The sequence below is a fragment of the Gracilinanus agilis genome, chromosome 2 (genome assembly GCF_016433145.1).
Source record: "Gracilinanus agilis isolate LMUSP501 chromosome 2, AgileGrace, whole genome shotgun sequence".
Taxonomy (NCBI): domain Eukaryota; kingdom Metazoa; phylum Chordata; class Mammalia; order Didelphimorphia; family Didelphidae; genus Gracilinanus; species Gracilinanus agilis.
In genome coordinates, this window is record NC_058131.1 from 580,315,512 (window position 1) to 580,387,600 (window position 72,089).

Below are 72,089 nucleotides of genomic sequence, written 5' to 3' on the forward strand. Positions count from 1 at the left end.
CACATATAAAAGGATCTGAATTTTCATAGAATTCCCACTCTATATAGTAACCTAAGTATATTCATTCTATCCTTTGTTTGGTACTTTATCAATTCAACCAGAAGTGGAAAAAAGCCCATTTACCTCCTGCACTGAAAATGTTTATCTTTTTATATTCTGAATACTGAGTGCCATGCAAAGGGGAAATTTCAAAACTTTTTCACATCCCTAAATCAGTTGCTGATTCTCTAAGTTCTCACTGGATTAAATTTATCATCACCTAGATGATCCCAGTGCATGAATTACTTTTTGGGATTGAGGCACTTTTGGAAGTGCATTAACTCTTTCAGACCCTTGTGGAGCATTTAGTCTGCTGCAAAAGTGCACTAAATGATGCTATTTGCTAATTTTTATACTTGCATCAAATTTATTCATCTGCCAGTGATTTGCTTTGTTAAATATCACAATAGCATTCCTAATTGCCCACCAATTGCTAATTTGCTTTGTGTGTTTTTGGAATGCTATACTAAAACAAATAAGAATTTGTTTTTACTTGCAGGGGAAGAATGAATGATTAATGACATGGTAAATGACTGTGTCACACTTAGCTTTATGCTGATCTAGATGAGAGGGTTTTTAACAGACTGAAGAACTGTTTACCTGAGTTGATTAGTTTTCATTTTAAATTCCTTTGAGAAAGAAATGAAAAAAAAATCTATAGTATCTTTTGTGGGGAAAAAAATCACTAAAGTTGTTTTTCTTTTTCCTAATTTAGGGGTTCTAATTCTAAGATTCTTGAATATTTTTGGTATTTTGTTAAATGCATTTCAATATAATTGTTTTTCTTTAAATTCCTATACATTCTATTCTATGTATTTAAAAGCATTATTCTGAGAAGGGATTTATAAACTTTACCAGATTGCCAAAAGTGTCCATGACACACACAAAAAGGTTAAGAACCCCTGTTCTAATGGAAAGATTTTATTTAATTCATATTTTCCTAACATATAATCATATTAAACTGTCATAGTAATATTTCAAATTTTTAAAAATCATGTGGCTAATATTTACTTCTTTTTTTAAGTTAATATTTGGTTAAATTATAAATCCAAAATCATCTAAAACTTTAGTCTATACTTGTAAGACTTTACCAAGGGCAGATTGGTGAATTAAAACAAAAAAGAAATATCCTTTTCTATAGAATATGGCCAAAATCTCTGCTTTGAAATATCTAATTACATTATTCTATACATGTTGTTCACCACTGTTTATATCTTTATCTTCAATTATCATTTCCATTCCAAGAGGTATTGAAAACTTCTAATTTATTTGTAGCTATAATTCTATTTCTCTTTATACTCTGCATTCTCCCTTATAGGGATTATCAGATAATTTAATAACAAGCTATAGCCACAGTATATTTGAATTCAACTTCTAAAATGTTTCCATACTATTATGGCTTCGACTGTAAAAATAATTCCCCTCCCCCCTCCCCAAAAAATATGGCAATGAAATGAGAAATTAACTTTTTTGAACTGAGTTCAAAATCTGACGCTACTACTTACTGGCGATGTGACATTGGAAAATCACTTATCTGCCTCAGTTACTTTATCTATAAGAAAAGGAAAATAATAGAAGGGCAGCTAGGCGACTTGGTGGATTAAAAGTCAAGCCTAGAAATGGGAGGTCCTAGGTTCAAATCAGCCCCAGATACTAGCTATATGATCCTGGGCAAGTCATTTAACTCCCATTGCCTAGCCTTTACTGCTCTTCTGCTTTGGAGCAAACACACCAAATTCATTCTAAGATAGAAGGTAAGGGTTTAAAAAAATAATACTTGAACTACCTATTTCACAGGGTTTATCTGTATATAAAATGAAATGTAGATAGAGTGCTTTATAAATCCGAAAGCACTAAATTAAGGTAAATTATTATTATTCCTGCTTCTACATTGTTAGATGAATATGCAAAAGTCCCAGCAGTCAATAATAATAAGATACTAACTATACACTCCTGAAATATTCTACATAATTTAAGGCAATTTCATTGAATGAGTCTAGTTCTTATATTTTTTCACATTTAATAATTCTTTATTATCTGCTATGTGCAAATATCTATACTATGTGTTGAGGCAAATATGAAGACAATAAAAATATATACCTGATCTTGTGGAGTTTACAGTCTAAAAAAAGTATTATATTTGCATAAATATATAATAAGTGTCCAGTCTTATCTAACAAGCAATTATTAAGCACTTACTGTATGAGAGCTTCTGTGTTGAGCACTTGGATTATAAAAAACAAAATGAAAAAAAAGTCCATGAAATAGATAACATTCTGGGGGGGGGGGGGCGGGACACAACCTACCCGTAGACAAACATAAGAATCTGAGAGCACCCATACTCAGGGGGAATGAAGAAAGGTTTCTTGCAGAAATTGATGCCTACCCCAAAGTTTGAACAAAGCTAGATGGAGGTGAGGATAGAAGGAAGTATATTACCAGCAGGAGAAATAACCTGGGTGAAGGCACGTGAGCTGGTTTGAAGGAGGGAATTTAGGCAGCTAACAAAGACTGAGCCATTAAAATGGTCATAAATTTTCTACCCACTTGCACAGATGTGATTTAATTACTGTAAAGTATATGTTGCACACAGTAAGTACCTAATAAATGTTTGTTGAGTTGGATCAAGTTGAACTATGCATATGGTAGCATTTGTAAGAAACGTGACCTACCTTTCCCCCTGTGTACTCCATGAGGTGTATATGTTATAGAGATGCGTAATAGCTACATGTAGCCTAACTTCACTAGCTGAATTGAGAAAAAAGACAGACTCTCTCTGTAACAATTCCTTTGAGTGGTTCATTGTAGAAGGGAAACTTGTCACAGTGCCAAGGATAAAAGTGCTGCTGGGCTTAGTTTTGAATTTTATAAAGTGAATAAGTGAAAAATGTATACACATTCACTTCAGACTCAAGTTATGAATAATTAAGTGAATATATAATTGTATCCAGTTTTGCCCTCAAGCTCAACCAGCAAAGACATCTTCAGTCCATGTAAAAGGAGTACTTCATGTTTTTTTCAAAAATTATGAGTGAGCTGCCAAACATCACTGAATTTATATGCTTGCCAGTAAGAATAACAAGCTTATGATTAAATTATACAGCAGGGTGAAACAACATGCAACAGTTTTGTTTAATGTACCTTATGGCTTTTAAAATTTGAATTTACACAAGTATTGCTACAGCACTGTCTGAAATATCTTATTCTTAATCATTTCCCCCTAATTTCCAATCTAAGGTGAGGACAGACAGAATTTCATCAAGTCATGTATGTAAACGCATAAAGAAAATAATTTTCTATCCTTAGGACCACATGTTCAGATGCATTTTATTATTCTAATCCATTTGAAATACAACTGAGTTTATCCTGCAGCTTTCCCACTGACTCTCCATTTGACTGACCTAGGACAAATAATTTAACACTTCTAAGTCTTGATTTTGCCATTTCTCAAATGGATATAGTAACATTTGTGTGCACATTCATAGATTTAGAGCTGGGAGAAACCTTTGAGGCCATCTAATTCAACCCCTTCAATTTACAAATAAGGAACTGAGAGGCTCAGAATTTAAATGATTTGCCCAAGGTCATACAGATAGTAAGTAGTAAAGTCAGGATTCAAACTCAGGTCCTCTGATTCCAAATCCTCCCACTTTCCAGTGTATCATGTTGCCTCCTATCAACTTTAATAATGAGTATTTATAAAATAGTTTGGAATGTTTCAAGTAAAAGATGAAGATGCCCTGAAAGGAACATTCAAAACTCTTGAGGACAGATGTCAATCTTTAGCAGTAAATTAGGTGTTTGGGGAAATGCACTAACTAAATAGGACAATTAAGTCCTATTTCTCTTATAAGTAGGGGACCAAATTGTCCCCTAGTTATCCCAACTTAATCTCCGGGAAGGAGTTAGTACAGTAAAGAACCAAAACACCCTTACTTGGCCCTACTGAATTGATCTGCAGCATGGTAGTATTTCAGTGTTGGAAATCAACATTTAGTTTCAACTCATGCCTGAAAAACCTACAATACACCAAACAAATGAGCATCCATTTTTGCTTAAAAAATAGTGAGGGGAAAAGGCATTACCTCCCAAGGTAGCCAATTTCATTTTTGGATAACTCTAATTGTTAAGAATGCTTTCCTTGCATCAAGCCTAAATTGGTCTCTTGGCAAGTTCTACCCATTACTTTTCGTTCTACATTTATCTCCATTATAACACCTCTAGTTCCTTCAGTAGATTCTCATATGGTATGGACTCAGGAACCCTTGACCACTCTTCCTGGCTTTTTCTAATGACTTTCCAGCTCATTAGTGTCCTTTTTAAAAATGCAGTGTCCAGAACTGAACACAATACTATAAATGTGGTCTGGCCAAAGCGGAGTTCTGCCATCAGAACTATCACCTCCTTCCTGGAAGTTATGTTAATACAGTTTATGACCATACCAGCTTTTGGGGCTGCCATATCACACTCTTAAGCTATGTTGAGCTTGCAATCCACTAAAACCCCCAGATATTTTTAAAAATAAAATGCTTTTGAGGTGTTGAGGTGTTTAGTTCTACTTTAAAAAATTCTGAAGTTGATTTTTTTAAACTCAAAACTAACTTTATGTTGAAAACTATCCAACATCTCCAGATAATCTGATAAGGATGGATTAATTGATAAGAAAGTAACTGGACACGGGAGACAATCTTGACTGTTAACTCATAGCTGCTTCTCCGAAGTGCCATTGAGTTACAAGTTTATTATATACTATTTTCACACAAAGAATACAAAGAAAACTTTATAACTATGTAGAGGTTACAAATTATACCAAAAAAAAAAAACCTTTGAGGCTTCAAAGTAGAGATAGAATGGGGTCTAAGTCCGAATTCTAGCCGCCTGGATATCAGCAAGCCAATTCCAGGAATAGTAACTATATTCTATAGATATCATAAATGAATTGAGTCTTGTGCTTTTTATCGGGAGGAATGCACCTGTGTGGATGAAGTCTTGTCTAGCTCTGGCCTTGGCTGTCTTGGGAATATTTTTAGAGTTCAGGCATCTTAATTTTCTTGGAGAGAAATTGTTAACCCAGTAACTGCTGGTTTGCCAAGAACTTAAAGCTTTCCAATGAGACTATAATGTTTTTTCAATAAGAAAAAGTGTGGATCTGATAAGGAGTCAAAAGAGGAGTCTCAGATTTTCATCTCTTTGAGACTCTGTTTCTCTTATTGGCCTCCCACAAATTTACATTTATCTTTAGCAAATTTTGTCATTAAATTCAGTCTAATTTTCTAGCCTGTTAAGATTTGGAGGAATTCTTTCTCCATCATTCAGACTTTTCAGCTTTGTGTTGCCTGCAAATTTGGTAAAGATGTTTTGCTGATAAATAATATATATCAAGACTGGAAAGTCACTGCTACATAGCCAACCTAGGTTTTCACTAAAAAGATTAGGAAATTGTCTTTGAGACTTTGCAGATCCACGAGACTAAGATTCATATTGTTGATGTACTTTCATAGTCATAGAGACTTCCTTCCTAATGGACAAAGAATCATTAATTACTATTTTTTGAGTCTATTCATAACTTCACAGCCAAATTCAGCCACATTTATGTAATCACATATTATAGAGTTTGCTTGTGTTTTTTTGAGGGAGAGAATTTCAAATTAGCCTAGATCATGTATGACTCCCAAATAAAGAGACTTATATCAATTTCTCCATATCTACAGTAACTATCTCATTCATTGGTACTCTGCAATGACCACTTCTGTAAAATTTACTATATTTTCCACAAGTCAATAATTGTTTGTCCTTTTTGCTATTGTAAGGTGGAAAAGGTTTTTTTGGGGTTCAATATATTAAAAAATGGTCGCCAGAGGATTGAACTATTATCAATCCTCAATTAAGAATAATCTCAAGTCAAAATTGACTTTTATGGAAGTTTATTTACAATTAAGAGAGAGGAAATAAGGAAATAAGAATCTAACTCAGTAGGTAATTTATTACAATCCTCTAATTAATCCAGGTAGATCTAATCAACCCTCAGCCTAGAGTCAGAGGGCCAGAGGCCCAGAGGTGAATGAAGCAAAAATTAATTCACAGAGTCTATTAAAAGAAGTTTCTTGGGGCAGCTGGGTAGCTCAATGGATTGAGAGTCAGGCCTAGAGACAGGAGGTCCTAGGTTCAAATCCAGCCTCAGACACTTCCCAGCTGTGTGACCCCAGGCAAGTCACTTGACCCCCATTGCCCACCCTTACTACTCTTCCACCTAAGACCCAATACACGGAAATTAAGGATTTAAAAAAAAGTTTCTTAAAAGAAGTTTAGGAAGATTCAGTCTTTAAGCTCACCAGGTGGAATTCAAAAGAAGATATTTAAAGTAGTCTCAACACTCCTTCACGGACCAGAAGAGGTCCATCACCAGATGGCCTCTTCAACCAAAAACCTCTCACTCACTCAATTCCCTCTTTTTAAAGGGGTCACTTATGCGTCACTTCCCGTGCCTCCCTCCTAATTTGCATGTCCAATCACAATAGATGCTTCTCATAGTACTGCCTAGGGGGCAGTCAGTTGATTCTGATTCATTCGTCACCCACTCTAGCACATGTGGGTTACAGACCTCCCAGAATTAGAGGTGCTCTCACCTTTGGTGATTAAATCTAAAGATGGGCAGTGTAGACTTAATCTAATTATCATACTATGTAATATAGAATGCCCACTCAAAATCTAATGAGCTTGGGGTCAGCTGGGTAGCTCAGTGGATTGAGAGCCAGGCCTAGAGACGGGAGGTCCTAGGTTCAAATCCAGCCTCAGACACTTCCCAGCTGTGTGACCCTGGGCAAGTCACTTGACCCCCATTGCCTACCCTTACCACTCTTCCACCTATAAGTCAATACACAGAAGTTAAGGGTTTAAAATAAAAAAAATTAAAAAAAAAATCTAATGAGCTTGTCTTCCTTAATGGTCTATTAGACTTGATTACTTTATCACTTATGATCATTGAAACACAGATAAATGCAAAAGATATTGGTTTTCTAGCCAACCTCTTCCATGATGTCTCTCCATTTATTCTTCATCTTGGACTAACAAGAGTAAAGGTGGGAAAAAACTCCTCCCTGCAAGTTTCATGTGTCAACAACATGTTTTAATTATCATTCATCTACTTCATGGTCTATATAATGATGTCTTCTTCTGAATCATAGCCATATTTTGAATTATGGGTTTTTATAGATAATATGCTTATACTTAATATACCTGTTAGACTTACTTAATTTTTTCTATTCTCCTCAGCCCATATCCAAAATATTGGGGAAATGAGTTATTCATATGGATAATAAAATCTATGAGGCAGCATAATATGGTGGAAAGAATACTGGATTTGGACTCAAAAGACCTCTGTTGAAATTCTGGCTCTCCCTATTACCTTAGTGAGCTCAAGCAAGTCTTGTAAACTCTGTTCAAGATGATAAAGTTGTACTAGTTGACTTCTCAGGTCTCTTTCAATAAATGTGTGGTGCTTTTTCCTGTTCTCATCATTTTACTTTGCTTCAAGCTCCTTCCCAAATTTGTTTATCCAGTAAGTTAATGCAATCTGTATACTATCCATCCTCACCCACAATTTATTAGAATATTCCTTTCAAAGATTATCATTTCACAAATTGTTGCATTTTCTGTGAACTCTCCCATCATCCACCAGAGTGCAAACTTCTCATACAAGCTCTGTGATTTCTAAAGTTACTGACTTGACTGTCAACAACCTCCCACTTACAGTACCATATTTCTCCATTTTATTCTCACTATTGGTTCTAAAATTGCTTTTTTCTACCTATAATTTGGATCATGCTGCTGCTATGTTTAAACTTTTCTGAGACTTCCCGTTTTTTAAAAATCAAGTCCAGTTCACATTCTTTCTTCAGAGTGCCTCCCTTCTTTAAAATCAAATTGCTGTTATTCCTCATAAACATGGCTACATTTCTTATCTTTTATTCCCATATTTGAGACTTCACCACAGTAATTTCATAGCCCTAGAGATGCCTCTCCCTCACTGTCCATCAGCTATATTTCTCCTATAATTTAAAATTACTGAAATCCCATCTTCTTCATGAAAAATTTGGTCAAATTAGGGAATTGGATATGGAACCCTTATAGATTTGCTCACTTAAATTCTAACCCCACCTTGAAATATTTTTCGTTGTATCTATATATATTATGTAAATACTCTATTTTTTACTTACTTCCTTGTTTTAATGTTTTTATTTTGTCATAAAATTATCTGATAGGGGGTAGCTGGGTAGCTCAGTGTATTGAGAGCTGGAGCTCCTAGGTTCAAGTCTGGCCTTAGACACTTCCCAGCTGTGTGACCCTGGGCAAGTCACTTGACCCCCATTGCCTTTTAGAAAGTTAACACTCTTCTGCCTTGGAGCCAATACACAATATTGATGCCTAGACAGAAGGTAAAGGTTTTAATAATAATAATAATAATAATAAAATTGTCTGGTAAACATATTAGAATTTTTATAGTCAAATGAATGCTATCCTTTCAAAATAGATACTTTGGGAAACAATGTACTTATTCCAATGCTGAAGTATGCAAATTGGGTTGCTATGCTGGAAGATTAAGAATCATAGAATTGTTTTAGATCTGGAAAGGAAGTCAGAGGTCATCCAGTCTAATTCTTTGACTTTATAGATAAGGAAAATGGGGCCCCAAAAGTTTAAATGATTTGCCCAATGTCACATGGGGTAGTAAGATGCAAACTCAGGACTCATATTCTGACTCTGAATCCAGCGTTTTTCCCACTATCCTTTTTTTTTTTTTTTAACCCTTACCTTCCATCTTAGAATCAATACTAAGTACTGATTCCAAAACTAAAGAACAGCAAGGCAATTGGGATTAGGTGACTTGCCCAGGGTCACACAGCTAGGAAGTGTCTGAGGCCAGATTTGAACCAAAGATCTTCTGTCTCTAGGCTTGGCTCCCAATCTACTGAGCCACCTGGCTGCCCCCACCATCTATGTTTTTTTAAGTTGAGTGTGTTTATAAAGTAATGAGATTAATTTTATTATATGACTTTTATATTTCTAAAGGAAATTCCAAAAATGTCTTGAGAAATGGTAGCATCAATAGTTAAAAAGTCCATCAAGTCTCTGAAAGCAACCAAGAAAAATAATAATCAGTTGGATTATTGGATTATTCTAGTTTTCTTAAAAGGAAAATAAAGTCTTAGTACTTAATCCTAGTTATACATCATGCTATAAAATATTTTTACTTCAGGGCAATGCAAGTTTCACGACTGAAATGTTTAAAAATGATTTATCTCTTAATATATAAAGCCTGAATAGGCACTAGTATTAAATTATAATATCAAAATGCTTAGATTATTCATTTATTTTTTCCCATAAATGATAATTTTCTCTCTTGTAGAAAATCAGTGCTTTATTATCACATGACAATACCTTATTACACATTTGATTATAATTTATAATCTGAATATTACAAATAATAGAATTGTATATAATAAACAATGCATTTTCTAAACTTGAGTTTTCTTTTAAAATTCTATCATCTCTGGCATTTATTTTTGCTTTTGAATCTGCATTATCAGTAAACATTTTATGATTTTAAATGATCTTCTGCCACCCTGTGGGCAAGGTGATTCAATGCAGACTAATATAATACCAGAAAATAATCTTGACCATGGCAAAATATGGTTCTGATAGTGGAGATTCCATTAATAAATTAAGTATCTAGAGCTAGGTTGAATAATAATTGCCCCATCATTCACTTAATGAAATTGCTGAGAATTTTTGAGGATGGAGGTAAAAATTCAAAGCTTGAGTTCTTTCAGTTTCCAACATTTTGCAGTCCTCTGAAGTCCATTGGAAGCATCCTTTAAATACTAAAAATGAAAGGGAGCTTAGTTACCAGTGTAATGCAAGAATGCAAGAGAGGCTTTTGCTCTAGCAGGAGTCAAGTGTAAACACCCGTGGCAGTTAAGCCTTGGAATCTTCAGAAAAGTTCAGTTGGAACCTGAGGCTTGAAGAGAGCAGAAGGTCCAACTGAGGCTCTGCTTTTGGCTCTTGGCTTTGCTTTGGCCTGTGCTTTTTGTCTCTGGCAATTTGAATCTAGCTCATTTCTCTAGACCTTTCCCTGACCTTCTCCATATTATACCCCTATTATCTTACCTGATTTTCCCTTTGGGCTCTGGGAGGAAGGGTGGTTTTGGTTTTGGTGATTAGACTTTGTGGGTTTAGTTTTCTGTAGGCAAGTAGGACATCTTTAAATCAACCTATCCCTTATTTTATTGATCTAATATATACTTTACTTTAAGGCAGCCAAATCTTTTGCCTGGGAGAGCAGGCTCTCCCTTAGTCTAACCCTCTCCTGACCCTTCCCCCAGCTTCAGTTTCTCCCTAGAGGCTATTACAAAACCCTAAACCCCTCACTCCTTTCTGATCAACCCTAAATTTAATAAACACCTTTGTTACCTACTCAAACCCTCTGGTGAATCATTGTGTTGAAAATTTAAGCAAGAGTTGAAGAGGGAAAGAATTATTCTCTATTTATTTCTTGAGGGAACTGCAGGCATCCATCTTGGCAGGAAGTCCTTACCAGAGACTTCCTGCCATCAGTTTCACTGGCAGGGAGGAGCCCCTTTAACTCTTTCTACAAGGGACTTTGGAAACTAACAAGAGAAAGCCCTCAAGGCAGATTTAAACATTTCTGACTGGCCCAACTCCTTTATGCCCATAGGGATACCTTTCCTGCCTTGAAGGGTTCAGCCTTTTTCCCCCAGTCTCCTCTGTCTCTAGCCTTCAGTGTCTAGCCTGTTTTAAGCTGTCTTTCCTGAATACCCCACCTATTCTCTCACCATCCAATATACCATCTCATTCTTTCCTTTCCTAAACTCAGCCATCCCTTTCATTCCTTCTCCTAATACCTACCTCACCTTTATCCCTCCTTTTAACCAAAGACTAAAAGATTTGCCTCACCTTCTATGTAACATCAGTAAGCCCCAAACTCTCATTTTACAGATGATGAAACTAAGGCACAGAAATGTCACTCTGATTATATATACATTTTAACTCTACTTGTCATACACAGGAATAGTTATAACTTTTATCTCATTGGCATACTTGTTCCATTTTCATGATCTGGAACTAATATTTCTGTTTAACCATAAACTCCTGTCATTGGACTTCCTCTGTGATTCTCCTTCTAAGCTTATTTTTCTTAATTGCAACTTGCAATTACTTCACCCCAGTCTCTCTCTCTCTCTCTCTTTCTCTGTCTGTCTGTTTGTTTGTCTCTCTCTTTCTCTGTCTGTCTGTCTGTCTCTCTTTCTCTTTCTCTCTCTCTGTCTCTCCCTCTCTCTCTCTCTCTCTCTTTTTCTCTCTTTCTCTCTTCCCCCCCCCCCCCCCCCAGTCCATTACTCCTTTTCTGGCTTCTCTACTTCTCTACTTCCTTAACGATACTGACTTTTAAAGTTTCAGTCTTTCTTAAAATATCAAGAAAATTCTTGGAAGAAGATGGCATGAAAGGAGCTGACGGCCTCCACTATATCCTTATCTCCAGTTTGTTTTATGAGAAGCTTTGGGGAATTTCCCTTTTGGGTAGATCTGGGGCACTCTCTTGGTTGAGCTGAGTTACCTTGCTCCCCATGGAAGAGCTATTTTCTTCTGTATTGCCTGATATGGTCTTACATGTATATTCTCTGATTTTGCTTTTATTGTCAATTTGGAAAAATTAATTTCTTTGCTAAAAATCAAATCAAATATCAGTTGGAGTTAGAAAACAATTTTTGTAAGGAACTAATAACTTGGGGGCAGCTAGTAGTTCAGTGGATTGAGTCAGGCCTAGAGATGGGAGATTCTGGGTTCAAAGTTGGCCTCAGACACTTCTTAGCTATGTTGTTGTGAGGAAGATAAGATTAGTTATTGATTAGGTATTAAGATGTATCTAGCAGGAAGGAGCTGGAGCTGGGAATTCCAGGATGGAATGAGGGAGCAGGAGGAAGTGACTTGTGCTCTGGGAAGGACTCCATTGGGGATTAACACAAACTGTGGTTAGCCCTGGGAGCACTCAGAGTAAAAGGACATCCTGTATCCTGATTTTCCCCTGGGATCCTGAGTGGTGGCATCTAGCAAAGAGAGAAGATCAACAGTCCTGTACCAAGGAAGAGGAGAAAGTTTTGAGATCTGGTGGACAATGTTTCAAGCAAACCCTTCCTACTTGGTACCTGAGACAACCTTGGCTCTTGGCATCCAGAGATCATCAGTGGATTGCAGTGAGAATCCCAAAGCCACAAAGCTCCTAGCTGAGCTGCTCAAGCCTGGCAGGTTCCAGGTCTGATGCAGTCACCCAGAGACTCCACTGCAATCCACTGATGATCAACAATGTCCTGGACAAGTCACTTAATCCCAATTGCCTAGCCCTTACCACTTTTCTGTCTTGCAACCAGAACACAGTATAATTTCTAAAACAGAAAGTAATGGTTTAAAAAGAAGAAAGAAATGAATAACTCAAGAGAAATGATACCATTTAGATGCTCTACTGGCTAATTTAAATTTCTTGACCTTAAAGTATTTTATTAATTTATTTGTCCTCTTGACCTTTTGCTGTCCGGGTTTTGCTAAACCCTAACCATGATTTTCCCACAATATCCATTTTCTTGACTCCTGTATGACTGCTACCAAGAACTACTGGAAGGAAATCACAGAACCATTCTGATTAGGCCCACTACAAATTTATGTTATCTAATCACAACTGGATTTTCATTGCTGAATGAAATCTTTTATTCTTCCATTACTGATTCTTTAGCACTCTCTCCACATGAATGTTTCCAAATATATTTTTTCTCCACAAGTTCCTGGCAGCACTCCTTAGGCCCTCTCCCTCAACAAAAAAAATTAGTCAACAAGCATTTATTAAGTTACTAGCTAGCATTCTAACAGGATACACATATATATATATCTATATAATTCATGCATATATTCATACATGTATGCATATAGAGAATAAATACTTGTTGGATAAACATAAAGGAGGTGGATGGAGGACCCTACAAGTTGGGGAATCAGAAATATCTTGGTTTAGAAGGTGACTCTTGAGTTGTGTCTTGAAGAAAATGAGGGATTTGATGAGGCAGAGGTAAATAAGTGAATTGGGGAAAGCCAGTGAAAAGCCCAGAAATAGGAAGATGGAGTACCATGAAGAGAGGCCAGTTTGGCTATGCCATAAGGTTCAGGAAAGGGGCCAGTAATGTATAATGAGATTTTAAAAATAGATTGGAACCAGAGTATAAATAGTTATAAAAGGAAATTTCTAGTTTATCCTAAAAGCAAAAGGAGGCCACTTAATTTTACTGAATAAGGGAGTAACATGATTGTTGTTCAGTCATTCAGTCATATCCAACTCTTCATGACCCCATGAGGTTTTCTTAGCATAGAAACTGGTTTGCCATTTCCTTCTCTAGTGGATTAAGACAAACAGAGGTTAAGTGATTTGCCCAGTCACACAACTCTTAAATGTTTGAGGCCAGATTTGAATTCAGGTCTTCCTGATTCTATCCTCTGGGTCCTGTAACATGATTAGATTTGTAATTAAGGAAAATCATTTTGTAATAAATTATACAGTGGATTAGAGCCAAGAGACCAGAGGCAAAAATATGAATTAGGAGGCCATTGTAAAATAGTCCATATGAGACTTAAGGTAGAGAAGAGAAGCTGTTAACTTAGAAAAAACGCAGAACTATTAAAAAGTCATAAAATCACTCTTTAATCAAGGGAAAGGGGGATGAAGGCTACCTGGCCTCTTTTGCAGAGCTGCGCCTTGTGCAGAGCCTAAGAATTGAACACTGCTTCACTCTGATCCCTGACCCTCTGGGAGAGACACGTCTCCAAGGAACAAAGGAAATTGGGGAACTTAAATGCTATTTGAGAAGATCCAGGGGCTGGGAGAGATGATTGACTTTATACTGACAGGATACAATCAAGCTAGAGAAAGGGATCATAGCTAGAGGCTAGGGTGTAGGGGAAAGGGACTGCTTACACAATGGACACTAAAGGATGGTCCCTGCCCAGGTATGTCCTCCTGGGTAAGGGTCCCTGATACTATGGGGAAGACTACCCAAGACAAAAGGGTATTTAGCATTTAGGACCCTGGGGTCCATTATTCAGTCTGCAACTGCCAGTCTGAGATTCCCTTCAGGGTGGATTCTCACGGGAACAGGGAACAAGCACAAGCTTTGGGGGTCTCCAACCTACAAACTATTTCTAAACTCGGGGTTCATCAGATCTCACTAAGCCACAAGTTTGGGGACTCTAGATTCCATGTTGACACAGCATATGGATAATGGAGAGATAGAGCAAACACAGATATCTAGGAGGGAACAAGTAGTGGTGGTCAGGGAAGGGAACTTCTAACCTAGGCTTCATATGACTCCAAATCACAGGGATTCTGAGTGGAGTCATTAGGGCAGCAGATTGCCTTACCCTTTACAGTAACCAATGTTGATTTGATTGTAGATCACCAAGAAAGAGATTGAAAATGGGATGAATTATGCAGGCTATAACAGTGCCAAAATCCAGTTCCTGGTTTTGCTAATAGTCAGGGGAAGGGTGGGTAGAGTCCTGGGGCCAGAGTAATTTTTGGGAAGAAAGAAATGTTGGAATATTCATCCTCAGGTAGCTCTTTGAGTTGAAGTACTCCTCCAAGAGTGTGTGAGTGTATGTGAGTTTTGCTGGATGGTTGTGGAAAGAACAGTTGGGTTTTGGTTCCCAAATTAATAGTCTTTTGTTAGACAGGAGGGAGGGCAGAGCAGATGTCCAATTCCTGATCCTGACTGACAGTTAAGGGAGGGGTCATTGAAGTCCTGGCATCAAGCAGAAGAAGCTTTCTATTTCCTCTCAAACTTTAAAGAAAAAAACTCCTCCCTTCATTTCTTTCCTCTCAGTAGAAATTTTTAGACTGCAAGATTGTGGCTAGCAAGGATTTATATTAATTTATTCTATATGTTAATTTATACTTGTTTAAGCACCTGGGTAAGAGTTTGGGCTAAGTGTTTATTTTCAACAAAAGCTTTTGTTCACTGACTTAAAGAGTAAAAGCTAACTTTTGCATAGCATTTTAAAGTTTGAAAAGTGCTTTACCTATACTATCCCATTTAAGCCTTGAACCGATTAAGTAGAAATCAGATCAAAGACAAGAGTTAGACCCGACCTTAGAGAACATAACATTGTCTTCAAAAAAATTGCCAAAATGACTCATTCCCAGATTGTTCCCAGGAAGTAAAAATAAAAGACAAAGATTGAATTAAATATGAATTGGGTTTACCTCTTTCCCCAAAACTGATTTTTAAGAAGAAAATAAACTCTCATGTACTTACCCTAACCTCTAGCTGTTGCATCTAAACACTTATCAGCCAGTTTAGACTTTGTCTATTGCCTCTTTCCTAAACTTCTGTAAACTCACATAATCAGACTTCCCCTTTTCCTAAAATCTATATAAGCACTCCACTTTCTGTAGTTCATTCTAAGTCTCAGGACTGTTGTACTGTGCTTCTTCACAAATTAAACTGTCTGCTTTGATTAAAGATCCTTATTATATTTTGGTAGTTCTGTTTTTTAGGTGGACAGACATTTTACACAAACCGAGGGTCAATAAGATTAAGCAATTTGCCCAAGATAGAAGTAATTGCTAGCAAGTCTTCTGGAAGGAGATGGCATTTGAAATGAGTTTGATGAACTAGGAGCAATTATGGAAGTTAGTCAATTAATAAACACAGTGCTAAGTGCTGGGGATACAAAAAGAAGTTACTGAACTGAAAAGGAAGGTAGTTGACAAGAATGGATAGAGCTCTGAGTCTAGAGTCATTAGAAACACACTGTGTGATCCTAGGCAAGTCACTCAACCTCTTCTTGTCTCTGTTTCACCATCTATAAAGTCAATAGAATATCACCTAATTTTCAGAGTCGAAAAAATAAAAATAACAAAAAGGAAAAAAAATTAAAGCACTTTTAGCAAAGTGCTTTGCAAACCTTAAAGTGTGTGTAAATGCAGGATATTGTTATTAATTCAAACCCTTGTCCTCTTGTTTTACTATTTTTACAAACTTTAGTGATAACTGGTAAATTAATTTAATGTTTAAGGAAGAATGCAAATACTCTTCGGGGATTCCAGAAAAAACCTCAATTTTAAAGCCTTTTAATGTATTGCCACTGTTAATGTGGAATCTAGAAAACCCCAAACTTGTAGCCTAGTAAGATTTGATGACCTCCAGTTTAGTTAGCTTAAAGATGAAAGCCTCAAGTTTGACCTTGTCACATGAGTTTCTCCCTGAGGGAAAGTCCAATTTCTTGAGTTCCAGACTAACAATTGACCTTAAAGTAGTTTAGGTGGGGAGGGCTAGTTTGGGGGCTTCTAGATTCCACACTGGCACCACTTTACAGTCTAGAAAACTAGGGAGTGGTTAAGGGATTATGGGTGTGTCAAATCCTTCATCAGATTAGCGATTCAGCAGCCATATAAAGCAGAAATATAAAACCTATGAACACACTCAAATCTCTAAAGTTAGAAATGGGAAATAGTACAGTAACTCTTTGTTAAATCCTCTTGGTTGCTGGTGATGTTGGATATGAATTGTACCAAAGTCATGAAGTACTTGCTGTTCAGTTAGAGCTAGGTCCCCAAGGTATATAACTGCCTGCGTGGTAGGTGCTGTTTCCCTTAGGTCTAGAAGACTGTTTTTTGTTTCCAGGACAGATACCACCATACGATAGCAATACTTTGCAGATGTTTTACCTTTATGCCCTACTCCACTAGGATTCTATAGTATGGCTTCATGCATCACTTTTCCAGAGGACCCAATTTTGTCTACTACAGATTTATCAGTAGTTGCAAATTTCAATATTAAATAAAAAGATCTATGTACAACAATGCAACTAATTCCTCAAATGTTATATTAACCAAAATTCTGGGGAAAAACACAACTGATTTTTTTTGAAGGTATTCAAGTAGTCTGGGTCCAAGTCCACAAGAATGGGAAATTTTGCGGAAAGTTGGTCAACTAGTAAAGTTCCAATTTTTTGGTGTGAAGCAGCCTCTCAAGAATATCGCCTTCGACCACAGCGCGTGCGCAACCTAACCGGTACTCGGGCGATGGGATAAGAAAGCCGCGCTTCGTAGTAAACAGCGCGTGCGCAACTCTGGGAAGAAACGGCAGAGGTGGAGTTTCCTCTCCCTTCCTTCCTTCCTTCCTTCCTTCCTTTAAGCTGGGCGCCACTGCCTAGCTCGCCTCACCCCGCCCCAAGCGAGGGAAGTGGTGCAATGTTGTCACTTCCGCAGAGGCCCCCATCTACATCCAGGTCAGTTCTTTTGCCGCTGCAGCTGCGGCTGGGGGACCTGGCTGGGGTCTCTGCCGCCGACCTAGGGGGTCTGGTGGAGCCCCGAGCAGGGCCTAGCTCTGGGCCGGTCTGCCCGACTTCGCCGGCCTGGAGGGGCGAAGAAGACGAGGAGGCGGAGGCTTCCTCCCGGGTAAGTGCGGACTGGGCCGGGGCTGATCTGCGGGAGAGCTCTGGGAGGGGAGGAGCTGCTCACACCGGTAGCCCCGAACGGGGCCGAGCCGGGCCGAGCCTGGGAGTTGCCCACATCAGCAGCCCGGGGGAGGGGGGATGGGCAGGCGGAGCTCTTCGCGGCTGAGGGACCAGCTAACTGCAACTGAGACTCTCATAGGTTGTTCTTATCTGTTCCTTCCCGTTTGCCGCTAGGTGGGGATGGGGGCAGCTGCTGAGGGTGGAGCTCATCATTTCTAACCCGCCCCCCCCCCCCCCCCCCCGGGAATTCCAGGTCTTGGTGCGGTACCTAATTGGGCTACGTTGCATATTCCTTAACTGGATGGTTTTGCCCCACCAAGTAATTTGCCTAACCTATTAGGAGTCTTGTACCCCTAGGGGAAAACTGCTGAAGAGGTGTTTATACTCCCAGTTTGACTACCTTATTGCCAAATCAAGCCGAGATACACGTGGTGATACGAAAAATGGAAACAGCCCCTTTCTCTGAGTTACGTACCTGCCACCTTTGTAATATCTATAAGCTTACAGAAAACTTCTGACAAAAATAATTGCCCACGTTCCCAAGATGAGTAAAGTTGTTATTTGAGGAAGGGCTTTAGAAACAGACATTTACAAAAATGTTAATGTTAAATTAACTCAAGTAAAGATATATCTACCCCAAAAGTCTTAGACGCCTAATCACCTTTTCTGTTCCCTTCTTTTTTTGTCAGAATCTTAATTCTTGTAAGAAGATTAAGTTTTAGGGTGTTAATTATAGAATTACAACTGAAACTACCCTGCAGTGCTGAGTGTGTATTTTAAATCTGACACCCTTGTTCCCCCCCAGCCCTTTGAGGCAGCTAGTGGCACAGTGGATGGAAATGATCTGGAATCTGAAAGACCTGAGTCCAGCATTGAATTCAGACATTTACTAGCACGGTGTGAGATCCCAGGCGAGTTAACTGCTGTTGGCTTCAGTTTCCTAGACTGTAATATGGGGTTAATAATAATAATAAGCACCTACCAAGGGTTGTTGGGAGAGTCTAATGAGTTATCTGTAAAAAGTACTTATTTCAGTGCCTGGCATATAGTAGGCACTATTTAAAGTTCCTCATTCCTACTCTCCCCAACTTAATAAAGTTTCAACTCCCAGAAAAATCTGGTAACTCAGTTTTACAGATGCAAAGCTTAAACTAGACCTTTACTTCTTTATTATAGTAATTATCATTTCTTGCTCTATAATGAAAGTGTAAGCCTACAATTTTTCTTATACTGTCACATATATTTTGAAATTGCCAATATACAAAGTTAGCATTTTATCTTACATCCAGAGTATTTACATTTACAATTGTACAACCAAGTCTTAGAAAAGTAATGCCTATTCTGCTTTGGAATCTATACTTGATATCCATTCTAAGACAGAAGGTAAGGTTTTTTTTTGTGTGTGTGTGTGTTTTTTTTTAAGTAATTGCTGGTTATTACCATTTTTAAAATGTATACCAGCATTAAGGGCTTTAAGTACCATTATATCTCAGGTGTTATGTTTTTCTTTAATATTTATTGCATTTACCAAATTTGTATATTTCCAACAGTTGATGTCTTTAACTTAAAAGTTTCTGCTCAGAGGTCCCCTAATTTCCTTTTCAAATCATTGAACTCTTCCCAATTATACAGTGGGCATCCTATCAGGCAAGCATTTAAGATTTGTTGTTGGTAGGTAGATGTTAACAGTTTGGGAGCTAATTTAATATGTCCTATAATATCAAAATTGTGTACTTTAAGGTAGGGAAATCTGAAAATATTTAGAAGAAAATAATGAGACTCCTATCTGAACATATCTTGACTGCCCACCATGTAATTCATTTAAGTTTACAATACTATTATCAAAGCCTAGTCTAAACTAGACCTTGGTAAGAATGGATGTTCAACTTGAGCAGAACTTTTGTCAGTTTTGCTAATGATGCTAACCTGTAGCATTTAAAATGTAGTTCAGAAGTAAAGTTAAATCATAGAAGTAATGGATATGATTTGGAATGTAGACTCTAAAAGACCACCCCAGTGCAACTATCAATAATATGGAAATAGGTCTTGATCAATGACACATCCAGTGGAAATACAAGTCTGCTTGGGGGTGGGAGGTGGAGGGGAGAGAAAGAACATGAATCATGTAACCATGGAAAAATTTTCCATTAAAAAAAATTTTTTTTTAAATCATAGAAGTGAGTTATCCCCAGATTCTCCCTCCTTCACCCCACATATCAAAATCATTTGAAAAGTTTTGATTCTACCTCTCAAGTCAATCAGTATTTATTAAGCTATATGCTAAGTACTGTATTCAGTGATACAAGGGAAGGCAAGAGCAGTCTCTATCCTTGAGAAGCTCAAATTCTAACAGAGAAGATTTGCATGCAAAAAAATTATGTGAATATTGGGTATGTTCAGAGAAATTGGAGGTAGTCTCTAATGGAAAAGCATTAGCTTTGAGAAGGTCTAGAAAAGACCTCTTGGGAGATGGAGTGACCTAAGACTTAAGGGAAGCCAGAAAGTGAAGTAAGTATGGGAGATAGTCAGCAAAAAGACATTAAGGGCAGCATTATTAGATTGTAGAGTACCTTGAGGGGAATAGAGTATAAAATGACTGTTGGTATAGAAAGGGGCCCGTTTGTAAAGGACTTAAAAATTCAAACAGGATTTTATATTTGATTCTGTAAGTAATAAGGACCTACTGGAGTTTACTGAGTAAAAAGGTGACATGGTCAGACATGCATTTTGGAAGAAAACTGGTAGCTGAATGGACCGATGGTGGAGAGGCTTGAGCCACCTAAATAAAAATATCCAGCAAAGGAGACTGAGAAGGAGCAATTATAGGTAGGAAGAAAACCAAGAGAGCAATATCACATAGAGAAGGCTCAAGAAGAAAGCAAAATTTGGAACTGGTATCCAGTGATTGCCTTTAGTTAAGAGATTGTTGGAAACACCTCTCATTGGGGAGCAATTTCAATTGAATGATGAAGTTGAAATGCAAACTGAAGAGTTTTATAAGAGAATGCAAACTCATTTTAATGGGGGAGATAACGTGAAAACTATGTACAAATAAGATAAATTGGAGATAGAGGATCAGTAGAGGGAAGGCACAAGCATTAAGGGGTTCAAGAAAGATTTCTCATAGAAGATGGGATTTTAGTCTGGAGTTGAGGGAATTTGACAGTTGTGGATGTAGAGTATTCAGGCATTAAGGACAGTCAATGAAAATGTCTGAGTCAATATATGGGGAGAATGTCTGAGAAACAGCAGCGGGCCAGTGTCACTGTCACTCATGTCAGAGAATGAGGAGTAAGGCATTTAAAGGTTGGAAAGGTAGGAGGGGCCCAGGTTGTGAAGGGATCTGAATGCTAAACAAGATTTCATATTTGATCCTGGAAGTGATAGCCACTAGAATTGTTGGATGGGGACTGGAGAAAGGATAGTTAGGTTTGATATGATCTAGATAGATAAACATTTTAGAAGGATAATTTTTGAAAGAGTGGACTGATGAAAGACTGGGAATGATGGACACTAAACAGAAGGGTATTGCAGTATTCCAAGTAGGAGGAGGTGGGACTTGGACCAGGGTTGTGTGGCAGTGTTAGAGGAGTGCACCAATAGACCATGTTGTTGGAGGGGTGGGAAGGGTAAGAGAAAGTAAGGAGTTGAAGATTTCCCAGCTTTGAATGACTGGGAAGTTTGTAATATCCTTAGTAGTAATAGGGAAGTTTAGAAAGTGATAGGTTTAGGGTAACATAATGAGTTGTTTGGGACATAATGGGTTTAAGATGTCTATGGGACATCCTCTGTGAGTTGTATATGTATAATAGGCATCTGAAGACAAGAAACTGAAAATTAGAGAGGTTAGGGCTATGTAGGGATATGTAGATTTGAGAATCATCAGGATAGAGATTTTAATGGAAACCCTGGGCTCTGATGAGATCACCAAGGGAAAATAGTATAAGGGAAGAAGAGAAGAGGACTCAGGACAGAATCCTGAGGAACACTCATGGTTAGTGTGTATCATCTATAAAGAGTCAGCTACCGAGACCCAGAAGGAGTGGTCCAACAGGTAGGAAGAAAACTAGGTTGGAGTAGTGCTGTGGAAATGTAGGGAGGAGGGTGATTAACATGTCAGCATCTGCAGAGGTCATAAATGATGAGAATGGGGTTGGGGGGGGGGGGGAATGTCAGATTTGGCACTTAAGTAAAAGATAGGAAGATAGCTAGCCAAGGTGGATGTTATCAAATGAATTTTTTAATGGGTATAATATGGAAGTGTTTTTAGGCAATGGGAAGACCCGGCAGCAAACAGGGAAAGACTGAACCTTACTGAGTGTGAAGATGATAGAGCAGCAATCTAATGGAGAGCATGAACTAAGATCACGAGTGCATGTAAAAGGGTTAGCCATGGCAAGTAGAAGGACCTCTTCTTCACTTGAGACACTAGTGAAGAAGATAGTGGGAAAAGACATTTGAATGACTTGAATTTGAGGAGAGAAGAGGGAGCTCTTAAGAATGGTCATAATTTCTCCCCCAGTATCTTTAATCTGTTGCCTTTAATTTCAGTTACCACCTTGGTTCATGTACCCTTGACTCTTTTATTATAGTAGTTTCCTAAGTGATCTCCCCTTTTCAACTCTCTTCCCTTCTGTCTGTCCTCCACACAATTGCCAAAAATCTTCTTTTTGACATTTTAAGCCTTTTATAACCTTCCTCCAAATTATCTTTCCTGACTTACTATACATTATTTCTCTTGATACACTGTATGGTGCAGCCATACTGACCTTCTAGCTATTCCTGAATGTACTTCCTCTTTACTTTTGCCTTGTTAGAATTTCTAATTTCCTTCAGAGCTGAGTTCAGGCTCTTAACTCTTACATGAGGTTTTTCCTGATCACCTCAGCTATTAGTGTGCCATCAAATTATCTTGTATATATTTATATATGGAACATAAACTCTTAGAGCAGAGACGTTTCATTTGTCTTTCTATATCTGGGGCACAATATAAGAATAAGCACTTAAGCACAGTGGATAGAAGTCCGGGCCTGGGTTCAAATGTAACCTCTGGCACTTCCTAGTTTTGTGACCCTGGGCAAGTCACTTAATTGCCCCTAACCCTTGCTGTCCTTCTGTCTTAAAATTCAGAAGGTAAAGATTTAAGAAAAGAAAAAAAAAGAGGGGCAGCAGCTGAGGGGAGGGGTGGTAGCTGAGTAGATTGAGAGCCAGGCCCAGAGACTGGAGGTCTTAGGTTCAAATGTGGCTTCAGACACTTCCTAGCTGTTTAACCCTTGGCAAGTCACTTAACCCCCATTGCCTAGCCCTTACTGCTCTTCTGCTTTGGAACCAATATAGAGTATTGATTCTAAGACAGAAGGTAGGATTTTTGTTTTTTGTTTTTTGTTTAAGAAAGAAAGAAAAGAAAAAAGCATGTGTTGATAGAGGAATAATATGTAAATATGTTGTTTAAGGTCTTAGCTGAATTCAAACCCTGCCTCAGACACTACTGGTGTGACCCTGAGAAAGTCACTTAACCTGTCTGCCTCAATTTCTTAATTCATGAAATAAATATAATAATACTATCTACCTCAAGATTATTATGAAAATAAAATGAAATAATATTTCTAAAGCACTTTGCAAACCTTAAAACACTGTATGAATACTAGCTTTGATATTATTATAACAAACAGTTCTCTGAACTGATCAGACTTTATCATGTTGTATTTAGTCTGGTGCCACCCCTTCTTGAAGGTTATGATTCATCCAAACCGTTTTAATGCTTACCTCACACCTTTGCTCAGACTACTTAAAGCCCTGTCCTTTGAATGTCCTTTTGGTCATTTGAATCTCTTTGTGTTCTTGAAAGCTTATTTCAAATGCCATTTCCTTCTGAATGTCTTTCTTGATCCTCCTGGTCAGTAATGACCTCTAGTATCCCCCATATTACTGTTGTTATATCCTAATACAGTGAGTTCAATATGTACTCTAGTTATTTTTAAAGTGATCCCTTTTTTTCTTTTAAAATTATACTCATTTCCAAATATATCCCTCCTTTGCCCAGTAAGTCTTCTCATGTAATACATTTTGAAAACAAGTTTTACGATGCCAACCAAAAAACATGGGCTGTGATAGTTATATTTCAGAAGGGAACACCATTTTCTCAGCTCTCTGAGGCCAATCCTGGTCATTCTAAATTCACAGCATTCAGTTTTATTTTTCAGTTTAAATTGTTTTTGTGAATTTTGTTTTCCATATTCTGCTTAGTTCACGTTTTATCAGTTCATATTAATCTTCCTAAGTTTCTTTGAATTATATTGACAATTTCTTATGGCATAGTAATATTTCATTATTATATATTATGTACCATATTTCATTATTATATATTATGTACCACAATTTGTTTAGCCATTATAAAAACACTGGCATTCACTTTGTTTATTTGTCCCTTACTACCACAAAAAGGACTACTATGAATATTTTGATTCCTTTAAGACCTTTCTGCCTTTTGACCTTAAGTTTGGTGGTTAGAGGTGGGTCTTTAAATCACTTATTTAGCATAAATCTAAATTCCCCTAACAATTGATCAAAGTTCTATCAGCAGTGTGTCAATTTGCCTATCTTTATATAGCCATTCTAAGAGTGATCATTTCTGGGGCAGCTGGGTAGCTCAGTGGATTGAGAGTCTGGCCTAGAGACTGGAGGGTCCTGGGTTCAAATCCCTTCAAATCCGGCCTCAGACACTTCCCAGCTGTGTGACTGGGCAAGTCACTTGACCCCCATTGCCCACCCTTACCACTCTGCCACCTAGGAACCAATACACAGAAGTTAAGGGTTTTAAAAAAAAAGTGATCATTTCTATTTTTTTATCATCTTTGCCACTTTGCTGTATAAAGTGAAACTTCACAGTTGTGTTGATTGTATCTGTTACTTATTTGGAGCAGTCTTTCACATGCTTGTTGATAGTTTACAATTCTTTTGAGAACAATTCCTTCATATGTTTTGACCACTTACCTATTTCAAAATTGCTCTTGGTCCTTTGAGTTCCCTCTTCTCTCCTCTTCTTCATATCCTATTGCTTATTTGCCCCTTCACTTCTATCTGATATGATATATGATATGCCTTACTCCTTGCCAAGGCTATAACCCTCACCCCCAACACCTTCCCCACTCCCCATACCTAGTCAAACAATTCTGCTTTATCCTGCTCATTCTCTGCTGCCTACTAATGTATCTTCCTTGTCTTGGAGTCGGGGTCAGGGGCTCCTCACTTCCCATTAAAATCATCCTATATCTTTTTTGCCCTTTGAAACTACACTCTTTAAAAAGGTCTATAAAAGGTGCCTCCACTTTTCTCCTTCCACTCTTAATCTTACAGCCATGATTCAGGCCTTATTATTTTACTGAAACATCTCTCTCCAAAGTTACCAGTGATTTCCCATTTGCCATATCTAATGTCCTCTTCTTAGTCTTCATTCTCCTTTACCTCTCTGCAGCCTTTGACACTGTTGTTTTATTTCTCCTACTTGGTATTCTTCTTGGTAGGTTTTTGGGGAAACACTGTCATGGTTCTTCTGCCTATCTTGACTTTTCCTTCTCTGTCTTCTTTTTTGGATGCTTTTACAGATTGTGCCTTGTAACTATAGATGTCCCTCAGATTTTACTCCTGGACCCTCTTCTCTGTCAAAGCTATAGTAATACTTGTAAATTAAACCCACTCTCTATATGTAATTCTCAAATCTTCCTACCTTTCCCCAAATTGTCTGCTGACCTCTAGTCTTAAACAGCCTGTTAGACATCTTAGACTTTTAAACTAGACATGTCCAAAACAGAACTCATTATCTTCCCCCAAATCTTCCTACCTTTATCTGCTCTATTACTGTAGAGGGCAATACATCATAATATTTCTGTCTCATAACCTTAGAGCCATCCTCTCCTCCTTACTGTCTCTCATTTTTCCATATCTAATCTGTTACCAAGGTCTATCAATTTCCCCTTTTCATCATCTCTTAAAAATGCCCGCTTCTCGGGGCAGCTGGGTAGCTCAGTGGATTGAGAGTCGGGCCTAGAGAAGGGAGGTCCTAGGTTCAATCCGGCCTCAGACACTTCCCAGCTGTGTGACCCTGGGCAAGTCACTTGACCCCCATTGCCTACCCTTACCACTCTTCCACCTATAAGTCAATACACAGAAGTTAAGGGTTTAAAAAAAAATGCCCGCTTCTCTACTCCTGATACTGCCATCACTGTGGTACAGAAGAACCTCTTCACCTCATATCTCAACTATTGTAATAGCTTACTCATAGATCTGCTGCTTCAAGTCTTTCCCCATTCCAAATCCATCCTTCATTTAGCTACCAAAGTGATTTTTCTCAAAGCCCTGGTCTGACCATGTCTTGACCCCTACTCAGTAAACTCCAGTGGTTCCCTATTGCCTCCAGGATCAAATAGAAAATCCTCTGTTTGGCATTCAAAATTCTTCTTAACATAGGCCTCCTACCTTTTCCAATCATTTTTACCTTGTGCTCCAGGCAGGCCACATACTCTTCTGTCCAGTTACACTGGGCTCTTGGTGGTTCCACAAACAAGACACTCCCATCTCTGTTCTGAGCATTTTCTCTGGCTGTCTTCCATGTGTGGAACATACTCCTCCTCTACTCTGCGTATTGACTTCCTTTAAGATCCAAGTAAATTTCATCTTTTACAGAAAGCCTTTCCTAATCCTTCCTAATTCCATTGTCTTTGTTAATTATTTCCTATTTATTCCATATAAAATTTGCTTTGCATATATTTGTTTGCATGTTATCTCCTAATTGTGAGCCTCTTAGTAGAGCAAGGACTGTCTTTTGCCTTTTTTTATATCCCCAGCACTTAGCACAGTGCCTGATATATAGTAGGCATTTAATTAATATTGATTCATTTGTCATATGTTTGTATTGATTTCCAAGTATCTTGAATATTAGACCCCTTATAACAACCGAATATCCCCTTTATATCTCCCTTTTCCCCTCTCAGAAAGCCATCCCATGTAACAAATAATTTTTTCAAAGATATTTGATGCAAAGATTTTATCAGCTGTTTTGTACAGTTCGATTCCCTCGCTAGACTATAAAAAGCACATGGATGGAGGAAGAACTATGTCTTATAAACATTTTATTTTCCTCTAATTTGAAGCACCATGTTCTGAACAGGAGGTGCTCAATTAAATATTTAGTGCTTTGCTTCGTGCTATCATATAGAATCTTATCATTTCCTCTAATACTTCAACCATTAGTCTGTTCTTATCTACTGCTTTCTCTCCCTTACCATCCCTAGGTTTTCTCCTTTCTTAAAAAAAAACCTTCATGATTCCTCTCAGACTTCCATATCATATATCTTTTTTTCTCTCTCAGTTGAGGAAAAAAAGCTGTATTCTTTTATTCCACTTTACTCTTTTCCTACATGCTAGCCTCTTGTAGTCTTCTGATCCTCGCCATTCTAATAAAATTGCCTCTTCCACATTAACAGCTATCACTTAATTGTTGAATCCAGTTGTTTTATCTCAGTCCACATTCTACTTTATCTCTGCAATTCTGACACTGTTGACTTAATTTTATTGGTTATTCTCTACTTTCAACTTGAGACTGTTCTCTTGGTACCTCCTACTTTTCTGGCCATTCCTTTTCCTAAGTCCTCATCCTTTTCTTATCTATGCCCCAGAACACTAACTTATGCTGCTTTCTTTTTCAATACCTGTTTTGAGACTTCATAGACAATAATTAGAACGATTTAGTGAAAAGTTAAAAGAAAGGCAGGTTTTGATAATCTTTTTTTCCATTCTAGTAAATATATTAGTGAATTAAAATTAAATTTAATGGTTTTTAAATTTTCTCTAATCAAAAAGTGGGTTGTTTTTAAAACAGTGAAATCACTAAATTTCTGTTAGGATTTTTATGTTATAAATATTTAAACCAAGGAAATGCTATTTTCAGATAGTAGAAACTGAATATATTCAATTTAAGAAATGGCTACTAATCACCAACCGTGTATAAGACATTGGAGATAGACAAAATAAAAACCAGTTCCATCAAGAAATATGTGATATATTTCTGTGGATAAAACACAGATAAGTAAGTAATTATGAATAATAGTATTTATAAAGCACATGACTATTATTACTCTCAAAGGTAGTCCTTATCCTACTTTTATAGATGAGAAGATAATCTGAGAGGTTAAGTGATTTACCTACCATCATACAACATAAATGCTAGGATTCAAACTTGCGTTTTCTTGACTGCTGCACCACGTAGCTCCCTCAAGAATGTGTACAAGAATTTTGGGGCAAGAGAAAAACTTGGAGGTGGAGATTTGGAAAAAGTTTTTCAAAATAATGGCCCTGCAGTAGAGCCTTTGCAAGTATTCTAAGAGGTACTTGGCAGAACAATGTGCATTTCAAATGGGAAGATGGCATGGGGACAGGGCAGCACAACAAACACAAAAGAATGATTCCAGTCTGAGTTTGGAAAACAACTCATAGTACAGTTTGACTAAAACATAATTATTGTCAAGAAAAAGTATGAAATAAGTCTAGAAAGATAATAAACCAGAAACTAGTAGAAGTGTTACTGTGTGGAGTGTTCTTCTGGTTCTGCTCATTTCACTTTGCATCAGTTAGTTCATGTAAGTCTTTCCAAGATTTTCTGAAGTCATCCTACTCATTATTTCTTTATAGCACAATAGTATACCAATACAGTTACATATGGTTTGGCCATTCCCCAGTTGATGGACATCCCATCAATTTCCAATTCTTTGCTACCACAAAAAGAACTACTCAAGTTTTTTTGTACAAATAGAGCCTTCTCCTCCGTCCCACACTTAAAAAAAAATCTCTTTGATATACAGATTTAGTAATGGAATTACTGGATCAAAAAGTATGTGCGGTTTTTTTGGGGATGGGGGGGGTTGTATGTTTTTTTTTTTTTTAACCCTTACCTTTTGTATTGGTTTCTAGGCAGAAGAATGGTAAGGGCTAGGCAATGGGGGAAGTTAAGTGACTTGCCTGGAGTCACACAGCTAGGAAGTGTCTGAAGCCAGATTTGAACCCATTACCTCATATCCCTAGGCCCATCTCTCAATCCACTGATCACCTAGCTCTCTCTGAGTATGTACAGTTTTAAAGCCCTTTAGCATAGTTCCAAATCGCTTTCTAAAATAGTTGGATCAGTTCACAATTCCAACAATGGTGTATTCATGTCCCAATTTTCCCACATCCTCGCCAACATTTCTTTTCCTTTTCTGTCATGTTGGCCAATCTGATGGGTGCGAAGTAGTATTTCAGAGTAGTTTTTATTTGCATTTCTCCCAGTAATTTTTTAAGAGTAAGGAAAAAAAAGAAATTATAGTATTTTTTCATGACAATAGATAACTTTGATTTCTTTATCTGAAAACTGCTTGTTCATATCCTTTGATCATATAATTGGAAGATATATCTTTATAAATTCGACTTAGTTCTCTATGTATTTGAGAAATGAGGCCTTTATCAGAGTTAACTTGTAAAAAAATTTTTTTCCCCAGCTTTTTGCTTTCCTTTTTAAAAATCCTTACTTTCTGTCCTAGTGATAACTCTATAAAAGAAAAGCAATGGGTAAGCAAATGGGGTTAAGTGACTTGCTTGGGGACACAGAATTAGGAAGTGTCTGAGGCCAGATTTGAACCTAGGTCTTCCCAGGCCTGGTGCTCCATCTGCTAAGCCACCTAGTCCCCTGCTCTCTGTTTTCCTTCTAATCTTGGTTGCTTTGATTTTGTTTGTGCAAGATCTTTTAAATTTAAAATGATCAATTATAATTAATTTGAAATTATTAAATAAAAATATAACTAATGGCAATAGTAAATTTGTGAGTTAGTGGCAATTTAATTTCCATCAGAGTGGCCTTATTCTATTCCTTATTAGCTTCCTGCTCTGAAAAATTATTAGATGCTAATATTTCCAAATATAGAGCTCTGAATAAATTGGCTAATCTTGGCTAACTAGTCTTTTTTTATCTGAAAACTCGTAATGACATAGCAAAAGTGTTTCTTTTTGCTTTTGTCCCCTTTGCTTTTTAACAACTACAAATAAACAAAAAAAATTTCCACTTGAAGAAATAAATAGTAGGTATACAACAATGATGGCAAACCTATGGTACAGGGGCCAAAGATGGTACACAGAGCACTCTCTGGGCAGGCAGCTGCCCCCCCCCTCCCTCCCCCATTCCAGAGTTTATTACTAGAAAGGCAGAGGAGCTGCTCCGCTCCCCTCTACACCATGCCTGACAACATTACCTGACCCTCTGCCCAGTAGCCCAATAGAAGCCCAAGGTCTGTGTGGGGAGGGGTGGGAGGGGCGGCACACCTCACAAGTGGCAGAACTAGAGGGGAGCAGTGTACCTGGGCCACCCGGATCCTCCCAGCAGCCTAATGGCTCCTCTGTGTAGGATGGGCCGCCCCTGGCAGTTGGTGTAGGGAAGGGCACTGGGGTAGTGACCAGGACAGGACTGGTACTCCATCTCTAAAAGGTTCACCATTACTGGTATAGAACTTTAACCTTTAAGAGTGCCTATTCTTGGGGCCAGATGGGTGGCTCAATGGATTGAGAGCCAGACCAAGAGATTGGAAGTCCTAGATTGGAATTTGGCCTCAGACACTTCTCAGCTGTGTGACCCTGGGCAAGTCACTTCACCCACATTGCCCAACTCTTACTGCTCTTCTGCCATAGAACCAATAAGCAGTATTGACTCTAAAGTGGAAGGTAAAGAAGGGTTAAAAAAAAGTGCCTATTCCTGACACAAAGTTATAATTCTAAATATTGATTTTTGTGCTGTATGATAATTCTAAAGAAGTCTGTTTGTTCTTGTTCAGTTCAGCAGACATTAAAATGCCTTCTGTGAATAGGGCTTTCTACTTGGGTCTGAGGATACAAAGATAAATTAACACACCTTGCCTTGAAGAAATTTAAAATCAGACGAAAACAGATTGGAAATGAAAAAATGACTGCAACCAAGGAAATGTAGTTAATAGGTGGCTGTCTTCAAAAGCCCTGAGTTAGGGAAGTGATAAAAAATTTTATTGAATGTTCAAGATTTGGAAACTGGGCCACAGGGTGTTGAACTAGAAAAAAGTCTGTTTTAAGTCTGGGTTGCTGAAATAGGGAGGTTAAAAGAAGTAGGTAAGTTTTGGAGAGAAATAGGAGTTCTACTTACAGACATGCTGAGTTTGATTTATTAACAGAACATCAAGATGAAGAAAGTCAGCAGGTAGGCTTGTAAAAATCCAAAGTATATTAGGGAATAATCCACCTAAAGATGGTGATTGAAGCTCTTAAAATGGAAATTCCTTGAGGACAATGACTTTAGTTTTTTTGTCTTTGTATTCTTAGGGCACTGATAAATGATTACTGGATTAAAGTCCGGAGTTGATGAGATGTCTTAAGGGCATAATCTTGGGTGTTGTCTGCATTTTGGGGGTGGAAAGAGGAAGAGAAACCAGGGTAGGACTATTTAAAAAGAATCCAGCAGAAAACAACCTCATGGAAGCTTTTGTAGGCTAGAGTTGGTTAATATGAATCTTCTCATGAGTAATTTGATTTGTGACTTTGAACATGTTTTGATATGTCTTCACCTGTTTAGTTAGAGCGGTGACGTAGCTTGTTTTTTTAAAAACTTCATTTTTAAGTAGGTACAACTTTTTTGCAGACAGAATGGGGAATAGAGAAGAAATGAACTAGTCGATTGCCCTAACTATAATTTTTGTCTTGCTGTATCATAGGTCAGTGGTTCTCTGGATTACCAGGAATCGGTAGTTGACATTGAGGCCAAGCTAAGGATGGAAGGTGTGGAACTTAAGGAAGAATGGCAAGATGAAGACTTTCCAATGTAAGCAAAGCTTCAAGATAAAAAGAAAAATTTAACAATTGTTGTAATATAACTTTTGGCTTGCAAATTATTTTATTAATGTTGAATTTCCTTAGAGTTTTCAAGGCAGGCATTGTGATTTTTTTTTTTTTAGGAGAGAAAATTTATTTTAATAACTGTTTTTATCTGCTATCTATATTTAGTTTAAAAAATGGTAAAAACAAGGAGTTGGTATTTCATATTTTGTAATGTACTTTTACATGCATTATTTAATCTTACAACAGTCCTTTGGTAGTTGTTTTAAGTATTATTATCCCTATTTTATGGATGAGGAAATGAGGCCTGAGAAATTACATGCTTAAGGTAAATCAGGACTGGAGCTCAGACCTTCTAACTAAATACAGTGTTCATTCCACTATACCATAACTGCTTATTGTAAATAGTTATTCTTTTTGGTAAAAAAAAGATATTTTATCTCTTTCACTTTCCCAACCAAATGTATGATCTATACACAGATCATTTAACCTCTGATAGTTTCAACTAAGTTATCTTTTCAATTATTGGCTAAATTTACAATATAACACAATCTACATTACTTCATTAAAGAGTCATTTTTATTCCAATAAGCCACTTTACATGTATCCTTGAGATTGAGGAGGGGTTAATTATAATATATATGCCTTCCAGACCCTTACCAGAGGATGACAGCATTGAAGCAGATATATTAACTGTTCCAGGACCAGATCACCAGCCAGGTAAGGCTCTCATTCTAGGGATTTATATGAAATTACCTACATATCTCATTTCCCTAAGGGAAGGATATCATCAGTTCACAGTTCAAGCCAACAAGTATTAGTTAAGTACTTTTTTTTTAATCCCTTACCTATCTTAGAATCAATACTAAGGGTTGGTTTTAAGGCAGAAGAGTACCACAGAGCATGCGTGAGATGAGGAAGGGCTGTCTCTAATGGAACCTGTGACACCTGAGCTGAGTGAAGAAGCTAAGAGATGGAAAGAGATGAAATACCATGGATGCCATCTAGTATACAAAATTCAGGGAATAGTTAGTTGTTAGACAAGTTCGATATAGAATGAGAAAAGGCCATGGGATTTAGTAGTTAACAAATCATTGCTGCACTGAACAGAGCAGCCAAATTTCAGTTAAGAAGGAAGCAGAGGCAAAGAATATATATTTTTTTTTCCCTAGGCCTAAGGCTGTGAAAGGGGAAGAGGAGGATTGGGGGAAAACATTAACTTGAAGGGTTTTTGTTTTTTAGTTTTTTTCGCCCTTTGACTAATCCATTTTATTTTAATTAAATATCAAGTTTTTTCAGTTATAGATAGAAACACTTTTTGACAATTGTTTTCTGACATTTTTTTGTTAAGATTTTCTCCTTCCTTCCCCCCTCCCCAAGATGGTAAATAGTCCTGATATAGGTTATACCAGTGCTTACATATAGTATATATTTCCATGTTTTCCTGTGTCATACAATAAAAAAAAAAACAAACCCGTGAAGGATGGTATGCTCTACAATCATCTAACAGTTCCTTCTTTGACTGGATAGTTTTGGGTTTTTTAAATCATGAGACCCTTTGGGGTTATCTTGAATCTTTGTTTTGCTAATAATTGTCCAGTCCTTTACAGTTAATCATTGTACATTATTTCTGTTGCTGTATACACTCTTCTGGTTCTGCTCACTTCATTTTGCAGTTCATTCATATAGTCTTTTTCCAAACATCCTGTTTATCATTCTTGTGGCACAGTAGTTTTCTATTACAACTATATACCACAGTTTGTTCAGCCATTCCTCACTTGATGGATACCCCCTCAATTTCCTATTTTTTGACACTACAAAAAAGAGCTGCTAAAAATATTTTTGTACAGGTATGATCTTTTTTTCCCTTATCTGATATCTTTTGGATATAGACCCTGTAGTGGTATTGACAGGTCAAAGGGTATGCATAGTTTTATTTCCCTTTAAGGCATGGTTCCATATTGCTCTCCAGAATGGTGACATTAATTCACCATTCTACTAACAGTGCATTAGTGTCCCAATTTTCCCATTTCCCCTTCAACATTTATTAGTTTCCTCTTTGGTCGTATTAGCTACTCTTACAGGTATGAGGTGGTACCTCAGAATTGTTTTAATTTGCATTTCTAATCAGTCGTGATTTGGAGCATTTTTTCATATAGGTAAAATATTTTTAATTTCTTCATCTGAGAACTACCTGTTCATAACCTTTTACCATTTATCAATTGGGAAATGCTTTGTGTTCTTATACATTTGGCTTAGTTCTCTATGTATTTGAAAAATGAGGTTTTTGGCAGAGATATTTGCTATAGAAATTTTTTCCCAATTTCTTGTTTCTCTCCTAATCTTGGCTATATTTGTACAAAACCTTTTTCACTTAATCAAAATTATTCATTTCATTTTTGAAATGTTCTCTATGTCTTATGTGGTTGTAAATTCTTCCTGAAGGGTTCATTTTTAAGGTGGGGGAGGTAGAATCTGAAAATACTTGGAAGGAGTCAGTAGATGTGGAGAGATTGAAAAGGAGGGAATGATTATGAGAAAAGTTTTTAGAGGAGTCTTGAGGAATTGGGATCTAGAGATAAAAGGCCCAAATAGAAAGTTTGACTTTGGTGAAAGGGTGCCAGGAGAACAAGAAGATCTTGACTGGGTAATAAAGACTGAGTGTATACCAGAATAGGAGAGGTTGCTGAGTGGTAATAGCAGTAGATAGTATGTCAAGTATTAGCACAGAGTAGATGAAAAGAATAGATAAGATTATGGAGAATGGTAGAGGTACCATAATACTGGAGTTAAACAAATGTTAGATTTTTCCACAATAAGGGAAGAGAGCAAAATCTATTAAGTAGAGCTCAACTAACATAACTTCAGTTTTAGTTGAATCACTTAACCTCCCATTGCCTTGCCTTTACTGCTCTTCTGCCTTAGAACCCCAATAAAAGTATTGATTCTAAGACAAGTAACAGTTTAAAAAAAAAAGAGTAAGTTGTGCTAGACAAACTTCTTTCTTTCTTTCTTTCTTTTGACTAGGTTATTTAATTGATCAACTTAGGAGAATGCTGTAGATAATTTACCTGGACTTTAGGAAAGCATTTAACAGTCATATATGTTGTCCTACTGAACTAGATATAGTACAATTAGATGAGTTTAGAATTGGTTGAGTGAACAAATCCTAAAGTAGTCATTTGTGTTTTGATAAACAGGTTTGCATTATGGGACAGCTCCAGAGATCTGTGTGGGTGAGGGAGATGACCCTGATTGTTGAAGATCTTGTCCCCTGAGAAAGCAATGATGCTCTAAAAAGAAATTAGAAAGTTAAGAGGAAAACAGGTTGGGGGGGGGGGCGGTATGAGGTCCATTTGAGGTTCATTTTGAGCATGTTGAATGTAAAATCCAAAATCAGACATGTATTATGTATCTTGAAATTTAAGTCAGGGATAGGTGAAAAAAGAGGGTCAATGATTGTGGTTGGTAATACAGATTTTGGAGTCATCTGAATTGAATCATTGAAACTCTCATTAAGATTACCAATAGGACAGGGGGGCTTAGCCCTGGAAGAGATGTTCAGCAGAGAGCTCAAGAATCGTGAGACAAAATACCATTGAATTTGATAACTAGGGATCTTCATTTTAGTATTAGGGTAGGAACATATAGTGAAATTGTAAGAGGGTAAAGAATGTCTTTCTTCCTTCCTCTAGTACTTATGTGGCCAGTATAAAGAAAAGTTATAGCACCAGTAAAAGGAAAGTTGACAATAAAAAATAAAAGTTGAGCTGCTTTGAGACAGAGACAGAGAGACACTGCTGAAGAGATGGAGTTTAGTACTTTTGTCAGAGCCAGGTTTATTACATTTCACCTCTACAGGATTCCCTGATACCTTGAAGGGTTAGGGGACTTTCTCATCCCTGCCTTTGACTTGTGTTCCCCTACGTATCTGTTTTTTTTTTTTTTTTTTTTTTTTTTTTTTTTGTTTGTTTGTTTTGTTTTGTTTTTTTTAGGGGGCCCAGTAACTGACATTGCAGTTCCATTTAACCACTTACTTTTTTATAAAGGGATATTTATTTCAAGCATTTCACCAAGTATAAGGTGGAACATAAATCCTTTTCTTATCTCCTGCCCCCAAAACCACTTTCCCCATTTCCCCATTCTTTGTATTCTCTTCCTATTATATCTATTGTCTTAAGCAGAAGTAACCTACTCTAAAATTTGGGTGCCGTTACATAGACTTGAGTTTTCCCCATCCTTTACATCTGTTTTCTCGTTTATTTTGCTTTTCTTAACTACAGTTTAGTTAGTGGATACATTTTTAAACTATAAAAGTATGTTTCAGTGAGCAGAAGCCTATGCTGGAGTTGGGGGGCGAGTTTGGAGAAGCTCAGAACAAAAGCCTTACTGGCTTGTTTCTACAGTACTAAGGTATTATGTTAAGAGCTAAAAGTTTATTTTAAATTAGCATTCTATAAAAACTAATGAAAACATTTAACATTTAAGGCTATGATATAGCCTTCAGCAAAAGGTTTTTTTTTTTAATGAAGCCATGAAGTATGAACTCATTTTTTCTCGGTTTATTATGACCATCCAACCTAACATTAATGTATTTTGCATTTTCATTTATATTTTGCAGACCCACTAGAAGTAAATGGAAATAAAGTAAGAAAAAAATTAATGGCTCCAGATATTAGCTTAACACTGGATCGGAGTGATGGTTCCATATTATCAGATGATTTGGATGAAAGTGGAGAGATTGACTTGGATGGGTTAGATACACCATCTGAGAACAGTAATGAATTTGAATGGGAAGGTAAATATTTTATTATCTTTTGTATCTTATGTATAAATAATGAAGTAATTAAGGAAGTTGGAGGATAAATATATACACCACAGATTTCTAGCATCTTTTTTTTTTTATTAAAATGTATTTTATTTTATTTATTTTTAAAACCCTTACCCTCCGTCTTGGAGTCAATGCTGTGTATTGGCTCCAAGGCAGAAGAGTGGTAAGGGTGGGCAATAGGGGTCAAGTGACTTGCCCAGGGTCACACAGCTGGGAAGTGTTTGAGGCCAGATTTTTGAACCTAGGACCTCCCGTCTCTAGGCCTGACTCTCAATCCACTGAGCTACCCAGCTGCCCCCTTAAAATGTATTTTAAAGTTATTCTTTTCCTTGAATGTATACATCTTTGTATCTGTATATTTTGATTTACTAAAAACTCTTGGCTTATTCTCTATAAAAATAGAAAGTCTTAATTTGGAGCATGAAATAATTAGGCATTAGAAATTTTATTATAAATAGACCAGATGACTTAATTTTTACTTTTAGAATATTGTGACTTTCTGTTTTCTCATGACTGTTCATTTTTATATTTAAGAATATAATTTGCCTTTTTTTTTTTTTTTTTTTTTTTTTTACCCATTTTGGTTTGTCTTAACAGGCTAGCCAGCTAAGAGTTGAAGTTTGCATGCTTTAGTGCAGTGGTTCCCAAATTTTTTTGGCCTGCTGCCCCCTTTCCTGAAAAATATTACTTAGCGCCCCCTGTCACATACTATCACCGCCCCCTTACAGTTATTCACTGCCCCCAAATGCACCTGTGGCCATTACCGTCACCCTGGATCGCTACAGCACCCACCAGGGGGCGATGGTGCCCACTTTGGGAATCACTGCTTTAGTGTAACCTGCTATAAAGTGCCAAAATTGCAGCCCTCTGAATCAGGCTATTAGATTCTTATTTCTTTTGTAATCTTGATCCTTGGAAACATATTGGATTTCATATAACCAAAGAAATACACTGTGCATTATTTTGATGAGACTCTTTCCTCCAGTTAACTACGATCAGCAACATTTTCATACAAAAAGAAAGATTTTTTAAATGTTGTTTTTTGCTTTGCTTTGTTTGTATTTCCAAATGATATTGTTATATAAAGTAATGTTTCTTTTGTGTGTGTGAGAGAGAGAAAGAGACCTGTCATGTAAGGTAAAAGGATTTTGGATCTTTATGGTAGAGAGAAAAAAACATTTGCCATATACTAACTAAAATTCATTTAAATTGGTGTGGTCTTGAACCTGCTTATTTTCATACTCACTATTTGGTTCAGGAAGTATTCCCATTTGCAGTATTTTACAAAGATGCTGAAACAGGTTTCTGCCTATTTGTTTTGTCTTTTCTTCTTTTAACGCTGCTGCATTGATTTCCTGGAAGGATATTTTCCGTTAACAACTTTGTCTTGGAAACAGACAACTAACACGCAGTAGGTTTCTCCTTTCTACCCACTCCTTTCCATTTTTTTTTTTATAAGGACTATGATACTGAAGTTTTTTAAATCATCTTATTTCAAAAATCAACCAAAATGTAATCTGGAAACAAATTTTATTGAATGATTGGTGCTTATGCTCTGGTTAACTTAATTTTAAAAAGATTTATTTGCATGTATATTTCAGAATATCATTAATGTGTTCATTGCTGCTTCCCCATTAAACTGTGATCAAATGAGAAATAATCACTGACTAGTTAACCACTTTTTATCTGCTGGATTAACATTTGGGAAATAATTTGCATGGTCTTAAAAAAGGGAAATTGGATATCAGTGGTTTTACATAACCTACAGGAATTGTCATGGATGATAGGACATTTTTTCTTCTGTGACTAGAACCTATAAAACTAAAATATAGGACCAATATTATAATAAAAATTTGATGGTCATGATAGTTTCTCTATTCTTAACTAAACTTATATGTATGCATTTTACTCTGTTCAGAGGCTGCATGGAATGATAAAAAAAAAAAACACTTAAGGAATATTGACCTCTAAGAGAAATATGAATTCAGATTTTTAAAAAGGACCTTTTAACATTAAAAAAAATGAGCATGTTCTGGAATTGAATTAAACTTAAAGGTTCTTAAGATTGTTTTACAAAAAATTTACCCAATTAATCCAAATAGATAGTAAAGTGGTTAACCTATGTAAGTTAATTGTTGTTATTGCAAAAATAAAGTTATGTTATCAATTAATTTACTTTGTCAGATGATCTTCCAAAACCCAAAACTACTGAAGTGATTAGGAAAGGATCAATTACTGAATATACAGCAGCAGAGGAAAAGGAAGATGGACGACGCTGGCGTATGTTCAGAATTGGAGAACAGGACCACAGGGTTGACATGAAGGCAATTGAACCCTATAAAAAAGTTATCAGTCATGGTGGTAAGGATTAATAAAAGTTATTAAAAATTATAGCTTATTATCAAATTTAAATGTTGTAGAAAGTCTTCTTTTAGTAAATAGTTATGTGATCTCAAAAGAATAATAGACTTTCACATATTATTATTATTATAGAGAAAAGCACATAAACTCAGGATGTTTTAATAATATTTCTTTCTTTCTTTTTTTTTTTTTAATGTATTATTTTGAGGGCAACTAGGCAGCTCACTGGATTCAGAGCCAAGCTCGGTAACAGGATATGCTGGGTTCAAATTTGACCTCAGACACTTCCTAGCTTTCTGCTTTAGAACCAATACCTAGTTTCGATTCTAAGACAAGAAGGTAATGGATTTATTCTAAAGGGAAAAAAATAATAGTTAAGGTTTTTAGATTTGCATTCCAAATATTCTTATTTGAATCCTCCTTCATTGACTGGAATCATTTAACTTCTTTGAGCCTTTTTCTTTGTATAAATGGGCATACTTACACATTTACATACTTATACACTTACACATTTATGTTACAGGGTTATTATAAAGAAAATGTGAAACACTAAATTATTAGATAATTATCTGAATTTCAATTCTTAGAATTTTTTTAAGCCCTTACCTTCCGTCTCGGAGTCAGTACTGTGTATTGGAAGAGTGGTAAGGGTAGGCAATGGAGGTCAAGTGACTTGCCCAGGGTCACACAGCTGGGAAATGTCTGAGGCTAGATTTGAACCTAGGACCTCCCGTCTCTAGGCCTGGCTCTCAATCCACTGAGCTACCCAGCTGCCCCCTCTTAAAACATCATTAGACTGAATTTGTATTCCCAACACTTTAGTACAATAGCTGACATAGTAGCCACTTATAAACACTGACTGTTATAAAGAATTTGTCCTGATACAATTAAGCATGCGTATTTTTAATTCATTAATTCCCTTTTCCTTAGGAAATCTCTCGAGAAAGAGAAAAAGGGCCAGGGAACATCTACCTTTTATTCTTTGTAGAGGCAGAAGATACTGGGTGTGAGGGATGTTGCATAAACCATCAGATTCATTCACTGTGTTAATTTTATCAAAATACTTCCCTTTTAAAAAATCCTTTCTTACAAAGAATAACTTTCTGGGGAGGGAAAAGAAAATTAAGGAAAAAGGAAATTAAGATATTATAAAGACAATATTATTAATAATAAATTTTCAGAATAAATACAACACAAAATAAATAAATAAATACAATAATAAATAAATACAAAATAATCTACAAGTATACATTTTTGTTGTTTTTACATTGAGGTATTATGTCCTTCACATAGTACTTGCTTATATATTTTATTTTTATGTTATATATTCTTGATTTTGAGTTCATTAAAATTTGTTCCTGTCTACCCCTAGCTAGTCTGTTATGCTGTGTGTGTTCTAATAAGGTGAAGCTGGCTGAAAAAGTTGTACAATTTTAATAAACTATGGAAAAGAACTTGGAATTTTCAAACTAATGTCCACTTATGAATGTGAAACTTAACAGTATAGGGCTTTTGTTTCCCCATATTGTTTTCATAGTTGAAAGAAAGTTTTATTCTAAGACTCCTTTGGTAATAAATAAAGGAGGATCTTTTGTTTTTGTTTTAATTAGTACTCTACACTTTTTGAAGAGAAAAATAAAAAACCTATCTGGTGTTCCTGAAGAATGGAATGTTAGTGTCCGGTTTTTTGTTTCTTAATTTTAGGTTATTACGGAGATGGATTAAATGCAATTGTAGTGTTTGCTGTCTGCTTTATGCCCGAAAGTGGTCAACCTAATTATCGCTATTTAATGGACAATCTGTTTAAGTAAGTAATATGTGGGTGGTGATTAGATTTTAGTCTTCATTTCCAAGGCCAATTAAGGAATGTGGTAAATATAAAAAGTATATCTTCCTAATTTTCCACCTCTTTGAGGCTCTCACCAAGGGAACCAGAATTGTCCTTACTTCATGTCCCATGTCTCAAGACTCTCTGCTGGGCTGTTCTCTTTGTGACTGCTAGATCCAGTGGGGCTTTTCTCCAAAACATCTTCCCCTCAAGCAGAATTCCCTTAAAAACAAGTATCCCCTTGGGCAACAATCTCCCAAAAGGCCTCTAGTAACTCACTCACTTCCTCTGGGTTTCCTTGTCCCTCTTCCTTATCCTCTCTCCAATTCTGTGATTAGAACCTGGAACCTATACTTTGTAGATCCTGCCAGAGCTGACCACCGCTGTCTCTCTCCATAAGTTGTCCCAAAGTTGTCCTTGCATAGAGTAGCTGCCATCCGTGGCTTCAGGCTGGCTTTGCTGCTGCTCTCCTCTTCTCTTCTTCAGCTTCCTGGTTATTAGCCTCAGCCCTCCTCGCTGTAGAACTCCTTTCTTTGACATCATAGTGGTATTGGTTCCTTCTTTAATAAATTGGAAAAGAGAGGAAAAAAACTAAGTTTTTTTTCCTTACTTTATTTTGGCAGATACGTTATTGGCACTTTGGAGCTATTAGTAGCAGAGAACTACATGATAGTTTATTTAAATGGTGCTACAACACGGAGAAAAATGCCAAGTCTGGGATGGCTCAGGAAATGTTATCAGCAGATCGATAGAAGGTAATTTAAAGTGTCAGAGATACTCTGAATAGCATCTTATTAAGTTATATTTGCCTCTTATTAAGTTATATTTGCCTTTTAATCTCAGAAGGGAACTAAATATGTTTCTTCAAAAGAAATTATTAATCACTTAGCAAGGTTCTCTTATTACTCAAGATTGATAATTTACAACATAATATAGTTAAAATGTCAAGTACAGTTTTTCAAAATGAACTTCTTAAAATGTCTTATTTATCTTTTAGTAAATTGTAAATATTCCTTATTTGATGTGAAACCATTCTTGAACATTTTTATATAAATTCATAAATCCATAGCATTTTCCTAGAGGTATAAACTGCTTTTCACTCTTTAGTTTTATTTATAATTATTGTATATAATGAGAGAAATAGGAAAATACCACTTTTGCTCATATAAACTAATTTTTATTTTTCATATTTTAATTCTCTCAGTTTAAACTTTTCCCATTTGTAGCATTTCTCTCAGGTCCCCCAAAATTTGGGGGTAGGAGGTAGGACTTAAAAGTTAAATAGCTTCTTTTGGCATTCACTTTATGCTTGACGTGACCTTAAGGATGGTTAAGAGAATAGATATAACCAATATATGCTAGACTCTAATGAAGCAGGTCTATATTAGATATTACTTAAAATCTCTTCACATTTATTTTGCTAACCTTGTAAGAAGCCTTAGGATCAGATGTAAGGATGGAAGGGATATTAAGAGGTCATCTAGACCTATGCATTCATTTTATAGCTGAGAAGACTAGGTCAACTCTGAGGTTAAGTGACTTACCTAATGTCAAACAGGTAGTTAAAAGAGCAAAGGACTGGGGTTCAGTTTCAGGTCTACAATACATTTTGCTTGACTTTGAAAGCAACACATTTAAATAATTTTGAGAAAGGGAAATTTCCCCAAATTGAAATGTTTTAAGCTTTCATTACGCAGTAGTTTACTGATATTTTTGTATATTGATACACATTTTAGAATTAACATTTCCATTTTTTTTTTCAGGTTACGGAAAAACCTAAAGTCTTTGATAATAGTTCACCCTTCTTGGTTTATTCGAACTCTTCTAGCAATTACAAGGCCTTTTATTAGGTAATGTTATGGAAATCATTTTGTTTACCCTTATTATCAATGTTTTTTTAACCCAAGTAGTCACAATCAATAAGTAATTAAAAATATGTTTTTGTTCTTTTGTAGCTCAAAATTCAGCCAAAAAATTAAATACGTCTTTAACCTGGCAGAACTAGCAGAACTTGTCCCCATGGAATATGTTGGCATACCAGAATGCATAAAACAGTATGTTTTTATCTTGGCTTTTTAATACCTTTATGCGATGGAGAGTGATTGTTGCTTCCTCAGCCTCTTTGCTATTGCCCAGACTAAAGCCCCCTTTTTCTGAGTTTGTCTGGTGTGACAATATTCCAACAAAAATTGGATAGAAAGGGGAAAAGCCCTTCAGTGGCCCTTTGTTTAGGAAGGAAAGGAAAGGATGGTAGAAGAGGAGCTATATTCTATAAATAGCTGCTTAAACAGGAAAAGGGCCTCCATATTGGTTAGTACTTCAACCTTGTATTTGACATGCTAGATAAATATATTTCTCTACCCTCTCCCTTTCATTGCCATTGTAGTATTTTGATGCTTGTTCTCTGGCAAATTATTGTTGAAGAACCAAGGCATTTTGGGCAATTTCCAGGCTCTAAAATTATCTTTATCTGCAACCCTATTGAAGACATTGAGCAGCCCTCTTATTAGGGAAATCTAAAATCGTTAAATACACTAAGTTACCAACTTTTTTGTGAAGACCTATGGCAGAAGACTTATGATATGAGGAAAGCAGACAATATTATATCATATTAGAAAAATCCTTTCACTTTTCTAGTAACATAACATTTTTGTGGAACCTTTTTATTTATGAGTATTATTTAAAATATGTTACATTTTGCAGTTAGTTTTGATGTTTGTGAAACTAACGTAGTATATAGCTACTAAAGAACTTATGCTTTTGACACCCATATTTCAGAGCTCTTAAATTTTGTCTGCAAGCTTTTTTATATCACATTTATTTTTATAGTTTTTTGGTTCTGTTTTGTTGGTCCTCTTAACTTGTATATATTTACTGAAATAACTTTTCCCTACCAAGGTATGAAGAAGAAAAGTTAAAAAAGAAACAAAAAAGGTATATGCACACCTTGACTGGGTTGCATCTAGACTAGTCCATTTGCATTGCACACACTAACTCTTTCCTGATTGGTTAGCTTGCAGACAAGGATATAGCATTCGTAAATATAAATATTCCCCAGAAACTTAATATGGTATCTTTTTTCCACCCCCAGGCACAGATTGGCTCATGGTGCCAAATACATTGTAATTTTAGAGTCCTTGTGTATCTATACTGAGAATAACATAGGACTCATCCTGTGTTACCAATGCATGGTTTTAATATAAATTACATTGTCTTGCCAATTCAAAAATTATTAACATTTGGATTGAGATTGACTTTATTTTGAAACAGATAAAACTTTTCTGTATAATAACTCCCAAACATCAAAATATTCATATTTTAGAGCTCTAAATTATATATTAGGCATATTTATATAGATTATTTTCCCCTGGGGTTAGTGATTTATATTTGCAATGTATATTTTCCTTTGCTAACCAATATGTTAAATTAAATTCTCTTGTATGCTTAAATTTAAATGGCCTGCTAACCAGTCAAGTAAATCATACATGTGATAAACTACTTTTAAGTTCAATAGTCACTGCTTAGCCACTGTACCATTTAACATTTGAAGCTCCTGCTTTTCCTTTAAGTTTGATTCTGCTTTGAATATAACAGAAACTTCCTGTCAGTGTCTTTGTCTTAGGAGAGTAAAGGCACAAATATAAGGTAGTAGGTAGATTTTTCACTTTAAAAAACCACAGATCGGGCAATCTTAAGATTAATGTGCTGATTATTAAATACATACACTTAAATTTGAATTAGCCTGACGGTCAAGTGAGACCCATTTTCAACAAGCAAGTTGTTATGTGTGGACTTTTGAAAATGATCAAAAGGTTTGCAGAAAGCAAGTCCTAAATAATGTACTTTTAAACAGTTTGTAATTCTGTCATAGACTTTCTTAATTTTGAACTCATTTTGGTTCTCTTTCTTCATGAAATATAATTTATAGCTAATATTTTTTCTGTTAGCTAAATTATTGGTTAATAGCAACTAGCATAAGCTCATTTTTATATGTTATTCCCTTGCAAAATTTTTTTCCTTTTTTTTTTTTTAAGAGCTATCCAAGAAGAGTTGTAGTTCTATTGCTCAGATATAATGATATTGTTCTTCACATAGAATTCAAACTCCTGACCTTTGCTTCATTATTAGTATATAGCATATTATAGCAGTACTTGGAAATACTAATGCCTTACTTCATGTGAGGTATCATTTTAGTACTGAAGAGAAAAGCCCATTATTTTTCTATCAGCCTAAGATTTTTTTTAATATAGAATGGATTATTTCTTTAAGATGTAAGCTGATAACCACTCAGCACAATGTATATGTAAATTGACTATGATAATGGTATAAAACTTGGCGTGGCAGAGACTAGGAAATTTAACTATATTTTGCTCACTGAAAACCTACCAATGTATTGGAAATTCTAGGTAAATGCTGGTGACAGAATTGATAGTCAATAAGACCTGAGTTCAAATCTAGATTCAGATACCAAATAGCTATATGGCCCTAGATCAAGTCATTTAACTTCTGCCTTGGTTTCCTCATCTGTAAAATAGTTAATAATAGCACATGCCTTGGGGTTGTTGTGAGGACCAAATGAGATAATAATTATAAAGTGCTTAGCACAGAATGGCACATAGTAGAAACTATATAACTGTTAGCAATTAATATTAATGCTATTATTAAAAATGCTTAGGAAAGTAGTGATACACTAAGTTTTCTAAATGCTGAAGTAGAGTTATCTAAAAGAGCTTTTTTTTTTTAATAACAAAGGATATATATAAATTCTAGTAATTTAGTTAAATGTACTGTGTAGCTTCTGGAAATAGTTTAATGATAGACTGATTTGGTGATAGGCCTTGCCCTTCTAATTATATATTATTCCCACTGCAAAATAAAGCCAGCCTGTCCCTAAATTAAAACTCATTAGAACATAATATAATATAGCACAAAATATTAATATTTATATTTTTTCTTGCAAACAATAAACATACATTGTTATGAGGTATTTTTAGCAGCAAGTAGTCCTATAAATTATAATGTAATCATAGATCCAAGGAGAAGTTTTTCTGTTGATTTAATAGTAGTGCCTACTAAATGTGATTATGATTTTTAAGGAGATAATATGGTATACTTATGATCCATATACTATGGATTTGACATCCAATTCTAGCCCTATTGGACCTGTGTTCAGCAGGCCAGGCACTTTATACTTTAATCATTTATTCAGAGGTGGCAGGGATGTTTGATCTGGAGTTAGAAGAACTAGGTTCAAATTTCTTCTCTTTTACGTACATGTCTGACCTTAGGTACATCACTCTGGGCCTTGGTTCCCTCATTAATGAGTGGTTTGAACTAGACAACCTCTGAGGTCCCTTCCTCCTCTCTATGATCCTTTAAGGAGGAGGGGTTAGACTAAGATCTGAGGTCCTATCCAATTACATGTCTGTGGTCCAGAATTCTTTGAGCAAGCCATGGTTTCACGTTTCGAAATTCTAATAATGGCTTTTGCCATTTTGTTTTTTAAGTAGATAACCTTTTTTTTAAAAAAGCAGACAGATGATTTAAGATACTGTGTTGTTTCATCTTCTCTTAACTGGTTTTCTTTTGTCATTTATAGGACTCTTGATTTGGGAAATAATTTTGTTTGGTCAACTTTGTATTGTAACTGCATCTATTTCTTTGCAAATTTTTGTTTTTAACAGTATAATCTATATACTAAAATATTCATTGTGGTTCTCAATCTGAACTATTAAAATTAAAGCATTTGCTTTGGAAAACAACTTATTTAATAATCTGTCCCTACTAATTTTGTATTTCATTTTTCATTAAGCAGAGTTGACCAGGAATTGAATGGGAAACAAGAAGAACAGAAGAGTGAACAGTAAACTTGGAGTCTAAACAAAAGACTTGAGAATGGGCAGATGAAAAGATGTGATGCTCTTTTGCATTATAGTGCATTTGTTGGCCCTTAGTTCTGTGTATCTGTTACAACATTGACTTGATTTTCCTTAATGGACTTTGTGTAAGGAACTGTTCACTGCTGTATTGGTTTGCAAATATTTTGAATTTAACTCTATAATAGCTACTTTAATATTATATTATAATCATTTTGTATTTTATATTGCTTAATGTAAGAGAACCACACTTTTTTATGAGACATTTTTGCATTTGTTTTATCTAAATGATGCATGTTCTTCAGTAAAATATTTATATGCGTAAAATGGTAAAGGAAAGAGATAATATATATTTTTATGATTTTTTTTGAACAATATTTTATAATATTGTGTGCCTGCATTATGGAATAAGATGCAGGTGAATAAGGCCATATAAATGACTCTGAAGTCATTATTTTGTAAAATGCATGATGGGATTTTTGTTTTTGTAAAGGGGTTAAGCACATTTCTTATGACTTTAGAAAATTAATTTGTTTTTATGTATTGCAAGCTGGTTAGACCAGTTATTATAATACATGAAGACTGTTCATAATTCATGTATTGGATACATATAGAATAATTAGTACTGCCATGACAAGCTTTCCCCCATGATGTACATTTTTTTCCCCTCTCATTATGAAAGTACAACTACACAATGCATTGTACACTTTTTAAACAAGTCGAAAAGTCATTTTGTGAACTGAATAATTGAAGGGACTAGGAATTGGTGGGTGTGCTTATGTGTGTATGTATTATGTATGTATACATATAACCTTTCAACTTCTAGCCACAGGTAAGAACTTTTCACATCTTAGGATTGTTCACAAATGTAAAAATGAGTTGCTTGTCCAGGTTATCATTCTTCTGGATCTCTGAGTATTAGATAGCACTGCAGAAAATTTGGCAAGCTGTACGCTGTCACTCTGTTCCATAGAAAGCAAAAGCTTACTTTTTTTTTTTACTTATACCATCAAAGTAGGCACTTTTTAAAAAAAGAACTATTTACTTCTTTATCATGTCATTTTTAAGAACTAGGTTTTTTACATAGTTCATTGAAAGTTTATTTTTTCCCATGCTCAGTCATGTTTTACAATATAATAGCTTGGACTGTAAATCTAAGTAACATTAAATTGTGCTGTTGTCAACTAATCATTTGATGAAAATGCGTAAACTTCTTGTTCAATTTGGTAAGTACATTTACTCTACTCATGAGAACTATGGTACAGCTCAGATTAACTATGACTCTAGAAAAACAAAATGGTATTTTGTTGAAGTTGTCTGATGAATTTAATGAAACCTCTCCACAACAATTCTTTGATAAATGTGTCTTCGATTTGCAACTTTAAGATCATTTCTTTATGTGCTGCCTGGATTGGATTTTGAATGGAAATTTTAAAATTCTCTCTTTCCCAGACTTTGTGTTTGAGGCTTTTGTCAGACTCCTACAGGAAACATTTCTTTTACAAAAGGGACTTTTTCTTCTCTATGCTTGTGTTTTTGTTGGTCTTGAATTCACATCCAAGAGGAAAAACTTCAAGGCCCAAATGATTGTATAATTTTTAATTATATCTGACACTTTGACACCATTTGCAATTTTCTTGCCAAAGATACTGGAGTGGCTTATCTCCTTCTCCAGCTCATTTTACAGATAAGGAAACTGAGTTAAGTGACTTGCCCAGAGTCATACAGCTGGTAAATGTCCAAGTCTGGATTTGAATTTAGATCTTCATGTCTCTAGGCCCAGTTCTTTATTCACTGTACCCCTTGAGTCTGAATTTCCAGGATTAATATCTATAGATCTACGATCATGAGTCATTTCAGTGCCTCAGGATAATTGCAGTGCTTTAGTATTTATTTTAAAACAGATTCATAGCTCTGCTAAGGATATGGAGAAAATTGTAAATATAATTAAACATTTTGGTTTTTTAAAATGCAAAGAAATGAATAGGCTCCTGCCTTTATGTCAAAGTTAGTTGTCTTATTTAGAATTAAACTACATTATTCCTCTGTAGTTGCTCAGAATGTACTATTGGTTTTATCAGAGGCATTTGTTTTCTTCCCTATTCTGGACTTACCATGTCTCCCCACCCCCCCAGAAAAATTCCCCAATAGCTATATGTAAATATGTTTCTTCATTTTTACTCAGCATTCCATGCTGAAAGCAAGGAGTCATTCCAGAAGTGTCAAGGAAACTTCTCCATAATACCCAAAATGCTTTTTTGGTTTCTGAAGGGGGAGAATACATTAGGACTTTGTTACAACAATAATGTGGGGAAACAGTAATACCAGAGTTTTCTTGAGAAAAAGGTGTTATCATCTTCATGTACAGGAGTACTCAGAGTGTAATTGTGATGTGCCATTTAATGGTATTTCTGTAAGCATTTTTTCTCTTGAATATTTCTGGGGATTTTAATAGTCCATATAAGAATCTTAAAAGAAATGTGAATTAACCTCTCTCTGTGGCCATATTAAGCCATATGTTTACTTGGATAGTATTTTGGTTTTGTTTGGCTTGGTGGTTGCGGTATATTCTACTTGCATCTTTTATTTTGCAAGATTTCAATATCTGGACTCAGTTTGATTCCAACATAAATTTGCTTACATGAGCAGAAGATGACTTTGATTTCCTGTCCTACACAGTAGTGTTCATGAACAGCACTGTTGAAGAATATTTTACTATTTTTCCCCTCACAGTTCATTTGGATAGGATTCCATAAATTTCAGGATCTACAAAAAGGCCTAAATTAAAGGCTGTGGGCCTAAGAGGAGTGGATAAAGAAAATGTAGAGAAGACAGCCAAGTAAAGGAATGAAAGAAAAATGAGTTAAGACACAGATGAAGGAGAAGGGGCATGAATCATAGGTTACCATCAACAATTTACCTCCAGTATTACTCAGTGGCTGGTGTTGTGTTAGGACATGCTAATGTCTAAAGGCAGCAAGGTACAGATGATAATTATTCACCAAGCTCTTGTGTCCAACCAACGACCCTAAAGAAATGAAAGAGGGAGATGGTTATTAAGCTACATTTGATCACTGTGTAGTTAATATACAGAATATATGAATAAACTGAGAAGCACTAACAGTCAGTCATACAGAGTAAAATAGAAAATGATCAGACAAAGTAATAACAATGTTGAAAAACCTATTCAGGCTTGTTTCCCTTTAATGTTTGTCCTCTAATATAAACCTTCTCTTACCTCTGGAGGCAAGTTAATGCTGGGAAATAAGAGGCAGCAGTCATATTACTGTTCCAGTGCTCAGTAACCTGTTTTGATTTGTTTGTCTACCCCTTCCTATCAACTCTCCATATCCTACATTGGCCTTTTAAAATTGATAACTTCTAAAACTTAGTACTAATAAAGAGCATGGCACAGCTGGGACTGAGTGGCTAGGGGTTTTACGCCACTGGTGTGCATAAGATTGGGAAAAGATTTTGTTTTCCACATTGCAGCTATTTGAATTGCTGGTATGTTCTAGAGTGAATATATCTTCCAAAGGATACAGCCTTTAGTCCTGCACATTTTTATTCTGAAATGTTAATTGTCAAGTAGAAATGAATTGTAGAACAAGGGAAAGAAGAGGTAATATGTATTTACATAGCACCTGCTGTCTACCAGGCCCTGTGCTAAGTGTTTTATAAATATTTAATTTGATAAAAATTTGAGGAGTTAGAAACTTATCTTAGATATAAATGCCAGCCTGTGTATTTTACATGTAAGGAAACCAAGTCTTCTTCCGCTATTTCTTCTGCACATTTATGATCCTAAAAGTTTGGTAAGGGCAGTTTACAATTGTTCTAAGTATGTTTATATAACACTGTGTGTGTGGATATTAAGTGGTTTGGGAATAAAGTTTGTGATTAGGAAGCAGCATTCTTGCATTAAATATTTTTTTAAAGAAATGGCAGACAAAATTCCAAATGAGGCTGAGAAATAGTACTGCATTTGGAGTATAGGTTCAAATTCACCTCTACTTTAATTATCTGTGTAGTAAGGCAAATAGTCTAATCACTTAACCTATTTAGACCTCAAGTTTACTTGTTTGTTAAAGAAAGGCGTTGGACTAGATGAACTCTGAGGTTCTTCCCATCTCTAAATCAAAGATGCTATGATCCTACATGAGTTGTTTAATCTCTCACTGTGCCCTTCAATGTAATGGATACGTTATATTTCCCCACAGAGGAAAATCTTAATCAGAAGTGCATAGATTATGGCAGATTAAAAGAAAACAGTTCCTCTACTAATTAATATCCCTTTCCCCCCCTACACAACTGTTCCTGAGTTGATGAAAGCAAAACTTGGAAGAATACATATATTTAAAGTACTCAAAAGGAAGAATATGATGGTAGTGAATCAGTTTGAGCAAAGTAATTAATGCCTCCATCATGTTAGAAATCAAGCAGGAATTCTTTGAAATAAAATAATTTGAAAAAGTCTAGAAACTAGCTACAGGGGAAAGCCTGCTGATACAGAAATGGGCATCCACAAGGACTTAGAAGAACAACAAACCTGACCCTGTTAATCTCATTTAGATCACTGAGAGGAAAGCAGAGATTTCTATGAGATAAATTTTTATGTACTACTAAGTGTTCTGTGTATTTCTTAGGAAGCAGTACCCCAAAAGAGATAGCCCATAACCACCTCACCATTTTTGATAATTTGAATTTTAGCATGTACCATAGGTATGTATGAAATTTTTCACAAAATAGTAATAGGATATACTCCACTTTGTTGAGCAACAAAAAGATTACAGCAGATTTCAGCATTATTGCTATTATATTCATATTCATTATGTAAGTTCCCCGTTTATTAGCATATGTACTGCATAGAATTATTTTAAATACTAACTAAAGAAAATTCTCACAAGTATGCTATACCCAAACAAGCATAAGATGAAAACTAGGAAAATTTCAAATTCACAGATTTATGTTAGGTGCTTTTTAAAAATAAACTTACGATTGTATACAGTAAGATATCATCAGAAATTATAGCACATTTGCATTTGAGACTTTTGTTTATTTTTTCTAATATGCAGACTAATTAAGGACATACTTAGGAAATGACCTCATAAATATATCTCATTTACCAGCCAAAAACCCCAAATATTTCTAAGTTTCTTGAGAATAATTTCTATACCTGGTCTTGAACCCAAGTGTTTTTTCAGCTCATCTCTTAGTTATGTAGTAGTCATATTTATTTAGAGGAAAATATATTTGCTTAAGTAATATCTTCAATATTGCTGGTATGCCCTGACTTGACTAAAAGCACTTTGATTTTACTACAAGGTCCAAAAACTTAACCTTTAATGCACTGTAATAGTTGACTTATCTAGATGTTGCTCTTTAGTATAGGGATTAATGTTTAGAAAAAGTACTGTTATTGTATAGAATAGGAAATTCAATTTGAGTGTATAATGTTTATATTGAATAATAGAGCAGTCTCTGAGCCAGGGAAACCTTTTTGGGGGTTTTCTTTTGGCATGTCAGAAATATGGTAATTTGTGGTCTGTTGCACTTCATACTATTAACAAATTTGATTAACCTTAAATAAATGAATCAAAAAAGTAATGGTACTTGACTTATTTTACCTCATTTGCCTGATCCATTAAACTAATTAATATAGTTCATGTCAATTATATAGTTTTTCAAATCATCTTAAAACCTTTCCTTTTATATCACATCACACTTTCTGTTCAGCTCTATTCCTAAGACATTTTATTCTATTTTATAGAGAGGTAAAACTCACCTTTTATTTTAAACATTTTAAAAATCTGCTATTAACAAACCTTGCATTCTTGCAACTTTAGATTTCCTGATGTTTCCAATGAACAAATGAGTAGCATACATAATTGAAAACATAACTTTTATCTATAAAGATTCTTATGGGTAAGTTATCTTTTCAGATAGTATGGTTTTTATGTATTTGGTTTGTGCTTTTTTTTCCCCATTGATATTGTCATTTATGCTGCTTTTCATCCAAAGTCAGTGTGATGGGTCTTTAGCGTCGTCAACCAGAGGTTGTTATTGTTGTAAGTGATAAAACTAGATACCCAATTTAAGTAATTATGTTCCCTTATTTGCAAAATGTGGGATTTGGAATTGGATGATCTCAACTGCCTTTCATCTCTGAATCTCATGATGAAATGGATAAAAGTGTACTACAATTCTCTTCTATTCCTATGGCTTCACAATTCAACTACTAGTGCTATACCCTAGGCTCAAAATCTTAGCATTGTGTTTGATTCTTCTCTTACTCCAACCCCAACCCTCCTTTGCCAAGTCCTTTGAATTCTGTCTCTGCAATCTCACATCAGTTTTTTCTTCACCCACTGCTAGTACCTCATTTAATTTCCTTTTATGTCTTTTATCTACAGCCTCTCTTTATACAATGTTTTCATCTCTTTATACAATGTTCTCAGGTTTGAAAACATTTCACTTACAACAACATAGGACAAGTCTCTTAAAGGCAATTTCCTGAATAATAGGTACTTGTGTATTATCTCTGTCTCAAAGTAATTTGAGAGAATAAAATCAGATGATGTAAATTAGTGGGGGAGCTGGAACTTGGACCCAGAACTTCTGACTCCCAAATGCCACATACTTTCTAGTTGCCACTCTACTGCAGGTTTCTAAATGCTCTCCCTGCCTTTATTTTCCTCTCTACTCCAATTTAACCATTGTTGTCAGTGATTTGTTTTGATTTTTTAGAATATTATTCCATGATTTCATGATTCATGTTCTCCCCTTCCTTCTTCCTTTCCCCTTCCCAGAGCTGACAAGCAATTCCACTGGTTTATACATGTCATTACTCAAAACCTAATTCCGTATTATTCATATTTATAATAGAGTAATTGTCAGAGTGATTTTAGACCCTCTGGCTATTAGAGTTGGAATGGAACTTTTGAAAGCTAATTTTGCCTTCTAATTTTTTGGATGAGAGAATTGATTGCCAGTGAAGTCATTTGCCTAAAGATTAAAAAAAAAAATAAAGCTTGAATCCATGTCTCAAGGCTTTAAATCCAGTGCTTTTTCATCTTTACTGATCCCCCTCTTCATGGACAAATCTGATTTTCCACATTCTTCAACCTACTCGAGTATCTCTGAAGTTTAACTACAGATAGGTGGTAAGGTAAACTATGGGGCAGTGGGAAGTAGTGTTGATTTAGTAAAATAGGGATTGCATTTGAATCTTGGTTATGCTACTTAAAATACTAATATTGGGCAAGTCATGTCATCTGACTGGGCCTAGACTTGTTATTTATTAAATTAGGGGGCTTAGAGATCTAGTTGGAAGGTCCCTTCCAACTTCATGATAAAAACAGGTACCCTATAATACCGTGATGGTGAACACCCCCCAGCAGAGACAGCATGCTGTTCCCTTCTTCCCCATTGGGTGTTGGGTGTGCCCTTGCCCCACTGGGGGGAGGAAGCAGTCCCTTTGGACTGCTGGGCAGTGAGGTGGGTGACCTGGAAAAAGATCTCAGGCATGACGGAGAGGGGGAAGGGAGCAGCTCCACCCGAATTCCCCTTCCTCTAGTAATAAAGGGTGGGTGGGTGGCGGCACAGTGGCCAAGTGCTCACAAAGAATGCTCTGAGTGCCACCTTTGGCATGCATGCCATAGGTTTACCATGAGTGCTATAGAGTATTGAATCAATTCCTATAGGGTTTAGAAATGGAAGGGATTTTAGACATGAATCTAGTCACCTCCATTTTATAGGTGATAAGTGTTAAAGAGATGACTTGCCCAAGACCATAGAGGAAACCAATATTTAAACCTGGATCCTGAATCTAAATGCAGTGGCTACTATACTCTTGTGCTCTGGAGAACAGAAAAGAGTTACTAGATAAAGAGTTCTCTATATGCAGATGATAGTTGAATGAATAGTGGGAGTGAATGAAATTTTCAAAGGAGATTATAGAGAAGAGGATCCAACAAGGAAAATGAGGGGGGACATCAAGCAATATTGTGTGTCAGACTACTAAATACTGAGGATACAAAGAAGCAAAAACTTAATTGGGGAGAGAAAATGCGATAAACTGAACAAGTGAGATATAAATATTAAAAGATAATCAACAGGGAAGGCATTAGAACAATAAGGAAAGGCTTTTTGCAGGAGGTTTTAGCAGAGAAGTGAAGGAAGTCAAAGAGATGAGGTTAAGAGTTTTAGGCTAGGCATGGAAGAGTGAAAAAGCATGGAGTTTTGAGAGATCCTGTCAGGAACAGCAAGGAGATGTGTTACTAGATCAGAATATGAATAGACTATAAGAAAATTGGAAAAGTAGGAAAGGATGAGTTTATGTGGGGCTTTAAAATTTTGAATTGTATGGTAATAGGAAGCTTTTGAAGTTTATTGAAGGGGTGACATGGTCAGATTAAGTGAAGAATGAATGAGTGAGGAGAGACTGGAGGGAGAGATCAACCAGCAGACTTGCAATAATGCAGGTGTGAGGCATTGAAGGCCTGCATTAAAGTGGTGGCAGAGTTAGGAGTAGAAAGGGGGACATGTGAGAAGCTGTAATGGTAAGAGTTAACAAGACAGCAACACATTGAATAAGGGAGGTGGGAGTGAAAAAAGTAATAACACCTTAGTCACCCTTTGGAGACTGGGAAGATGGTGGTACCCTTGATAATAGGGAAATTTGTTAGAGGAAAGGACTTAGAAGGAAATAGAATAATTTCTGTTGTGGATATATTGAGTTTAAGATGTCATGACACTGAAATGTTCAATTGCCGTCCCATCTGGAAAGGGAAGTTAAAGGCCTGGGGAGAGGTAAATTCGATAACTAGACCTGAGAATCATCTGCATTATGGAGGGGGGAAGCAATCAGTAGAGACAGGCAAAAAAATTGAAGCTTAATGGATGATAGGAGGGGTCAGTCTTCTGAAGAAGATAGAATGGAGTAGCATCAATTTTATACATAGAGGGATTTGCCTTGACAAGACAGCGCCCCCTCTTCCATCTTTAATAATCTTTGAGGATCTAAAATTACTCTGACAAAGATTGGAGGGAAAATAAAGGAAGTAAGACCATTTAGAAACCTGCAATAGAGTGGCAACTGGAGAGTAGATTGTGTATGGGAGGTAAGGTGGATGAGTAGCAGAAGGTATCTGTAATATGAGATGAATGGATAAGGAACTGCCAGTGAATGGTCTCAATATCTGCATAAGCTTTCACTAAGAGATTTATTCCTCAAGATAAGGAATATATCTGGGTGTCACAATTTAGTAATGAGGAGAAACAAAGTTAACAAGATGTGGACTTTGGGATGACACCCTTTAACAATGGTTTGAAGGTACTGGTGATCTTTAACCTAAAAAACACATGGAAGAAATGAAAGGTAGGTTAGAAGCCTTCCACTTTCAAACCTTGCCTGTTAGAAGAGGTTAAGGTCTGTGCCCAAGTTGCTGCAAGGAATAAGCTATAGAACTTGAATTCTAGTGCAATTCCTATGACTCAGATTTCTGTTCACTGCAGAACTGTCTTGCAGTAGTTGAGGAGTCAATTCCTGGAAAAATGATGAAATTTGTTATGCTTGACTTGTTAGTGTGGTACTTAAGATGCAGGCTTGTAGTTTTGAAGGTACTTTAGAAAGGATCTGTTCTGGTTCATCCTTTCCTCTTTTATCCCCAAAATTTTACAGATGAAGAAAGCCAATCTAACAATGATTTGTCCAAAAGTCACAAAGTAAGTAGCAGAGTCCAGATTTGAAACCATATAATAATGTTTATTAAAAAATAGTTTGAAACTATTTAATTGGATAGAAATAATAATAAAAACAATACCTAACATTTATATAGCACTTGTGTGTCAGGTACTGTGCTAAGCAATTTACAGTTTGATCCTCACAACAACCCTGGTTCTATTAGTCACCAGCTCTGACAATCCAGCACAGTAGGTTGTCAGGAGGATGGAAATTCCACACTCAGTTTCCCCTACGTGATTCTTTTTACAGTGACATTCGCTTGCATTGAAACTTGTAATCAATATCCTTATTTGGCTCCAAGGAGACACAGAAAAACAATACAGGTTCATGGCAAGAACAATCACAGACTACCCACTATCCCAAAATAAACCCCTGTACAAACCCCCAGAGTATAGAAATTTCCCCTAGAATCAGCCCAGCAAAAAACCAGCAGTTAGTGAATTAATGCAAGTTTCTAAAGTTCCCAGCAAGAAAGTACCTGGCCTGAGTTTGTTCCCAAACTCCCACAGACCAGAGAAACAGTGAAACACAAGGAAAATAAGGCAATGACAAATTAGCACAGAATCACCCTTCAGAACTGCATTCTTTATCTTTATCTTTTTTTTTTTTAAACCCTTAACTTCTGTGTATTGGCTCCTAGGTGGAAGAGTGGTAAGGGTGGGCAATGGGGGTCAAGTGACTTGCCCAGGGTCACACAGCTGGGAAGTGTCTGAGGCCGGATTTGAACCTAGGACCTCCCCTCTCTAGGCCTGACTCTCAAACCACTGAGCTACCCAGCTGCCCCCTCAGAACTGCATTCTTATTGACCCTATAGCAGAAAGAACAGCAAACATACTTAAAAAAAAAAAATAGTGAAAAGTGAAAGAACATCATGGGAACAAAATTTGGACCAGACTGATATTATTGTATCTTATTTGATGTAATTGACTACCATAACTATCTTAGTTAAAATATAATTATTATGCTTAAGTAGGAAATGAAGTTCTTGAACCTTATGGATGGCTGAAAATAATAAGTTCCAACTAAGCCATTTGGTAATGAATAATTCTTGACAAGCTTGCTTCTTTGTTTAACCACAGTAAGATAATTAGTAAATGCCAATCATATGATGTTTCAAAAGTTAATGTGATTTAGAATGTATGGGAAAATCAAAACCCATATGAGAGCATAAAGAAAAAAGGGTATAAAAATAAAAATCAGCAGATGGCAACAGAGAACAGCCTCTGCAATTCCACTTGCACTCTGGCTCCTTTCATTTTCATTTTTGCCATGCCATCCCACCTCCAGAGACCCAACCAAGGAACTGATGGAGAGCAAAAGGGGCAGAGCCAGAAGAACATTGTACACAGAGACTGATACACTGTGGTAAAATTGAATGCAATGGACTTCTGTACTAGCAGTAATGCAATGACCCAGGACAATTCTGAGGGATTTATGGAAAAGAACACTACCTACAGTCAGAGGAAGAACTACAGGAGTGGAAACACAGAAGAAAAACAACTGTTTGAACATATCGGACGATGGGGACATGATTTGGGATGTGGACTCCAACTGACCACCCCAATGCAACTATCAATAACATGGAAATAGGTCTTGACTGATCACACATGTTAAAACCATTGGAAATGCGTGTTGGATATGGGGGGTGGAGGTGGAGTAAAGGGGAAGGTGAAGGGGAAAGTAAAAACAGGAATCATGTAACCATGGAAAACTTTTCTAAAAAAATAAAATATTTAAATCTAAAAAAAATATGGAAATAGGTCTTGATCGATGACATGTTAAAAGCAGTGGAAATGCGCGTCAGCTATGCGGGTGGGGATGGAGAGGGAGTGGAGGGGAGAGTAAGAACATGAATCATGTAATCATGGAAACATTTTCTTAAAAATAAAAATTCAAAGTCGTAAAAAAAAAAGCGATGGCAGAGGCTTAGATACTTTAAAGCTGTATGACCCTGGGCAAGTCACTTATACCCATTACCTAGCCCTTCCCATTCTGCTGATTTAGAACCAATGCTTAATATCGATTCTACGAAGGAAATGGTTAAAAAAAGAAAAGTGAAATGGGCTGTCTCTGTAGCTCCTTCCTTTGTCGCCATTCCCCTTTTTCTATTAAGTCATATTCCACACAACCAGCACCGAGTTCTGGGACCAGAGAGCGGAGCATGGAGAACAAAAAGGCGCAAGCGCAGAGGAATCGCGGCCGACAGCGAGTCCTGGGTGCCGGAGGAACCGGACGACCAAGGGCGTTTGCGTCACTTCCTCCAGGGGCGGGTCCATGAGTACATCCGGGTCGCGCGCTTGGGTTTCTGGTGACTGGGGAGGCGGAAAGGCAGCGGGGACCATCGAAGGTACCTGACCGGGTCTCTACGCCTCTTCGGCTCTCAGCACTCAGCGGCGGAAGGCAATTTCCCCGCAGGTATTGGAGGAGCTGGGTCCGTGCCGGGGCTAAGAGAGAAGAAGGAACAGTGCGGCCCTACTTTCTTTCCACACTTGTAGGGGGCCCGCGGTCGGGGTGGCGCGGCTTCTTCTCCAAGCTTGGCTCAGTGGCTCCGCCGCCGCCGTCCAGTCTTGACCCGACCCGTTAGCCCCGGGCCAGCGAGGGGGAGGGTTTGGGACGTCTTGCCGTGAGTGGGTTGTGCCCTCTTTTCCGGGAGGTGTTGGCCACTCGTATGTGTGTGGTGTCCCGCTGGGCCCATCTCCTAGAGCCCCCCCAAGGCTCTCTTTTCTTAAAACTATAGACGATAACTTTGGTAGAGTGTCATCGTCCCGACAGTAAAGGGGTCCCAACTGCTGCCATTTTCCGTGCGTCCTCACTTGCCCAGCATAGTATTTTTCTCTTGTGGATGTGGATTCAATCATAGAATTTATGTACTGTTCTGTCCCTGCAGTTTGAAAGATGGTGTCGTCTTTGTTATCTTTTTCCTCCTTTGTGCTGGGAATGGGGTCATCCCCAAGACTTTTTTTTCCTATTTCCAATCAAATGGCTTAAGTGAACAATTTAGAAAGGAAGTTTCCAAGATACAGTTCAACAGACATTAAGAACCGGTACTGAGCCAGACTTCGGGGAAGATGCAAAGTTTTGGTGAGACAAAATAGAGCTAACACTTTAATGGAAAGAAGATTCATTTTGAAAAATTATTTTTGTGAGAGTATAAAACACTCAAATAGGTGGATGAAGCTGAAATTTTAATAGTGTAGCTTCTCCCAGCAGACACATATTAGTTGTGTGACTCTGGGCAAGTCACTTAACCTTGTTTTCTTCCATTTCTTAATTTGTAAAATGAGCTGGAGAAGAAAATGGAAAACCACTTTCTTTGACAAGAAAACCCCAAATGGGATCATGAAGAGTCAGACAGAAGGACTGAACAACAGTAACTTTACAGGTGCAGGCCAGTTCTCTTCTCTCCTCTATTCTTGCCCCAGTTCATTTTCCATCTGAAATGTCTGTCAGAGTCCTTAATAGACCAATTCAATGGGTTGTCATACTATAGGCCATTGGCATTTTTTATCCCCCCCTTTTTTTTTCCAGAGCAAATAGGCATAGTTCTTAAGAGATCTTTGATGTCATTTAGGGAACTCCAAAATTTAAGAGATTATATATTGTATCCAGAACTTGATGTAATGGCCACAATTTCATTTACAAAGAGCATGTGGAGGTGGAGGTAGCTTGGTGGCTGTATGAATAGAGAACCAAGCTTAGAGATGGGAAATGGGAGGTCTTGGATTTAAAGCTGGCCTCAGACACTTCTAAGCCATGTGACCCTGGGCAAATCATTTAACCCCAATTGCCTAGCCCTTACCTCTTATTGATTCTAAGACAGAGGGGCTTCATCTTCCAATTTAGACTTTGCACTGAACATTTTTAATGACACAAACATCTTTGGTGAGCATGTCTCCATGTTAGGCCTTGGTTAAATATTATAAATCAGGAACTCATAGAATAAAGTTATCTCTTAAGAAATCTTGACTGGGGAATTCCCTTGCCTGGCTCCCAGGCTTCTAAGCTCCAGGGTGCCATGGCTGTCATGTTCTTTTGCTGGATATGTCTCCCAACCCAAGTGGATGGACCCTAACACCTGATGTGGGAAATCTACCCAATGAAGAACATCCATAATATCAGCACAGATGGAAAAGGAGAATAGAGATCAACAAGAATGACACTTAGCACTCTCTTCCCTCTTCTCCCTCCCCTCCCCCTCTTCATCTATATATTACAACTTAGACCTAACCTTTCCCTCCCTGTCTTCTATTGTTCATTCTTTCTATTATGCCTTCTGGAACCTTACTCTATTTTTAACATTCCATTTCATTTTGGATTGCTTTTATCTTGTGGCATTTACTGAGAGTCAACTTTCCCCTGAAGATACTATATTTTCCCTTTCCTAGGCAAAGTAGAGCTTCTTTCACACTTCATATACTTATTACTAGGAGAAAAGTTGGCATAGTCTTTTTTTTATGCTACTATTCTCCTATGGTCTTCTTCCCCAGTAAATTTAGTATCTGGCTTAAAGTCAAAGGCAGCTCTAGGTGATACAGTGGATGAGCACTGGACCTGGAGTCAGGAAGATGAGCTGAAATCTATCCTCAGATGCTTCCTAACTGAGAGCCTGGCCACATTACTTAATGTTTCTCATACTCAGTTTCCTCAGCTGTAAAAATTGAAGATAATGATGGCAATTACTTCCCAAGGTAGTTGTGAGAATCATATGTGTTACTATTTGCAAGGTGTATAGCAAAGTACCTGACATAGACTTATTCCATTTGAATTATGTTTTGTACCCTAACCCTTCCCATTTGGAAAATCCTGGTTTCTCAGGTCTTCTGTAATCCCATAAACTCTTCCAGGCTACCTTAGCACCCTCCTTCCACCCCTACCCCATAATATATCTCATTTGCTAGAATAGTTTCCAGATATGGGCCTACATGCTCTTCAGAAATGACTCGTAGCTTGTAAAACCATCATTTTTATTTATCTCAATTAAATTTTCCAGGCAGCATTAATTTTGTAGGCATTAGAGTACCTACAATTTGCTTGACTTTGGCTCTCAGACTTCCATTAGTTTAAGATTTCAAGCAGAATACAGTATGGTGAAATGGAAAAAGAACTGGACATAGAATCAGGAGATTTGAATTTGAAAACTTCATTTATTACTTGTGTGAGCTTGGATGAGTTATATTCACTGAGTTAGATTAACCTGACATCTAAGGTCCCTTCCAGCTCAAAATTTGTGATCAAATGCTTTAAAAACCCCCACCAAAACTCAATAACATACATTTCAGCAATACTAAGCTATCCTCTCTCTCCAAAGCATAAGGTTTTTGTATTCTTAGTGCCTTGGATATAGTTAATACTTAAATATTTATTGAAATGTAGGCTGTTTATTATTGGTGGTGTTTTGTTCTTTTCAATTTTTTTTTCAACTGACCTATAATTTCATTGGTGTGGAGAATCCTTGACATGTCATAATGGGCATAAAAGGGTGAATACCTAATGGGAGGCTGAAGCTAGTAGATTGCATGAGCTTGGGAGTTCTGAGCTCCAATAAGGCTAAAGATGCTCCAATGTCCATATGAAGTCGGGTACTAATATTGGGGAGTGGGAATTGGACTGGGCTGCCTAAGGAGGAGCAAACCAGGCCAGGTCAAAGTTTCCATGCTGAACAGCAATAGGATTGGTTGGTGAGAGGCCATAGATTTTCCAGCCTGGGCAAAAAGGAAACTAGTCTCAAAAAAAACAAAACATTTTTAAAACTGCATATGTCAGGGGTAGCTAGGTGGCTCAGTGAATTGAGAGCCAGGCCAAGAGACAGGTTCAAATCTGACCTCAGACATTTCCTAGCAGTGTGACCCTAGACAAGTCACTTAACCCTCATTGCCTAGCCCTTCTGCCTTGGAACCCATACACAGTATTGATTCTAAGATGGAAGATAAAGGTTTAAAAAAAAAAAAAGAAAGAAAAAGAACCCTGCATATATCAGAGACACTCGGTATCATAGCTTCATGATCTGATGCTTGTTTCTAATTTACTAAGCTTTGCCAGTTTACTGTTACATGTCTTATATTCTTTATACTTAATGTTAATTTTTATGTTCTTTAGGATATCCATGAAAACCTGAAATCTGTGGGCAGTTTCACAGCTGGATGATAAGAAAAATTGAATTCTTCTTCTTAAGCCATGGCATATCAGTTATATAGAAATACCACTTTGGGAAATAGCCTTCAGGAAAGCCTAGATGAGCTTATACAGGTGAGAAACAAATTTCAAAACCGTATATTTAGATATTTTTACATCATCTCATATCATAGAACTTGGCACAGCTTTATCTAGCAAGTCAGTAGCTTCAATCTTTTATCTCATTGATGTGGGTTTTCCATCTAGCTATTCTGGTGCTAACCCATTCATGCCTTTCTATCCTGTGCAATTTTTGTCCCTCCAAAATCCTGCAAAGAGAATTGATTGACCTCATGTATAGAGTTCTTCCTGTGAAGCCTTTTAATATTCTCTGGGTACCAGTTGCAGCCCGAGGGGCATCTATCTGTTATCTTGTGTTTTCATTACAAGATTAACACACCTCAGGGGCAGCTGAGTGACTCAGTGGGTTGAGAGCCAGGCCTAGAGATGGAAGGTCCTAGGTTCAAATCTGGCTTCAGACACTTCCTAGCTGTGTGACCCTGGGCAAGTCACTTGACCCCCATAGCCTAGCCCTTACCACTCTTCTGCCTTGGAACCAATACAGAAGGTAAGGGTTAAAAAAAAAAAAAATTAACACACCTCCTTTACTAGCCATACAGTTTGCCTAGGAAATTTTTTCATTTAAAGGAATGGCAAAATAACTTTGTATTAAATGAATCTGAGTGTCCCCAAGTTGTATATCCTTAAAGTGATATGAATTTAGAATTACTGTCCTAGAATCAGAGTTAGCAATATTACTTAATTACCACAGTCCAGTCCTCTTATAGATTAACAAACTAAGGACCAAAGAGGTCAGTTAGTCTTATCTAAACTACCTAGTGTCAGGCAGAAGACCAGAACCTGGATATTTTAATTCCCTCACTTGGTGACTTTAGCACCTCTTAAGAATTTAATTATCATCACTGTGTAGACAACTCTAGGTGATTTCCAGCCCTGCTCTCTCTCTCATAAGCTCCAGTCTTACATCACCAGTTGCTGATTGGACATTTCAAACTAGATGGCCCATATTTAAAAGTTAACATGTACAAAACTAAACTCACTACTTTTACTTTTACACTGACTTCTTATGAGAACTGACCTATTTCCATATTTTCACCACCATCATTCTAGTCACTGAGCTGCTCAACCCCATGGTAATTGTCATCTCATTTCCCCACCCCACATATTGATTCAATTATGAATCTTCTTCCTTCACAATTTTCAGTCTCCTTCTTTCTACTGATACAAACATCACTCTGGTTCAGGACCTTATCTGACCTGTACTGTTGCGGTAAACTACTATTCAGTCAATATCATAAATCTAGAATCATAAGGGACTCTAGGGCCATCTAGTTCAAAATCTCCTTCCCCCACTCCACTCCCTCTTCTTTTATAGTTGAGGAAATTTGAGACTGAGGGAAGTGATATGCTCAAATTCCTACAGGTAGGAAGTATTAGAAATAAGATTTTAATCTAGGCCCTCTTACCCTAGATCAGTTCCCCTTTCAGTGTATCACATCTTCCCCTCTAATATATTCTCCACATAGCTGCTAATTTGATTTTCCTAAAGTGTAAGTCTGATCATGTGACTCCACTAACTCCCCATAAACTATTACTTGTAGGATCAAATATGAATGCCTCTTTAATATTAAATCCCTTCACACCTTGACCCTTATCTGTGTCTCCAATTTTGTCATAGATCACTCTCCTTTTTTTGGTCAATTTTTCAAATTGCAGTCAGTTTGCAAGTCATGTTAACTTGTTTTCTCCTACATGCCATTCCATCTCCCATCTACACATTTTTCCACTGACTTGTCATCTTTGGTTAAAGTGTACTCCTCTTCATCTCCACCTTTTAAAATCTCCGGTTTCTTCAAAACTGCTCAAGCTCCCCCTTCAGTCTTTCCTGCTCTTCTCCAACTACTGATGTCTTTCCCCTCAGAATTACTCTTTAGAAAATATATAACTTCTTGTCTTTCCTAATAGAATGTAAGCTCCTTGAGGGCAGAAACTTTTTTTTTTTTTGTCTTTGTATCTTAAGCATCTAACATAAACACTTAAATGCTTTTTTTTTTTTTAACCCTTGTACTTCGGTGTATTGTCTCATAGGTGGAAGATTGGCAAGGGTGGGCAATGGGGGTCAAGTGACTTGCCCAGGGTCACACAGCTGGGAAGTGGCTGAGGCCGGGTTTGAACCTAGGACCTCCTGTCTCTAGGCCTGACTCTCACTCCACTGAGCTACCCAGCTGCCCACTTAAATGCTTTTTGATTGATTCCCAGTATATAACATGTATATAGCAATGTTAAAAATAAATGTAATAGTTGGGTAATTTATGTCACATGAATGTAGAAAAAATTTGAGGAAAGGAGCACAAGGGAAAATTTTTATATTTATAAAACCTTGTATATTTTCTTCTCAAATTGAGAGTTCAATCTAAATGTCTATATTTTACCAGAAGATACTGCATAACTATTTTCACATTTCACTTTTTACTTAATCCTATTATCATGAAATGAGAAACTTTGATGCACTTGGGTTGGTGGTCAGGAGGGACAGTGTGGGAGGCTGTCATTGTAGTAGAATTTTGACTTACTTCATATATAAGCCTTGAGCATTAATTCCTATACTTTGATTTATTTGGAATCCATAATGAAGGAAATGAATTGTGGCCTTTTTACTCAGTCTCAACAGATCACCCCCCAGCTTGCCCTTCAAGTCCTACTTCAGTTTGACAAGGCTATAAATTCAGCATTGGCTCAGCGAGTCAGGAACAGAGTCAATTTCAGGGTAAGGATACTTATCTAAACCTAGACTCTTGCGCATTATTACACAGAGTATTTTTAAGGCCTTTACACACATCTCTCCAGAGTAAGGACAGAATTATGGCTGTATAACATTTTAAAAACTTGTGTAACACCGACAAACATTTCTGGTTATTGTTAATTTTTAGAAGAGCTTGCTTAATAGGCTCATCCTTTATAGGCACAGTTCTTTTAGGCCTTATTCTGTATGTATGGTGGGGCCATATTGTCTTTTTGTAACCAAGTTACTATTTGCCTAGAAACCTTTGAATGGCTGTGGAATCAAAGCTACTAAGTGTTCAATTTAAAAAAAAAAAGTTGTCTCAGATATCCACACTTTGTAGAACAAGAAAGCCAATTGTCATCATGTGGCATTGTTTTCTGGCTCCTTTATTCATTTAACTTGTGAGGCCCAAACAGATGGTACTGGTGGCCCTCTTTAATCAGTTTAATCATATCTCATTTTTTTAAACTGTGTTAATATGTTAAAATTATGAATTTCCTACAGTTGAATAGAGATGATCCAAATTCATTTTGACTCTAGTTTCAAAATGAATACCATATATGGAAATGTTTTTTTTCACTTTGTTAGATAATATTGTCAAAGCAATATATTATATAGTATTGATAGATAATGCTGATGTGATTTTATAGAATTTGCTTTTCTATTGGATTTGTTTAAGTATTCTTTTTCTGTATTTTACCTAATTGTCTAAATTATGATTTTGCCTTTTAAGGGCAAATAATATGCCATTTCCCAACCTAGTGAATGAAAAAGTGCCTAAGCACAGTGACCTACACAAAAATATATTCAGTAAATATTTGTTGGTGATAAAAGCATGCCACTTTCCATGTGAGTGGTATCCTAAAAGCTAAATGTAATGGAATGTAATTGTGTCATTATAGCAAGTATCTTTATTTTCTTCAATGTGGCCATATCACAAGGAGTTGTTAATAAGTCTTAGGATGTTATCTAAAGTCCAGAGAGATTATTAAGTCCTTATAAATATTCCTCATGACTGGCTGACTAGATCACAGAAAAAAATGAAACAAAATATTATCTACCTTATAGTTAATATTGATATGGCACTTTAAGAGACCCCGAAGTACTTGACCATTTGAGTCTCACAGCAAGCCAGTATGACCTTAAATACCACAGGTATCATGAATTCCGTTTATGTGTATATATGTATTTGTACATATATATGTGATAAAACTGAGGCTCAGAAAGATTATCATTAACCTGTGGTCACTCAGGCAATAAGTATCACAGAGGTTTGAACTTGTGTCTTCCTGGGTTCCCACTCTTCTTATACTACATTGCCTCTCATTCTGTCCTAATGGCTTCACAATTTCAAAAAGGCAAATTTAAAATGATTATATCTTTTTGGCCATAAAACTTGACTGATTTTGAATTTAACCTATTTACAGACATGCCTTTGTGTCACCTCTGGTAGGGAGAGTTAGAGGTGTCAGTAGTGTATAGGTGATAATTTCAGTAACTTCAGTCATCGTTGTTAAAATTCCACTTTAATACCTAGCATATTGGTTATATTTAAGCATAGCTTTTCTGATGCAATACTTTTGATGAATGTTCAAGGCCATTCCACCCGAAAAAAAATGCCTTTAATTTTTGGAATCATTTGACTGTTTGAAGAGGGGAAATATTCCTCTTAAACTCCATTTTCCATAATTTAGATGTCACAATCTGCTGAAAGTAGATACTCCAAGGCGAAATCTTTATACCAAGTTCCTGGAAATGAACTGTTGGGTTTTTTTTTAAGTAAAAAAAAAAAATTGAAGAGAGAACAATACTTTAGTGTCCTGCCTTTGAACAAAACCACTTCACTGTCTTGTGAAATTTTTGTTAGTAGATAAAATTAAGGGGATGATTGTTTTTGCTTATTAAGTGCTTCAAAAATTATCCATTAAAATTATATGTTAAGAAGTACTTAATGTTCAAATTAAGTATAACTTGTATTTATTAGGACATTTAAAAAGGGAAGAATTGTGAGTATGTACAAATTAGTACTAAAAATCACAAAACATTTAAAAATGTTTCTTGTATTACGATTATGCCAGCTGCCTTAGAAATTGGAACCAGTGAATGTTAAATTTTCCCTGGAAAATACATTATGAGAATTTATTTCAGTCACAGGAATGAAAAATGAAAATTTGTCAAGTTAAATGAAAGGTATGGTTGTTTTCACATATTAACACTATGCTTCAAAAATTGTCCAGTTTAATCCTTTAAATATTAAATATATATAATGATGAAATTAATTGCAATGTGTGTGAGACATTATAAAAGCAATAATTGCCTCTTTAATAACCTGCCTCTCTGCAAGGCATTGTGTCAGGTGCATTTTGATCTGACATACCACATTCAGATTAGTTTATTATCTCTATCAAAACCAATTCCATCCCTCCCTCTTTGCAGAGCCAGGTGCACACAATTAAAGCTATAGTTTTCTTGGGTGTAAACTGAGACACCCTTAAGTGTTTAGGTGAACTGTATACATTTCAGCCACATGAGGGCATTCAAGATGCACATTTAAGTCCAATATGCTTTTCATAAGTGTTTTTACTTTGTATTTTGGAACTTTGTGATTCTATTATTTCATGTCCTTGAATTCATGTCCTGGCAACTTTTAGTAAGTGACACAATCTTTTGTTTTATTTCTAACAATTAAATTACTAGGAAATATTCTTACTATATTTCTGTTCTTTCCCTCCATTCCACCCTGCATTGAGTCTCAAGTTTTTATATAGGTATAGATTCCTTTATAGAAAATAGAATTGTAAGGAACTGTTTATTCAAAATACCCCATTTGCTTTTCACAATTCTATTACCAAAGATGTGCCGTTGATAACTAAAATAAGTTAAAGATCCTTCTAGTTGGGCTCTTAAACTTTTGGCTCAAAAAAGTCAACCCAATTTAGAACAATCACAAAAGAGATTATAAGACTGAAGGAAATTCTGATTTATTTTCCTGCCTCTTCTCTACCCCTAATTTGCTAAATCCCCAAGTACCAATGTCTTCCCTACCTCTACATCATGAAATATGATGGATCAGTCAGAATGGAAACAGGTAGGATGAGTAAATCAGATCAGTGGTTGGCTGAGTCTTATGCTTTTCTAACATTGTCTGCAAACTAGAAAATGTTTAAATTCTTGCACTTGAGGACTAGGTATCAGAACAATTTAACATTGTTCAGTATACTTTTATCTGAATTTTTTTTAAGTACCACATATTAAATGTGCAAGGTTAATGTTTCATTTGTAAAAGATGACTTACATTTATATTTTAAGAATCCTATTGGTCTGAATATAAACTGTCCCCTAGGGAAAGATTTATTTGAAAGGGAAAAAAAATTTATATACATATATTGTCTTTGTGATTATACACAGTTATAAGCCACACTTCAGTATTGTACAAGCTAGATTCTGGGTTGAGGGGGTGATGAGTAACCTTATTTTTAACTAATCAAACACCAACTCCTTTGTTGATGTCTTCTAAATGGCCTTCGTCAAAGGAAGGTGAATCTTTTATGGTGAATGTAAATGTTTTCTTTTAAAGGGCTCTCTAAATACGTACAGATTCTGCGATAATGTATGGACTTTTGTATTGAATGATGTTGAATTCAGAGAGGTGACAGAGCTTATTAAAGTGGATAAAGTGAAAATTGTCGCCTGTGATGGTAAAAGTAAGTGTTCAGCTGTCTTTAAATAAACTTTCGTATTTTATTAGTAGTGAATAGCTTATCATTGCCATATTTATATACATATAGTTAGAACACATTATTGCTCTATAAAATCCAGCTTTTCCTTTGTTCCACACATTGTGGCAGTTATCTGTCCCGAAAAGAGTAGAAGAAAATAATGAACAGATAGTGTTTTCAAGTGTTCAGAGATGGAGGGTCTAGTCTTCACTATAATTGAGCTTTCTGTCTGTTTAGTCCATGTTGTAAATATCTATGCCATTCTTCACCAAATATTCTTCATATCTACTTTAGGTGTGTATTTTTTACATGAACCACATTATTATCACTGAATTCTGTTTTATATTTCAGTTCCAGTCACTTAATGTTCTTTTATCTTTTTTGTTACTTATTTTTCCATATGAAAATATGTTTTTCAGGGTTGACTATACTTAACATCTTTCTGTGGAACAGAAAACTATTGAATTACAAATATAGTTTCCTTTTTATAAATGGTTAATAGCCAGGTAGTCCATAAATCAGGAAAGAGAAAATGCATAATAGTTGGTTAGAAACAAGTAATTACTATTTTATTTTACAATTCTCTATATAATCAAAAATATTTAATTAATTATAGATTTACTCCCAATAGTAAACTTAATGTAAGAAATCTTAGGACAGTGAAGTTGTTTGATAAGTTGCAATGTTTTGCATTCTCCCATTAGTCAGTTTTCTTATGCTATACTCCATATTTATTTTTATTTGTCTGAATCTTTTGGGTAGAGATAGAAGAGCTAAAATGTGACTCATAATTTTATAGCAAAGACTGTGACCTTCCTGTAAGTACATTATTGAATAGCAAAAGGAAGAGAGGAATAAAGTTCACAGTCTTCAAAGAACAGATTGCCTCCTAATGTTAGGTCTTTCTGACCTCAGCAGCATTCAAGAAAACATTCATGTTCTTTCAATGTTTATTTTTTGTTCTTTGAGTTATTTGGTGACATATTTAGGTACTTCATTAGAACATAGACTTTTTGAGGCAGAGAATATTTCATTTTTGTTTTTGTAGCCTTAGTGCCTTGCCTGGTATCTGTGTGTGCCTGGCATATATATATATATAATTTGATAGATCAGAGATATCTATCAAATACATCAGATAATTTCTAAATTTATAGAGAGGACTTTTTAAAAATATAGGCTCATGTGTCAGAATTGGCCTCATAACTCTTGCCTTCATCAAGTTTCTCTTGTTTTGCTAACTTGTAGAATAATTTCATTGTCATAGTCTATTACAACAAAAATTATTTCACAGTATGGACAAATAGAATAACATCTCATTTTCTAAAAAAAGTAACTTGTCCAACAACTTCAAATCCTTTGAAAATATCCAAAAATCAGAGCATAAGGCCCTCCTCCCATGTACTAAAGATTGTGTACTTTATTCATAGTTTTCTTTCTCTTCCTATCATCTAGAATCTTGTTGATATTAGACACATTTCTCACAGAAATAAGAATATGCTTTTCAACTTAGAAACAGCAAAATTAGGACAGGTTACTTAGAGATATACTGAGCTCAAGGTGTGATAGCTGTTAGCAAAGGAATGAACACAAATATTTAAAAAAAGACAGCATCTTAGGTAATAGTGGAGCAACTCAGTAGCTCAGTGGATTAAGAGCCAGATATAGAGATGAGAAGTCCTTCTTTCAAATTTGGTCTCAGACACTTCCTAGCTATGTGACTTTGGACAAGTTACTTAACTCTCATTGCCTAGCCTTTACTGCTCTTTTGCCTTGAGACCAGTATACATTATTGATTCAAATACTGAAGTAAGGGGAGAGGGAGAGGGAGAGAGAGGATTAAAGCCCTGAAGACTCACTATTAGCACAGTATAATGAAGTAATATTCATAATGATCCTAAGTATTCAAGAAAAGTTTGTTTTGATTAACATAGTCATTTAAAGAAAGACAGGAATTATGAAACTTTATTTTCAAATAAATATTTCATTTAAATTTCATTTAAAAAACAGACATGTTTTTTTTGGCTGAAAGGAAAATAGGTCATATCACTCTCCTGCTCAGAAACTTTTAATTCCCCTCTGATTTATAAAGTCTCAATTCCTTAATTTAACATTTTGCCTCCACAGTCTGATTCCAACCTTCCTTTTCAGCTTAATGCACCCCCCAATATACCTCTTAAGTTTTTGCTACACTTTTTAATTGCTATGCTCTAATTTATAGTTTCCTAATGCTATTTTCCTGTATCCCTGCTTTTGCAATGACTTCACTGACTCTTTCCATATCAGTGATCTTTCCCTCTTCAAATTACTCAGGAGTTTTGTGGATTATTTGACTACTAACTTTTTCAGATGTAATGAAAAATTAAATGTTGATCTTTATATGTACTAATCTGGAACATTATATCTTAACTCAAATTGTAGCCTTTTGTGGTCAAAAAAATGTTGAGGTGACCTTAAAAGATGTAAATAACGTATAGTTTTGAAAAGAGAATGTAAAAAAAAGCAACTTCACAAATGCCAAACTACTATTCACTGAAATGTTTACATTAGATTTCATTCAAATCATTTTATCCACCTCTAGCAATGAAAGTTTTTGAGAAATTATATAAACTTTCACTGTCTTAAGGCTTTTTCCCTTAATATCACCTGTTTCTTTGGAGAAAGTTGAGTTTTTTGTACTTTGTTAAATATTTAAACATGAAAATCAAGTTGCTGTGTAATTCCTGTACTAAAAAAATTGCATTTGTACTTTCTACCCCATCCTGCTCTGTTTTTTAGACACTGGCTCCAATACTGCAGAATGAATAGAAAAATGGATTGTCTGCCATTTTCTGTTACTATGCAGCACTTGTGAAGAGAAGCAAGGAAGAGACTGTTTAATTTATTCTAGCAATGCAGATATACGACTACACTGTGCTAGACTATCTCTGAGAATGCTAGTAGAAAGCATATTTCTGTAGTGTTTTACATCACCTTTATTATACAGCATGAAGAAAAATACCTTTTTTAAATGACAAATCAAAAGTTGTTGCCTTCTTATGAATATTCTTTAATAAACTTATTTAAAAACTCAGTGTGAATTAGTAATTATTAAAGATGTCATAGTAATTAGAAGATAATGGGCAGATGCCCATTCTGAAATGGTGTTACAGATATATCACACTCATAGTGTGTCCTTCAGTGTCTTCTTAGCTTCACCTTAGAATTTCTTAAGAAAGCTTCAGCAGTACTATAAATAAGTATGGGTGGAATTTAATGTAAAAT

General features: G+C 36.2%; 2 protein-coding genes across 3 annotated transcripts; both read left to right on the top strand.

Annotated features, from left to right (window-relative positions):
* Window positions 1-17,489: 17,489 nt before the first annotated feature.
* On the top strand, window positions 17,490-47,575 carry BNIP2 (BCL2 interacting protein 2). Of its 2 annotated transcripts, XM_044662443.1 has the most exons (11): window positions 17,490-17,554; window positions 31,371-31,477; window positions 32,144-32,211; window positions 36,113-36,289; window positions 38,507-38,683; window positions 40,388-40,490; window positions 41,135-41,266; window positions 42,275-42,361; window positions 42,467-42,565; window positions 43,410-43,445; window positions 46,327-47,575. In XM_044662443.1, the coding sequence occupies exons 2-11, from the start codon at window positions 31,428-31,430 to the stop codon at window positions 46,376-46,378; spliced, it is 981 nt and encodes a 326-aa protein (XP_044518378.1). In that variant the 5' UTR covers window positions 17,490-17,554; window positions 31,371-31,427; the 3' UTR covers window positions 46,379-47,575. The 2 variants fall into 2 exon arrangements, with proteins under 2 accessions (XP_044518378.1, XP_044518379.1); XM_044662444.1 differs by lacking the exon at window positions 43,410-43,445.
* A 10,871-nt stretch (window positions 47,576-58,446) lies between these two features.
* Window positions 58,447-71,898, top strand: GTF2A2 (general transcription factor IIA subunit 2). The gene is made up of 5 exons (XM_044662445.1): window positions 58,447-58,547; window positions 62,229-62,378; window positions 64,987-65,091; window positions 68,687-68,813; window positions 71,604-71,898. Exons 2-5 carry the CDS (start codon window positions 62,307-62,309, stop codon window positions 71,627-71,629), a joined length of 330 nt encoding a protein of 109 aa, XP_044518380.1. The 5' UTR covers window positions 58,447-58,547; window positions 62,229-62,306; the 3' UTR covers window positions 71,630-71,898.
* The last annotated feature ends 191 nt before the right edge of the window (window positions 71,899-72,089 follow it).

Coding starts and splice junctions, on each gene's coding strand:
- BNIP2 (XM_044662443.1), top strand. CDS start 31,428: ATGGAAGGTGTGGAACTTAAGGAAGAATGGCAAGATGAAGACTTTCCA. Junction 31,478..32,143: donor CAAGATGAAGACTTTCCAAT/GTAAGCAAAGCT, acceptor TATGCCTTCCAG/ACCCTTACCAGAGGATGACA. Junction 42,566..43,409: donor ATACCAGAATGCATAAAACA/GTATGTTTTTAT, acceptor TTCCCTACCAAG/GTATGAAGAAGAAAAGTTAA.
- GTF2A2 (XM_044662445.1), top strand. CDS start 62,307: ATGGCATATCAGTTATATAGAAATACCACTTTGGGAAATAGCCTTCAG. Junction 62,379..64,986: donor GCCTAGATGAGCTTATACAG/GTGAGAAACAAA, acceptor CTTTTTACTCAG/TCTCAACAGATCACCCCCCA. Junction 68,814..71,603: donor TGTCGCCTGTGATGGTAAAA/GTAAGTGTTCAG, acceptor TCTGTTTTTTAG/ACACTGGCTCCAATACTGCA.